Genomic DNA, 72,089 nt, shown 5'->3' on the forward strand with positions numbered 1-72,089 from the left:
AGGGTGGAATATAAATTTTTGTATTACAGGAACGTAAGCACAGATGATGCGATGGTCCATCAACAGAATTTTATTACAAAAACGTTCATACCGATGATAAATAAACCTAATTCGTCAGTGTACATCGATGAACATTATGTTGGATCGGTGTTTGGAGTCTTACATAGGGGTAAGTTAAACACAAAGTTTTACAGTCATCACGGTTGGTCCGAGAACAATATTTAAAAAGCAACACAATTCAATCGTAACTTATTCACTCCACATGCGATATTTACTAAACGAACGAACGTATGTGTAGTTATTCCATTGACTGAAAGTCATGGGTCTTACGGATGATAAACACCCTAAAATGTTTGTCACACAATGTTCACTACTATGATTGAAAATACATTGAATGTATGACCAGAAACCTTAAATACAGAAAATGTTTGTCACACTGTGTTCATTCCTTGTTACCACGATAACATTAGTAATTCTAAACGGATTTCCAAAAACTTTTTTAAATCGACGAGGAATTAAATTCCTCAGGTTAAGTTCGAAGATGAACTGTAAGAGACGGGTGATCTAAGAGATATTCTCAAAAGAATTTTTGAGTTATCGCTTGATAACACGAATACTCGAGTAATTCCTAACGGATTTCCAAAAACTTCTTTTTATTCGAAGGGGAATTAAATTTTTGAGGTTAATTTTGAGGACGAACGATTGATCTTAGAGATATTCCCAAAAGAATTTTTGTCGCGTCGCTTGATAGCACGATAGCTTAAGTAATCCTAAACAGATTTAAAAAAAAATATTTTTCGACTAAGAACGAAATTCGTGAGGGTAACCAGATCATCATCAATCTATCATGCCCGCACGTTAGTATAAGCGGGCGTGACGCAAGTCCACTACCAAAAATGTTTTAACAAACGAGCTATCACACGTTACTGCAGCTTCAAAATTGGCCGAGATATTGAACTTCGAAATATTGATGTTTGTATGAAAATAAGCAAAATTTCGTATTTTCAGAAAACTCAAATTGGCTACGTTAGTTAGTTAGTTAGTTAGTTCCTATGAAAAAGGACGATTTCGTAACTCCTAAACGTTTCTTACGATTTTCCTGAAATTTTGGTTATAGGTTAATCTCGGTCCCTAGATCAAAATAAGATTTTAAAAAATGGGGGTATGCAAGCGTTTTTGGGAGCTAGGACTCCCGGAAGTTTCCATACAATGCCATGTAACAGCGTGTTTTGTGTGTGTGTGTGTGTGTGTGTGTGTGTGTGTGTGTGTGTGTGTGTGTGTGTGTCAGAAGTAATTTTTTTTTCAGCTAGTAATTATGAATGTTGGAAAAAGTGCTTTGATGGATTTGGGTTATTTTCGACATGAGTGAGGTGTTCCAAGGTTGGTTCCTCAAATTTGGGATGACAGATGATTCCTCTGGCACGTCCTAACTTCCATCGGTTTTTTCGATGGATTTGGGTTATTTTCGACATGAGTGCGATGTTCAAAAGTTAGTTCCTAATTTTTGGGATGACAGGTGATTCCTCTGGCACTTCCTAGCTTCCATCGGATTTTTCGATGGATTTGGGTTATTTTCGGTATAAGTGAGGTGTTCCAAGGTTGGTTCCTAAATTTTGGGATGAGAGATGATTCCTCTGGCACTTCCTAGCTTCCATCAGATTTTTCGATGGATTTGGGTTATTTTCGGTATAAGTGAGGTGTTCCAAGGTTGGTTCCTAAATTTTGGGATGAGAGATGATTCCTCTGGCACTTCCTAGCTTCCATCAGATTTTTCGATGGATTTGGGTTATTTTCGACATGAGTGAGGTGTTCCAAGGTTGGTTCCTCAATTTTGGGATGACAGATGATTCCTCTGGCACGTCCTAACTTCCATCGGTTTTTTCGATGGATTTGGGTTATTTTCGACATGAGTGCGATGTTCAAAAGTTAGTTCCTAAATTTTGGGATGACAGGTGATTCCTCTGGCACTTCCTAACTTCCATCAGATTTTTCGATGGATTTGGGTTATTTTCGGTATAAGTGAGGTGTTCCAAGGTTGGTTCCTAAATTTTGGGATGAGAGATGATTCCTCTGGCACTTCCTAGCTTCCATCAGATTTTTCGATGGATTTGGGTTATTTTCGACATGAGTGAGGTGTTCCGAGGTTGGTTCCTAAATTTTGGGATGAGAGATGATTTCTCTGGCATTTCATAACTTCCATCAGATTTTTCGATGGATTTAGGTTATTTTCGACATGAGTGCGATGTTCAAAAGTTAGTTCCTAAATTTTGGGATGACAGGTGATTCCTCTGGCACTTCCTAACTTCCATCAGATTTTTCGATGGATTTGGGTTATTTTCGATATAAGTGAGGTGTTCCGAGGTTGGTTCCTAAATTTTGGGATAAGAGATGATTGCTCTGGCATTTCCTAGCTTCCATCGGATTTTTCGATGGATTTGGATTATTTTCGATATAAGTGAGGCGTTCCAAGGTTGGTTCCTATATTTTGGGATGAGAGATGATTCCTCTGGCATTTCCTAAATTCCATCGGATTTTTCGATGGATTTGGGTTATTGTCGATATAAGTAAGGTGTTCCAAGGTTGGTTCCTAATTTTTGGGATGAGAGATGACTCCTCTGGCACTTCCAAACTTCCATCGGATTTGAGCTGTTGTCGACATGAGTTGCTTACAAAACTAGTTACCCTTACACCTAAACTTCCAAAAGAACTGATATCCGCCAAAAAACCCTAAAGGGTGAAAGTGTGACGCAAGTCCTTGTTTGTACTTACAAAATAACTGATATCGCTGAGGGTGACGCATTTTGCGTCGTACGCAAAAGTTTTATCAACAAAAAATTGACTCAAAAAATTTGTGAGAGAAAGTTTTACAAAAAGAAATTTGCGTCACAAGTGGCAGATGATTCGACTTTCTTCCGTGTAAATTCTTTCAGTATATTTTTTAACTATTTTTCTAACAATAGTTTCCTCAACATCAGAAAATACGAACAATTTATGACAAAACTAGACAAAGAGCTACTTTGATCAAGATCAATCTATGATAGTTTTGTAACAATTACAAAAATCTATTGAGAAAATAGCAGTCAGTCAGTCAAGGGACCTGACCCATCCATAAGGTGGGGCCTGGTATGTAGTAATGTGAATGTCGTTCGTGGAATTATTAACATCGATTGGATTGTATTGATCGTTTCTCAATTTCCTCCGACTTTGTTACATTTCACATTAAATTTTTCGACAATCTCATCAATTAAAACACATTAAACATAAACATGCTATTATAAGAAATTGTGTTGCATTAGTTTTAAGCATTCCCATTCTTCTGTAATAACAGCGACTGTTTGCTTGCTAACGTTGTTCAATTTTAACCGATAATTTTTTATAAGAATGTTTCAATCACAAGAAAAAGAATAAAATTCTGCGAAAACTTGTGAAAAACTCGAAATAGTGTGTGAATGTGCAATGCTCAACCATACTCGTTCCAGGAAATTTTATGTTTGTTTTTCCGATTTTTCCTTTTTAATATGCTCTCTGTAGCGCGTTTTGGCACCTGAAATGTATATTTGCGTACGGCTATACTTTTCGATAAAAAAAAAATTATATTAAGCGTGACTTCTATTTAAGTTACACTCAATTCTGATTTAATTTCCCAAAAAAAATAATTTGTTACTGAGACCATAAGTCAAAATCCAACTAAAGATGTTTCCTATTGTGGCAGCCAAAAAATTCCAAAACAATGAAGGCCTCGCATGCAAGAACATGGATTCTTTATTGCGGTACATTCGGGGCGGCATCAGTGCAGCGAAACGGCAAAAACCAGAAGGCCCACATTTTGTGGTATTTTTTGTAGGCCGAAATTTTGGCCGAAAACAGACCACCACGGATCAGTGCTTGAATTTGCATATGACAGCATTCATTGTCAGATCCAATGGGGAGGAGAAATGTGGTAAGTGGGAGGAGGATAAACCTGCGTGTTTGTTTACACATAAATTACGTACATTTTCTTAACCAGCCATTTACTACGATCCGAACCCCGAATGCCTTGGCCATGAAATATCAACATTTTTAACGAGTCTGAAAATAACTCCATTCACATACCAATACGGATGTGCTTCAGGTAACTTTTCGAACATAGCGCGGTAATTCAATATTTTGCAAAAAATGTTTTCAAATATTGCAGCGAACGAAGACTGCCTCTTCCGCACGATGCGGCACATAATTCGCTTGGCAGCGGACGATACTCAATTCAGAGTGGACGAATCAAAACCTTGTCGGTCAGTGGACAATTTAAATGAAACCAAAATGTCTGCCAGCGAATCAGAATAATAAATGTTTGTACGGGGACAACATCCCCAAGTAAATTGTTTTACTACAACAAGAAATGTATATTAACCTGTCACAGACGGCAAGCATATTAACAGTTTTACTATCTAATCTATTACTTCATTTGATCAAAGATTTGCAGAGATTGATTTCAGAAATCTTTTACTTCATTTGTTTTGAACATGTTTTTTGCAGTATGTTAGACCTCATCAGTCAGAGATTGCCTTTTATTATTGCTGTCGTTGTCGATAACAGATGATAGCCGTCTGTAACAGGTTAAAAGTATCAGCCCTGAGAACAGATTCGCGGATGTTTGTGATCAAGTACAAAGCGAGTATAAAGTTCGCAAAGTCAGAATAGAGTAACACAGACTCGATAAGTACATTATACTGTTGAAATTGTTGCCGATAGTTCTGTGAACTCTGTTGTAAATCATAATTTTTGTCTTGCTACCAGGGACTATTTTTGGAAAAATTGCAAAAAAAAAAAATCCCACAAATAGTCCCTGCTTGGTACTTATCAACGATACAAACGCAACATGTTTTGAGTGAATGTAATATTCGTCGATTGTCAGACCATTCATTGGCTCAAGAAATTGGACTTGAAAATTTAAAAAACGAAAAGTGAATTACACGTAACGGAAATAATTTCGAATTAAGTTGTCAGACATCGGCGTAGAATATATTTTCCCAATAATTGAATCGAAAAATTATCAAAACATAGCTAACGCCGACCCGTACGAAACACCTATTCGTATCAAAAGCCTTTAATGTGAAACTCTTCATTTCTCTTACTTCATTTTCTTCTCTGCTGAAAAACTATTCTCCCTTTAAAATCACTTACATTATCCACTCTTTGCCATGTTATCATATACAACTAAATTGCCGGAGGCAATGTAGACAGCCCCGTACGAAGACAAATTTCATAAATTCCTATTTAAACAGCTATATACCGCTATATTTACCTATATTTCACTGTAAATAAACATTTCACAGAGGAATATGCTATTATATAGCTCTATATGCCTGTATATAGCTCAATATAGCTGTATATAGGTATATATAGATGTCCGTATATGGAATCCCTGAAACCCCACCCACATAACAAATTATTTCCATGTTAACAGAAACTCTCTAAGTATCATTTTTCCCAAGATATTTCTATTTTACTAAAATCCAATATGGCCGCCGGCAGCCATTTTGTTAGGAAACCGAAAATAGTACCGACGCTTTATATTCGTTAATACCTTTCAAACAAAAAAAAAATCATGAAATTCGGTCAAAATTTACTCGAGATATTGTCAAAATACACCACGTTCACTGTACTTCCGAGTAGCCAGATAAGAGCTCACTCCAAGAGACCTAGCTCACGCTCCGGAGAACATAATTTCATAATTTTTTTTTTCCCTGATTGGTACGGTCAATACCTATCTAATAAAGCTATGTGGCCGACCTACAAGCAAAAACTGCTTGCCGCCCTGTGCCTGTTCCACACCAAGGGGTCTAACTCACGAGTCGGTCATCCGATTTCCATAAACTTGTTTTTTGTCGATCGGTATTGTAAATACCTTTTATTTGACGTATCACTTACAAGTTTAACGTTTAAATGTCCGGAGATATCTTCGAAAAACCGTAAAGCACTTATTGGGCCACAGCTCGGGAGGGGTCGATCCAAAATCACTCATCTTCAAACTTAGCCTGTCTTTTGACAATACCAAACGGAAAAAAAAAAGAATTTTCAAAATCGGATGCGTTTTACTCAAGTTATCGTGCAGACAGACAGACGGACAGACAGACAGACGGACAGACAGACGGACATTTTTTTTTCGCGGATTTGGCATCTCTAGACAACCACAATAGGTTTCCCCTTACTCAGGGAGTCCAATTCGACGTGTTACAAACGTATGCGTAAACCTATAAGACCCCAGTACTTCGTACGGGTCTAATAAATGGGGGGTAGTAGGAGCGGAGGAAGAAAAGTCAAAAAGTTCCTCAGTCCTGCGGAATTTTTTTTGTCATATATTTCAGTGTGAACGGACTGGCGTCACGGCCCTTCACTAACGTAGGGCCATGATAATGCCCCAAAAATAAGAATGGAATTTTCAAAAGTTGAAAAAAATCCATATCTTGGGAGCTGAAGCTCCCCAAAGTCTCCATACAAACGCCACATAAAAGCCAATTTGTATATGTGTGTGTGTGTTGTATATTTTGGTGCATGAAATGGTAATGTGGTGAAAGGTGTGTGTTCTTTTGGGCACTTCCTAACTTCCATCAGATTTTTCGATGGATTTCGGTTATTTTCGATATGAGTGAGATCTTCCAATGTTGGTTCCTAAATTTTAGAATTGCTTAGGAATATAAAGACAAGGACAGCACCATAACGTATTGGTTACACTTTCAACTATTCATGCAAACCATGATGTTCTCTCGCGTTGGTATTGCCCAATTTAGTTCGATAATACTGAAATATTTCGACCAGCTGCCGGTGCAGTTCATCTAATAAAACAATAGTCATAATCTGATGGCGCCAAGATCTTTTAAAACAAAATTATTTTTTAATCAGCGACTGATATGCGCCCGGCCCATATCCATACTCTACTCATCGTATTCATTTCATATTCATTTCACTTTTACTTAAAACTTGAGAAAAACACAATGAGATGCCGCCGACACACAGCTAAAGAAGAGATGAGATTTTTGTAAATTCAACCCATCCATCCATCCAAATATCATTTTTTTTATCTAATCTCTTTCGTATATTTAAAACCTACTTCTGTTTGGTTCAGTTACGACACACAATGCACAATCAAGACACATTTTACACACACCGCCTTGTGTGTGGGTATAATGCCGATCGGTTGCATTCTCTTACAAGGGTTATCTCTATCAGCCGTTGTTGATTAGTCATAAATGCCATTTGAAGTGGTTTTTCGATGGCGAACGTATAAAATTTCACTTTGAAATGGAAAATTCATTCTATTATAGATAAGCGACGACGACATACTACACAAGCAATTTGCTGAAATTAGGAACGCACATAATTTTCGACGTTTAACATTTTAGCGACAGAGAGTGGGTTTTCCAATTCGATAACAGATTTTATTTGAACCGATCCAATTTGGGTTTACACAAAAATTGAAGATGAGTGGTTAGTGTTGACTCTGAAAATGCACATGTTTAACATGACATTAATTTGCTGTGCATCATTGCACATAATGCATGCTGTTGATGAAACTTTTTTTGGGTAGAAAATCCGACGGAGTTAATTTGAAAAAAATTTGTTGTTTCGGTAAAATCTGAAAATAATTTTGATGATGGCTCGTGTGCGTGATGGGTGTTTCAGGTCGTTACAAAATATGTTTACATATACGAAAGTTTCGGTGAAATTTTATGAAACGAGCCATCAGAACAGTCGGAGCGTTTGCTGCGACTGAGCCCCGTACAAACCCGTATATCTATTGCGTACGTGACCCTAGTGCGTCTGTCACCCTACTTTGACCGTAAGCCTATTGCGCCGGTTAATGTAGTTAAAGTAAAATTATTATGAAATGTGTACATCTTAGAAATTGCGCATAGCGCAATTACGAAGCCCCGTACGACGTTCCTTTCAAATGAAACAAAAATTTCAAATCGCCCTAAAATTTTATTTTTTTGAAGGGCCTAGTATCGGCCTCAGTCCGAGGACCCAAATTTAATTTTTTTTTTTCAACTACATTCTATTCGGCCTTTGATTACCTTCCAAATGAAACAAAAATTACGAAAAAAGGATGAAATTTGCTCGAGTTATATGTAAAATACACATAGGGCCCTAGTATCGGCCTCAGTCCGAGGACCCAAATTTAAATATTTTTTTTCAACTACATTCTATTCGGCCTTTGATTACCTTTCAAATGAAACAAAAATTACGAAAAACGGATGAAATTTGCTCGAGTTATATGTGAAATACACATAGGGCCCTAGTACCGCCCTTAGTCCGAGCACCCAAATTTACTTTTTTTTCAACAACATTCTATTCGGCCTTTGATTACCTTCCAAATCAAACTAAAATTACGAAAAACGGATGAAATTTACTCGAGTTATATGTGAAATACACATAGGGCCCTAGTACCGCCCTTAGTCCGAGCACCCAAATTTACTTTTTTTTCAACAACATTCTATTCGGCCTTTGATTACCTTCCAAATCAAACTAAAATTACGAAAAACGGATGAAATTTACTCGAGTTATATGTGAAATACACGTAGGGCCCTAGTACCGCCCTTAGTCCGAGCACCCAAATTTACTTTTTTTTCAACAACATTCTATTCAGCCTTTGATTACCTTCCAAATCAAACTAAAATTACGAAAAACGGATGAAATTTACTCGAGTTATATGTGAAATACACATAGGGCCTAGTACCGCCCTTAGTCCGAGCACCCAAATTTACTTTTTTTTCAACAACATTCTATTCGGCCTTTGATTACCTTCCAAATCAAACTAAAATTACGAAAAACGGATGAAATTTACTCGAGTTATATGTGAAATACACATAGGGCCCTAGTACCGCCCTTAGTCCGAGCACCCAAATTTACTTTTTTTTCAACAACATTCTATTCGGCCTTTGATTACCTTCCAAATCAAACTAAAATTACGAAAAACGGATGAAATTTACTCGAGTTATATGTGAAATACACATAGGGCACTAGTACCGCCCTTAGTCCGAGCACCCAAATTTACTCTTTTTTCCACCAAAATTCTATTCGGCCTTTGATTACCTTCCAAATCAAACTAAAATTACGAAAAACGGATGAAATTTACTCGAGTTATATGTGAAATACACATAGGGCCCTAGTACCGCCCTTAGTCCGAGCACCCAAATTTACTTTTTTTTCAACAACATTCTATTCGGCCTTTGATTACCTTCCAAATCAAACTAAAATTACGAAAAACGGATGAAATTTACTCGAGTTATATGTGAAATACACATAGGGCCCTAGTACCGCCCTTAGTCCGAGCACCCAAATTTAATTTTTTTTCAACAACATTCTATTCGGCCTTTGATTACCTTCCAAATGAAACAAAAATTACGAAAAACGGATGAAATTTGCTCGAGTTATATGTGAAATACACATAGGGCCCTAGTACCGCCCTTAGTCCAAGGACCCAAATTTTTTTTTTTTCAACAACATTCTATTCGGTGTTCGATTATCTTTCAAATGAAACAAAAATTACGAAAAACATATGAAATTTACTCGAGTTATATGTAAAATACACATAGGGCCCTAGTAGCTTTTCACTTCTAAGGCCCTAACTCACGGTCCACTCAACCGATTTTAAAAAACTTTTTTTTCCTGGATTGGTATTGACAAAACCTATCATTTGCCGTGTCATTTACATTTCCATCGTTTATTTTGCCATAAATATCACCAAAAGACCTTAAATCACTTAGGTGGTCCTAACTCACGAAGGACCGACACGAATATGCCCATCTTCGAACTTAGCCTCACTATTTCGACTATCTTTCAAGGAAAAAAAAAATTTGAAATCGGATTTGATTTACTGAAGATATCGACGTGACGGACAGACGGACAGACAAAATTTTTATTGCAGATTCGTCATCTATGAACATAGGCAAACACTTTGCCCTTACCGTCTGCTTCGAATTCCATCAATTACACACGGCATCGTAATCCTATAAGCCCCTTTGTACTTCGTACGGGGCTAAAAATTCAACGCTCGAAACAATTGTTCAAGTTTAATCCAAACGTTATTGTAGCCCTAACATGTTGTGGTGATTTGCATGAGCTTCGATATATACTGCAGCTGTATAATAATACTCCAATTAGACCCACTAATTTTGAGCTGCCGTAAGTGCGAGCGAAGCGACGATAATCCGAACAATAGCGAGGAGGATAGGAATGTGGCACATTTCAAGTTAAGGACCCTGATTCCTAAGTTTTCCTTCCAGGATACTTGTCGTAAATTGTTTATCTTAACCTGTCACATGCGGCTATTCATCTGTTTTCGATGACGACGACAAAAGCAACGCACTGCTCCTAGCATGAACATAAGAAATATTTGGAGGCTGATGAAGTCAAAGTAGGCACTGCATTTCTTTCGTAAAGATAGATGACTTGTTTTCGTTGTCTGAGTTAAAACACACAATCTAAGCGGTAGCTCTAATCACAAAAGCCTCCGAATTGGACATTTGTCAAAGGAGTGTTCATGCTAGGAGCAGTGTCTTGACAAAAGTAATGAAAAGCTTTGTGTAATATTGTCCTTTACATAGTAAAATGCATGTTAAAAAAATTGAAGTACAAGATTTGAAATCAACCGATTATAAAAATAAGTTCGATCGATGGAAGTAATAAATCTGATAATAAAGATGTATGCCGTCTGCAACAAGTTAAACAGGCCAGCTCAACCTGCAGAGTTCAAGTAGGATCGCTAAAATACAGCTAGATGTTCTTCTAGAAGCGAGAACCCGTTCCAAGCTATTGAAAGTCCTGAAGTACCTAGGAATTTTTAAATGCCAAAATTGAATTAATTGACCTTTTTCAAATTTTATAGGCCTTAAACAAATGTTCCCGAAGAGCCCTTTGGCAGCCAGTCCGTGCCTGACTTAATATTGTCTAATACGTCAGAAAAAAATAAATCGAAGCGATGAAAATTGGAATTCTAGAGAATTTTTGTAGTTAGTACACTTGCACCAAAATTGTCGATTACTGGAGGAGTGGGCGTGCTAGGCTTTATGGTCTTAAGAATAACAGAGGCCATAACCTGTCCAACGGCATCAATATCGTCCATGTCGTAAACTGTAATCTTTTGTAAACATTTCGTGAAGTTTGTAATTTTTTCGTCTTAGAATGGCTCATAATCTCACACGAAGATTTTCGAAATTTTGAAAAGTCCAACACGTGCCGACCGACGACTATAATTTCAGATAGACCCGGTTCTTATTATGAAAAGTAGTCAAAAATGATTTTAACTACCGCAGCGAAGACCAATTTTTGACCAGTTACAGCATGAAATCGAAATTATTTAAAGACAAAATTGTCCTGTAACTTACTCAGAAAAGTCCCCTGAATTAAGAAATTGCCAATGCTTGTTTTCAAGTTGAGCGCGAAGTTTTCGCAAATTTACTTTTAAATTTCTTTATTTTCTATTCAGATGAACAGCACCAGCAGCTTGTGCACTTCTAGTTCTAGTCTTTCAAAAGTTTCCACCTGAAGACCAATATTTTTATTCATTGAAATTTCCATTGAATTAGCATTTTAACCTGTCTGATACGATTATTCATCTGTTATCGACAACAACGACAAAAATAATGACAAGCTCTGGGTACTATGGTCCTTCATCAGAGTCAATTCGCCTATTTCTCAGCCACTTGGAAAACAAGCTCGCGCCGATATTATTGAGTTATAGCTCATTCGATTCGTCGTTCAATTCTAACGAGGGGGTGTCTGCCATTTTTTCTCAAAAAAAATCCAGTTTGGGTGTAATGTGTCTACATGTGATGTGATGTCAGAGGGTGGTCAGAACACTTTTTTAGCAATAACTTGAGGAAGGAGTAACACAAAACATTGAAACTTTGTAGGATTGTTGGCCTATCCACGGCCGACCGTTTGAGCCCACTCCGACTTCCGCACGCACCACCCATGGCCAGCCATCAGTCAAAGTATGATCAACTTTCAAATAGTACTGTACCTCTGCAACATCATTGTTCTGATGGGTGAACTACATATTATGGTAGCTGGCTTCAGCCTCTATCACATATCAAAAATCTACCACAGAAGTTTTGTGTTGCAGGATTTGCGGACCATTTGAAAAAAAGTTGACCTTTACGGCTGGAATAAAAGAGTAAATTTGAACCAAATGTATGTCCAAAATGGATTTTTTAGCCCCGTACGAAGTACAAAGGGGCTTATAGTATTACGATGCCGTGTGTAAATGATGGAATTCGAAGCAGACGGTAAGGGCAAAGTGTTTGCCTATGTTCATAGATAACGAATCCGCAATAAAAATTTTGTCTGTCCGTCTGTCCGTCTGTCTGTCCGTCACGTCGATATCTTGAGTAAATCAAATCCGATTTCAAATTTTTTTTTCCCTGAAAGATAGTCAAAATAGTGAGGCTAAGTTCGAAGATGGGCATATTTGGGTCGGCCCTTCGTGAGTTAGGGCCGCCTAAGTGCTTTTGGGGATATTTACGGCAAAAAAAAAACGATGGAAATGCAAATGAAACAGCAAAAGATAGGTATTGTCGATACCGATCCAGAAAAAAAAGATTATTAAAATCGGGTGAATGGACCGTGAGTTAGGGCCCTAGAAGTGAAAGGCTACTAGGCCCTAAGTGTATTTTGCATATAACTCGAGTAAATTCCATCCTTTTTTCGTAATTTTTGTTTCATTTGAAAGGTAATCGAAGCCCGAATATAATGTGGCGAAAAACGTTTTAAATTTGGGTCCTTGGACTGAGGCCGCTCCTCGGCCCTAAGTGTATTTTGCGTATAGATCGAGTAAATATCATCCAATTTTCCTAAATTTTGTTTCATTTAAAATGTAATTGAACACAGAATAGAATGTTGTGGAAAAAAATTTAAAATTTGGGTCCTTGGACTAAGGCCGCTCCACGGCCCTAAGTGTGTTTTGCATATAACTCGAGTAAATTTGATCCGATTTTCCTAATTTTTGTTTCATTTGGAAGGTAATCGAAGGCCGAATAGAATACTGTTGGAAAAAAAATAAATTTGGGTCGTTGGACTAAGGCCGTAACTTGGCCTTAGGCCTCTCAATAAATTAAAATTTTAGGTCAACTTGAAATTTGTGTTACATTTGAAAGGAACGTCGTACGGGGCTTCGTAATTGCGCATATGCGCAATTTCTAAGATGTACACATTTCATAATAATTTGACTTCAATTACGTTTACGGGTGCAATAGGTCTACGGTCAAAGTAGGGTGACAGACGCACTAGGGTCACGTACGCAATAGATATACGGGTTCGTACGGGGCTCAGTCGCAGCAAACGCTCCGACTGTTCTGATGGCTCGTTTTTTATTAGTAACGTGTCTGGGGGACAATTCTAGCCCATAGCCGATCGATTCCGAGTAACTCTTTTCAACTTTTTGTGTTATTCCTTCCTCAAGTTATTGCTAAAAAAGTGTTCTGACCACCCTCTGACATCACATCACATGTAGACACATTACACCCAAACTGGACTCGCTAGAATTGAGCGAGCTTGTTTCAGAAATTGAAAATTTGGCTGACGAATTGGCGAATTGACTTATAATAGTAAAATGCATGTTAAAAAATTGAAGTACAAGATTTAAAATCAACAGATTAAAAATGCTTTGATCGATTGTATAGTGTAGACAATAATACTCTGGCCGTATGCTTGCCGTCTGTAACAGGTTAAAGTCCTTTGGTTAGATTACATAATCAAAATCCGTCTATACAGTTTTTCACAGACATTCAACACAGAAATCTTTTTTTTTCCGTAAGAAAACGCTTTGCTATTCGTACCAACTCAGTATTAATGAGAGGAAAATCGAACCCTGTAACTGTGTGTATTATGAAAGCCGAAAGCATATCAAACAGAGGACTAATTGAAATTAATTATCTTCACATACCGTACCAAACACTTTGCATATGTTCAATTTCTCTCGCCGTTCTTATCGCCGACATCTCGTCAGTGGCGTTCTGTGAAAGCCATTCAATTTACCCATAACAACATCTCACGATGCAGACCATTATTAATCATTCGCACTAGACATAACTTTTTGGCTCCTACAGAAACAAGACAAGAAATTATCTTCTCAAGTGGGTTAGAATGTCTGTGAATGATGATGGTTACAAGCAAATATATGCCTCCTTAGTAATAATATGTTGTTCAGCACACACATACAGTTTAAATCGTTCGATATATGCGAAAGGATTGATGTTCTCATTATGTTAATATTTGAAAATTTTGTTACTTTTTTCGTTTGTTTGTTATGGGAGAGATTATGTGTGTGCGGTGGTGGCACAAACCCAGAAGAGAAATGCACATGTTCTGCAATTTAACAATTTTTTTAATGGCATAAGTGTCAGTGTTTTATGAATGATGACAGTCTTTTACAAGAAAATAAATGTTTATTTTACTGCCATCATTCCGATGTTTAGGTTTATTTCGTTTTCACCATCATAATCAGAAGTCGAGTGTTTCGTTCAAACGAGCATATCACTTGCAAAATCTTGACAAATCGTTCTTTCTCTCAGTGCATGGTCGTGTTTTGAATATACATAAGCAATTGAGTGAACACTTAACAAGTCACAATCAATTTCTGGCCTTTATGTACAGTGCATTTTGTTTATTTATGTTATCGTAAGGCGACTGGCGCCCACATATCACAACATGTTTTATCGAAACGAAAATTCAATTCGATTTTCTTATCGGAAATTAGCAATAGACAAAAACATTTTGAGGTTCGAGTACGGAAATTGTCAAAATTTTTAGAGAGCAATCAACGATTTTGCCATTGGAAGAATCATTTTAGACCAAGGAGAAGCAAATTGTAATTATTTTACAGTTCATTGCTGCCACGGAACTTGAAACCATCGAGAAAAGTAATGATTGCTCGTGTGTCGTGTGTAAAGATCACTCAAGAGTAAAGACTCATTGAGAGTAACGACTCATTGAGAGTAACGACTCCTTGAGAGTAACGACTCCTTGAGAGTAACGACTCCTTGAGAGTAACGACTTCTCGATAGTAACGACTCCTCGAGAGAAACGAATTCTAGTAAGTAAAGACTCCTCTAGAGCAACGACTTCGCGTGAGTAACGACTCCTCGTGAGTAACGACTCCTCGTGAGTAACTACTCATCGTGAGTAGCTACTCCTCTAGAGTAACGACTAATCGAGAGTGACAGCTCTGGAATCCCAAGGGTCAGAATTTTCAACGTTTCATTGAAAGTAGGGAATTCTAAGAATTTCAATTTTTTGACTACAGTAATTTCGACATCGGAAAGTAGTAGAATAAACTGAATGTAATGAACCCTTCATCATGTCCGGAGCGATAGCGGAGGACTTGACGCAGTCTAACTTCCAAAAAAAGAACGAAGAAATTTTTTTGAGACGCGGCAACTATATATAGCCGAACATTTCAGTTTCTACCCTTTGGTTTATATGACCGCAAAACATATTCTATCATATTCTCGCTTCAAATACGAGCAAAACGAGCTATCACTCGACTATGTAACTTTAAAATTGCCGTAGATACATCGTTTTAAAGTTGGTCATTTTGATAGAAAATACACCAAATTAACGTTTTCCAAACAATCAAAATCTTTCACCTTACTCTGTATGTTTCTATCTATCTGTCTATCTATCGACGGTCGATCTCGGAAACTAGTCAGCCAATCTCCATGAAATTTTGCAGGAACCTCAGGGTGGGCATAAAAATGAAAATGTGATACGCCATTACCCCAGGAAAAACCAGAATTTTGTTTTATTGGGCTCGAAGTGGTTTCTGAGTGTGGTTTTCGAGGGTCGGGAACGCGTTTTAAAGGTAAATGAAAGGTATTCGTAACACGATTCGAACAAAAAAGTAATTTAAAAAATCGGGTCAGATTCGTTTGAGCTAGAGTGATTAGAGTGACCAAATTTTGAGCTACTCGAGCGTAGGATGAAAGGACTAATATTTTTTTGGGTTATGAAAGATAGAGAGTTACTTTCTTCGGCAAAGTCTCAGAGTTTTACGAGTAGAACAGAGGGGCATATGTGAAAAATGTCGAAAGTTGGAAATGGGTGGGTCAATTGGGGTTTTGGAGATATTTCTTGAATGGTGGCAGATAGAGAATTACTTTCGTCAAATTTTCGATTTTCGTCAAATTTTCTGAATTTCGTCAGATTTTGGAATTTCGTCAAATTTTCGATTTTCGTCAAATTTTCGAATTTCGTCAAATTTTCGAATTTCGTCAAATTTTCAAATTTCGTCAAATTTTCGAATTTCGTCAAATTTCGTCAAATTTTCAAATTTCGTCGAATTTCGTCAAATTTTCGAATTTCGTCAAATTTCGTCAAATTTTCGAATTTCGTCAAATTTCGTCAAATTTTCGAATTTCGTCAAATTTCGTCAAATTTTCGATTTTCGTCAAATTTTTGAATTAAAACTGTAAACTGTTATAAAAAGCAGTGTTGACTACACTTCTAAAACGACTGATATCCCAACAAAAATCTCTTCGAGAAAAGTGTGACGCAGTCTTTGAAATACAATTTCTAAAATGAATGATATCGCTAGAGTTGACGCTTTCAGCTTCGTTAGGCAAAAATTAAATTTTACACCCAATTTTAGTTCAAACAAGCTGGCTTAGTTTTTCTCATCATCTGCCAAATAATTTTTACAAAAAAAAATTTAGACTGGAAACAACCAAAATTTTACCAAAAAAACGTTACCATCGGTGGGCGGACTGACAGGCATTTCTCTTGCAACTCATATTACACCCAACTAGAATATTGCTGTTTATTTACATGATCGGATTTAGTAGTTTTTCAGTATTTTGATTACTTGGACGAGTATTTCAAATGAACGGCTTAGGGTGCGGCTCAAGAAATGAACAACTTATTTCTGCAGTGCAGAATCTGCACAAAGTCTGAAAACAATTCTCGGTTACGTCAAAAGATTCAACGAGGATTTTCTTGTTTAAATCATATTTAATAATAAATCATATTTGACTATATGAATATCTAAAATGCATAGAGATGTGTCCAATTATAGCGAATTATAAGAAAAATGAAATAGTCGGACGATGTCAATAAAGGATTTTTGATAATTCAGAAGGTAAAACATCGTCAGCCCATCGGTAATTAAGCTAAATTAATAATTTCTAATAATTCGCTATAAATGGGCATGTCCCCTTTAGGCATTTAGATATTTATATTCAAGTGGGATGACCTGGGTGTTGAAAAGAGATCATTTTCTTTCTGTAAAATCTTTTCAGTTATGAATTGTACTCACGACAGAGTAAAATAAACCAGGCAGGAGAGGTTCATTTTCGAAACGTCAAATAAGGGGCCAAATACACTGAAAATGAACCCAAATGAACACTGACAAATTGAAAAATTTTATTCGCAAAAAATTGATGGCTACTAGATTATTCACATCCGAATACACAAAATACGAGCTTTCACTCGTCAAAAAAATGAAAAATAAAAAAAATATTTTAGAGCGTTCGTCTTTACTTTTCTTCAGTAGTCGGTTTCAAGCTTCTCATTCTCTAGGACTTTTCGTCTTGGCTCCTATAGATGGATAAGCAAACGCACCAAAGGGAGACAATTCAAAAAAATGTGTCTGTAACCTTACCTATCGATTTAAACGGCCATAGTTTACTGTTGATTTCGATCTTCACACTTCAAACGAATTTATATATTTAGGGAAAAAACCAGTTGCACTTTCTGTGTGGCAAAAATTTGGACACAAAACATGTTTCAGTCCCATGCAAAATCCTCCCGAAATATACAGACGACCCCAGTCTAAGCTTTCAATCTTTTTTTGTTGTTGTTCTTAAGTGCGATATAAACGGCGCCAAAAAGAAACAAAAGTACTTGACGCCGTCACGGTTATATTCAAAACAAATATTGCACACAGAGTATAGAGGAAGAAATTAAAGAAGAGCAAAAGAAAATCTCTGTTTTTTTGTCGCACATTCGTTTTCAATGCTAAAGGTTTTTCGGTTTGGCATTTTTCGGTTGTCGTTTTTTACATATCTTTTACTTCCAACAAAAAATCTTCAACCGTAATTAAACAGTGAAATTAAAATGTGTCTAGGCTTCGTAGTATTTTCAACTGATAGCAAAAAAGAAGCCAACAATTTTGTTTGGCTGTTTAAATTGGTGTAATGATTGTTTCCGGTTACCAATAAAAACGTTTTAATGGTCACTTAAGTAAAATCGGGAAACGCATTTTATGGCTCACTGTTTCTGGTATGTCTTTCCCTTCTTCTTTCCTCATTTTTTGTAATATATTTTTGCAATGGTTCTTACTCAACGATCATCCTTTCAATAATTGTTTTAAAGGAAGTGATAGATAAGACAGTTGATAACTCTAAACAATTCCAACAACGATGTCTAACGTAGGAATTATTTTTCGTTGTAAAAATAAGGTTGAAAAGTGACGAGATACGAAGATAAACAGAAAAAGACCTTGAGAAATCAACAAGTCAGACGACTCATTGTTTGTCAATTGTGGTATGTGACATGACTTTGCCATTCATACCTGCGTGAATATCTGTTATACCTAAGAAATATTTCAGTCAATTGATTCGAATAGAGCACTATCGGTTAAGTGGAATATATTTTGTTAAAACAAGGAAATACGCATAGTGAATTCGTTGTATATTTTGCGATATAATCCAACAGTTCAGTGTTGGCTAACGAGAGACCGATACCATTTTCAACAAATCTGTAAAGCAAATTTTGTATTTCGCTTGTAGTCCAACTTCAACCCGGTCTGTCAAACCACCATTCGTCAAAATAAAATTAAAACTAGTCCACACCGGGCTGGATCAGACAGGAACGAATTATGATTATTTCATTCTTTATGTAGGAATAGTGCCTTTAATGTGACACCAGTTTCTTTAAGATAATAGTCAGTGTCGTACTGGCCACACGAAGAATTTGGGCGATTCCAGAATGGCCTTTTGGTAACCAGTCCGGTATTGATAGTACTGATATCTCTATGGATTGCCGGATTACGACTTCTAGTCACTAAACAAACAGGGTAAATTCAGGTCATGCAAAATCGTCTGATTCAGAGTTCAGAGGTCGAAACTGGTTTGATTTGTAGTTGACATCAGTGGCTTTTCGTTGCACATATCGGTGTGAGTGTAGTGATCTGTCAGGTTGAACCTGACTAATCTATGGGAAGCCACCGATGTGAAGAGTTCATTTGGCATGACCAGAATTTAACTTGTTTATATACTTAGATTTCCCCATAAGTGACGCAAAAAATTAGCCAATTATGACAGTCACTCAGGGCCTATTATTGGTAACTTGAATTATCGAATTGGCCTAAATTACTGATGAAATTAGCAAACTTACTTTTCGCTTATTTTGCCAGTAAGTTAGGTAATTTCAGTGATTCAAATAAGGAAGGGACGAAAGAGCAAAGTAAATTGAATACAAGCTTTTTTTACGTTACGGTTATTGCAACGGGCTGTAAACACATATATACAGCTCGGGACGAGGACAACCACTAACTGTAATGCCTATCAAAAATTCTAAACATGAAAGAAAAATTTTATCAAAAAATTTTAACGAACAGGGCTTGGCTCTTCCCATTCCCATGGTTCGCGTAAAGCATATCTTAGACGAATATCTCTGTTTCGACCTCCGGAACCAGTGGCGGTCAGAGGTTCGCGTGGTCTAACCATCTTCAGTCGTTTCCGCTGGTCCGTTACACGAGACAGTAGTACATCATTCTGTTGAACTAATTTTCGAATGATTTAACAGACAAATGGCATCTTCTGATGGAAAGTCATAGGAATTACAGTTAGAAGTTGTCCTCGTCCCGAGTGTTATGTATGTGTTTACAGCCCGTTGCAATAACCGTATAAAAAGCTTGGATTCAATTTACTTTACCAATAATAGGCTTTGAGCAGCTACAACAGGTTTGTTCCAAGGTCATTTCGAAATGTCAAATTTCATCCACAGAAGGCAACTTAACCTCAACTTTCAGGTTGACGAAAATTGTAACGAAAAATTTACAAAGAACTTTGTTGACGTTCAGGTTATGTTCATCTCTGTGGATGAAATCGTCGTCGTTCGTGTTGTCAAAGTTCGGGTTTACAGTTATTTGGAACAAACCTACAGCTTTGAGCAGTCGTTGACTGTATTTGTGTTGCTATGAACAACAGTTACGGTCATTAATAACATTCTATAAGGTTAACGCAAATTAAATTCAAACCATTTTCCAAATTAAAAAAACAAACATATGCCAGGAGGAGCACCGCCGACAACGATTACCTGCTAACGTAATCACTTAATATTAAACACAAAAATATGGAGAATTAAAAGTTTTTTTTTTTGTTTTTCTGTATTTAAATGTGTTTTTATCGCATAAATAATATATCCTATCTCTCTCGACTAATAGTCAAAATGTTAAGCAATGTTAGACATGCCATCAAAAGCGCTGAAAAGAAGAAAAAAAAACAAATAAAATGTTTAACGCCATAGAGCGTTTTTGAAAATTGATTGATTACGATCTCGTTCATTTCGTTCCTTTTTACCTAAATGCAAATGTGTGTGCCCTTTGGGATATCATTTTTGGGCTGTTATTTCGTTTTTTTTTTAAATGATATTAGATGACTGCATATTTTAAAAATATATAAAGCACGTCAGGTGGAACTCGACGAACGCATGCAACTCTGTAATCTTTTCTATTTTTTTAATTTTATTTGAAAAACGGCTACACATGATACATATGATGAGTCTTATGGTTGAGCATTTGTGATTTATTTCGGTTTTTAAGTACTAAGACATTGGAGGACGCGTCACCTAAAGAAGACACTTTTTACAATTAAAGATGTCATCGTACTGACTGAAGCACGAGTCCACCAATTGAATGACTTTCATAAGATCGCTCCTTGCCATGCCTAGACGCAGAATTGAATAAGCTATATGATGAAATTTTTTTTGAATCGGATACACCATTTTTGTTTCCGGACGTTTATGGTGCTATCGATAGGTAATTTCAAGGTGATCATTTCGTAGAAGAAGAATTTTTTTAAAACGACCTCTCCGGCTCGGGGCGACTCTAAGAAAATTTGAAAATTTCAGAATCATGACTTTTTCAGAAAATTTTACACCGAAATGAAGCGACCCGGTCGGTTTTGATCTAATGGTAGTTTGTAGAGAATTGACAGACGATTCTAATAAAAGTATCGTCGGGTCGAAAGGTTGTAGTTGTGAGTCAGGGTGAGGCATCAAAGTCCAATTTTATGGTTTTGTCAATGAGCACCCCAACCGATTTTTTATTTTATTGGCTTAAAATGAAGGCTAGCACATCCCATTTAACATAACAAAAAATTGGGAGGGGGTTTTTCAATTTTTTCAACAAATCTTAAAAAACTTTCTTATGGGTGCCCACATTCCTGAGATTTTTTAATGGAAATGTATGGGAAGTGCTCCTAAAAATGAAATTAATTCCCGTTTCTCGATAGAGAAACGAATCTTCAAAAAAAAATTGCGTTTGTTTGTCCGCAGCCCAACATTATACTATCAATACAATCTACCTGTTTATGTATTATGTATCTATCTATCTAACTATTACCTACCTTACGATTAACTATCCTATTATCTATCTACTTATCTATCTATCTATCTATCTATCTATCTATCTATCTATCTATCTATCTATCTATCTATCTATCTATCTATCTATCTATCTATCTATCTATCTATCTATCTATCTATCTATCTATCTATCTATCTATCTATCTATCTATCTATCCATATATCTATCTATCTATCCATCTATCTATCTATTATCTATCAGATATATATTTTCTATTATCTATTATCTATTATGTGTCTGGGCCTGGTCCAAAAAATATTTTTTGAGTTTGTTTGTCCGCAGGCCTCAAAAGTGGCCTCGCAGGGGTCTGCCGGCAGGACGTCGGAGGCCATTTTTCAAAAGTGGCCTCCCAGGGGTCTCCCGGCAGGACGTCGGAGGCCATTTTTCAAAAGTGGCCTCCCAAGGGTCTGCTGGCAGGACGTCGGAGGCCATTTTTCAAAAACGGCTTCTCAGAAATAAGTCTACTAGACCTACGAGGCCAATTTTCGAAAACAGCTTCCCAGAGGTCAGTCAACATGACCTACAAGGCCAATTTTCGAAAACGGCCTCCCAGGAGTCAGTCAACAAAACATACGAGGCCAATTTTCGAAAATAGCTTTTCAGATGTTAGTCAACAGGACATACGAGGCCAATTTTCGAAAACGGTCTCCCAGGAGTCAGTCGGCAAGACCTACAAGGCCTATTTTCGAAAACGGTCTCCCAGAAGTCAGTCGACAAGACCTGCAAGGCCTATTTTCGAAAACGGCCTCCCACAGCTTAGCCGATAAGACCTTCAAGACCATTTTTTTAGGATTCAGCCGTAGGATATCCGATGCTTTTCTTTGAAAACAAGCCCAAACGTCTCCCTCGGTCTATACCATGAAATTGTAATTTCCAATGAATTAAAATCTTTTTAGGATTGTATAATCTGATGAATTGTCACAAATCAAGTTGTAAGAAAATCGAAAATGAATCTTGTAAATATTTTTCAAATATTATCTTATTTATTTGTCCGATGATGAGCTTATCTCTATTGATTTATTACAAATATTTACGATATATGTCTACGGCTGATCCAAAAAAGGGTTTGTTTTGCCCACAACCCCTTACAACAATTCAAATATTCATAAGACCATACAGATCGATAAAATTGAGAAACGGGAGTGCCACGTTAGTGGCCTTACTTGTTGCTATATACTGGTTGTCTCTAGTCTACCGAACAATTATATGCACTAACAAGAAATTTAACATTTTTACTTTGTGAATGTGGACAACTTTCACTGATTTTATCACCATCGGGAAGCTTTCTGGTCATGTCTAGCTCATCCACTGCTGGGTATGGCTTCATTTGCTACTATATCGCATAGCCTGAGACCGCACCTTTCCAAAAATACCAAACTTGCCCTATTCCCTATCTGGCTTGTATTCTTTACGATGTCAAATATGTTAGTAAGTCGACCTACTCGAATGATTTTTGAGACAGTTTTTTATTTCCAATTTTAACCGAAATAAAGTTACAAATTATGTCAAATAAGGTGGTTATGGACTCATTTAATGAAGTTTACACGCAAGGTGATAAATTCTGATATTTTCTAACACTATCAGTAGTCATTCGGTGACCAGAAGTACTCAATCATCTGTATGTCTATAGACCTGAACTTTGTCAAGAAATATCACTGTGCATCACCTTGCGTGTAAACTTCATTAAATGAGTCCATAACCACCTTATTTGACATAATTTGTAACTTTATATCGGTTAAAATTGGAAATAACAAACTTCCTCAAGAATCTTTCGAGTAGGTCGACTTACCCACATATTTGACATCGTAAAGAATACAAGCCAGATAGCGAATAGGGCAAGTATGGTATTTTTGGAAAGGTGCGGTCTCAGGCTATGAGATATAGTAGCAACTGAAGCTATAGCCAGCAGTGGATGAGCTAGACATGACAAGAAAGCTTCCCGATGGTGAGAAAATCAGTCAAAGTTGTCCACATTCACAAAATAAAAATGTTAAATTTCTTGTTAGTGCAAATAATTGTTCGGTAGACTAGAGACAACCAGTATATAGCAATTAATTTCATTTTTAGGAGAACTTCCCATACATTTCCATTAAAAAATCTCAGGAATGTGTCCATAAGAAAGTTTTTTAAGATTTGTTGAAAAAATTGAAAAACCCCCTCCCAATTTTTTGTTATGTTAAATGGGATGTGTTAGCCTTCATTTTAAGCCAATAAAATAAAAAATCGGTTGGGGTGCTCATTGACAAAACCATAAAATTGGACTTTGATGCCTCACCCTGACTCACAACTACAACCTTTCGACCCGACGATACTTTTATTAGAATCGTCTGTCAATTCTCTACAAACTACCATTAGATCAAAACCGACCGGGTCGCTTCATTTCGGTGTAAAATTTTCTGAAAAAGTCATGATTCTGAAATTTTCAAATTTTCTTAGAGTCGCCCTGAGCTGGAGAGGTCGTTTTAAAAAAATTCTTCTTCTACGAAATGATCACCTTGAAATTACCTATCGATAGCACCATAAACGTCCATTAACAAAAATGGTGTGTCCGATTCAAAAAAAATTTCACCATATCTCCTACAAATTTCGGATCGCAAGACTTGATATTCGAAGAGTTACAGCCATTTCAAGTTTGCTTTAGTAAAACAATTGAACCTGGGACGTTGTTCCTTTCATACTGTTTAAGGTTCTAATGACACCTCACACGATAAAAAAATTCGCAAAATTACCAATTTAATCAAATTTAATCAAAATTCGAAGGAGTGAATGCAGCTGTTTCGGAGGCGCGGTAAAGTAGGAAATGTAGGAAAATATGCAGTTCAAAGAATTACCTGAGTGACGACCAGAATAACTTTGCATCAACAATTATTACATCTAGAAAAAGAAATCGTTGCTTTGTTGATTTCTGGTGGAAGAGCTACTGATCCGCAAAATTGTTTTTCGAGACTTGCTGCTTCACCTCGTCAGTACCTTTTATTTATTGTACCGCACCTCCCAGGGAACGCCATGATCTTACAGGCAACGACAATGTCTTTCCATTCAAGGACTCAACGATCGCGATTTAAATCAATGATGGGGAATTGTGGAATTATCCATCTTTGCATATGAGTTAAATTCACTCCATATGAGATACATTATTGTTAAAGTGAGTACGCACGTAACTTCGATATCGTTTCTGGTATAATATGACAGTGGTATTGGAATAAATCAGATGAGTGAGCATAAAACAACAAATATTGTGAAATCCAGCTAACTTAAACTTCACTAAAATTGTTGGAATGTGGTAAACTACGGTCATACATCTTTAAAATGTTACAGACGGCTGTCATCTGTTATCGACAACGACAGCAATAGTAAACGGCAAGCTCGGAATAATGACGCCTTATATTATAGCAAAAAACATGTTCAAAACAAATGAAGTAAAAGATTTCTGAAATCAATCTCTGAAAATCTTCGATCAAATGAAGTAATAGATCAGATAGTAAATCTGTTAAATGCTTGCCGTCTGTGACAGATTAACGATCGTAAGCTCTGGATGATTTATATTTTCACATTCGGTTCATTCAAACTGCTAAAGTATCCGACATTGAAAACAGTGAACAAACAGCAGTGAAAATCTGAGGTCTTTGGTCAAGATTCGAATGGCTGAAGAGAAGATGCTCCTTCACTTAAATTTGCACGAGCGTTAGGTCTAGTTTTTTTTACGGATTTGCATTACTGGCATCTGGTGCTCTTCCTAATCCGTTGCCTTGACATTGAACTAAGAACTAAGAAAATTGTATATTGGCTCCACTAAGCGAAAACAACATGCCGGGTCTAGCATACCTTTTCTTCCCATTGCCTTTTTACATAAATATTATTTTCTTCAATAAATTTCAATAAATTATTTCTCTCTGTGTGTTACGAATATATATTGTGTAACACAAGGATTGCACTGCGCAAGGTATATATATACAGAACATATTTGTATGTCCGCCCTTTTCGGGTATTGTTATTTTTATGGCAAGATTCCTGTCGTCACGTCACCATATACGCTCATTTAATATGTACAAGTGAGTTTTTCATAAAGTGGAAAAAAAGAACAAATTCCAGATCTACGCATGAATGAGAGATAGAACATGACTTTTTCGATAGAAACAAAAAAACAAACCCGAAACGTCAGCCTTAACAGCAATTATTTTTGTATAATTGGCGCCAGTACCGCCCATTGTTTTAAGTAAAACAAAAAAAAAATAAACAAAGAAATCCGAATCACGTTGCGAAATAACAGCCTCAAGTTCCATTCATGTTTAATTCAGTTGTTTTTACTGGTTTCGGACTTCGATGGTACATACTTGAATAAATGTGTTGCTTTTTACGGCACAAAGTGTATTATGGAATTCATGTCCACAAGAATATGTCTGTTCGTAGGATGGAAAATTTTTTTTTTACGAAAAACTGTTTCGACCTCAAATATTTAAAAGAAGAAAGAAATTCGAATCACGCAATTAATTGTGACATAACTTTTACAGACACGATCCCGCGAGAATATTATCGCTATGTCACGTAATATTCCTCGATTGTAGTATGCAAAACTCTACGAGGGATTTAAATGCTCCAAAAGAAACTCCTGGCTGATTGCAATAAAATATTGGTACTTACTCGCACCATTACAGTTGATTCAATAAGAGTGAAAATAAGTTACTGTAAGGAGTTGAATGGGATTCTTAAATAAAATGCGACCGATCGACAGATCCTTGAGCTCGAGCTTTTTTTTTGTCAGTAACAGATGACACTTCATCTACACAGCAGGGCCACCACTAGACCATATAATCAGGGTGAACAACTCCTCAAAAGAAGTTTCGTTCACAGAGCCGCCCCTTGAAATGTATGAAAATTTGTGTGGCGTCTCACCATCCAATACTTTTTTTTGTTCGATTTGAGGTTAGCTTTGTGAAAATGACAACTTATTTGACAACTTAAACGACATGACAATGATCTACAAGGCTGTATACTTTGGGGAGGTCACGCAGATCGCCATTTTATTAGATACACGGGAACACACCTTTTCCATACAAACAAATTCACCAAAATTGAATTTGTATGGCGGTGGTGAATTTTTTGTATGAAACGTGGTGTGTAACCCGCGTATCTGCATCTGCGTGACCTCCCCAAAGTATACAGCCTTGAATGATCTATCATGAGATAGGAATTCTGAAGACTTACGAAAGCTCTAGAGATATGAATCCTGGACGTTCTGGCTCCAATAACACGGAAAATCTGACTTTCAAAAGTGTCTGTCTGTGTGTAGAGTTTAGACTCTGTAGAGATATCATTAGGTAAGAATTTATAGAATTAAAATGAAATTTCTTGACGCGACTGGATGACTGCTGGTTATGCTGGGAGCATTTTAAGAAGGGTCGTTTTTGATCACTACCATGAAATTATGTGAATATAGATGTGAGAATTACGAGAAGATCTTAGGGTCGATAAAGTCTGAAAACGAAGGGTTTGCTAAGGACCTCTCACACTTTTGTATCGAAGCTGTTCTTCTCGGGTTCTCCGAGGATTTCCCTGCTTAATAATAATTTGCTATTTGAAACAGCCTACGAAAGACGTTTGTGAAACTCTGCTACTTGTTTTCGGTTTGTGAGTCTGTTCACTTTAAGCCGTATGAAGAAGCATGCTAATTACACTTACTTTACACTTAATTCGATTTTTTAAGGGTGTGTTTTTGCTTGAGAGAGTATTGCTTTAAACAATCTACCAATCAATTCCACGCAATAAGCAACGAATGTGAACTACCCAGGTGTGAGCTAATGTCACTTGGGACGATTTAAAAAACGGGTTCTAACTCGCTCATTTTCAAATTATTTTGACAAAATTAATGAATGTGTTCAAGAAAAATCGACAGATTTTAGAGAATCAGCCATACTTGGTATTTGCATTCAGTTGCGAATTCGTTGCGCTTTGCTCTCTTTTCTTCTTATGTGTCCGTTCGTTTTTTTTCCTTGATTTTGTATGAAAATAAAGACCGAAATTGATAGAACTTTCCTAAGAAAGTCGTTTTCTTCAATTTTTTGTACCAAAATGTTTAAAAAGGTGCATAAAACCGAAAGACACTTTTGACATTTTATTATTCTGTCATTCGATTCTAGATACACTTTTTTATACATTTTAGTCCAAACAATTGATGAAAACGACTTTCTTAGAAAAGTTCTATCAATTTTTGTCTTCATTTTCATACAAAATCAAGAAAGAAAAAGAACGGATATATAAGAAGAAAAGAGAGAAAAACTCATCTGACATAGGCGAATTGACCGCTAATTGCGTGGATCGACTACCACAAAACGCCTGAGGAAATATTCCGATCATTAAACTCACATTGTTATTAGCCTGGCATAATCATCAGAATAACAATCGTAATAATAATAACATCCACGCTCGCATATTAATATCAAATTAACTGACTAAATGCCTTCACGCATTATTAATTATTAAATTTCATATAATTCCAATTATAAATAAAAATCTTGTCTGTAAGAAATCACACAATTTTTCACGCCATTGTTAATATTAATACCTCATATAAATACCTTTTTCTGATAATCTTCTTCTTCTTCTTTCGGTCGATACGCATTCGCTGTATGCCGAGAGAAAACCGGCACTTTGCCACCACCCAAAAAGTGTTATCTCAAATTTACTCGCATAGACAGATATGAAGAACTGGGCGGAGTTTTCTTCACCATCCAATAAAGCCAATGGTCCAATGAAGACCAAGAACTTATGTGTCGCTTCGAAATAGCAGATTGTGTAATGTGTATATAAAACCCAAGAGAATGGAGAATTGAATTTTGTGATTTTGTGAGACCCGTACAACAGAAATTCGTTTTATTGATAGTGAAGATTAAGTCGTCTTTCAAGAATCAGTCATTGATATCAAAGTCACTCAGTTACTTTATGAAATAATGTCCAACAACATTGGTCTAGTCACTCGCTTATGACAACATGACAAATGACTGATTGCTTATCCCTAACAGGTTTATTTCAAGGCTGTAAGCTTTGGGGAGGTCACGCAAGGCTGTAAACTTTGGGGAGGTCACGCAGATACAGATACGCGGGCAACACACCACACTTGATGATAACATGGTGGATTTCAAACAAAAAATCACTTACTCTGATGATTATCATCGCCGTGATGAAGTGATGAATTTTTTGTGTATGTAAAATCATCGAAGTTTACAGCCATGGTTACGCACCTAGAGAAAACCAGAAAAGCATCGAAAGCATGTAATTTACATGACTAAGCTCAAAGAGTTAAAAAATAGAGTTTTCGTGTGAATTTTGTTGATCCGAGGTGTAGCCGAGTTCAATAATCACACAAAAACGAGACATTTTATTTTTATCCCGAGTTATGCAATAGATTTTACATATGCAAATCTATCACATACGCGCGGTGCTCGGATGTCAAAATTACTTAACTAGAAGAATAATTCAAAAATTACACTTCAGGTCTATGTCGTTGTCTCGTTTTCGCTTATGTAATAAAATAGAGCACACACTTGTCACTATCAGTCTCGGCAAGCCTCGACTTCTTCGTGACAAGTGTGTAATATTTATTACATACTGAGGAGTCGAAAGTAGTGATTGAAAAGTACGGTTTTCGACGCATGCAGCATGAAAAACCCATTACGTAATTGGTGATGAAAATGAAAAGTCTCGTTTCCAAGTGTTTATTAACCTCAACTATGCCTCCGATCAACAAAATTCGTACGAGACCTCTACTTTTCATCTTTTTTTATCTCTAGTCATGGAAATAACTAAGCTATAGCACTGTAAAGTTGTGGACTTGCTCCCTGGGTATATATTATATACGATGAGTAAATATACAGACAATAAAATGTTTTAGTCTGAGTGTCAAATTTGTTGTATGAAATCAAGTTTTTGGTGGAATGGTTTTCAGTTTACAAACAACAAGTGATTGGAACAGACGTTTTCGAGTGGTTTTTCTTTTGTCGTTCGAACGTTTTTATTTTCGTTTCATTTTGTTTTGATTTTTGAATAGAGAAGTGCTTTTTGGTTGCGCGTATCGACTGAATTTTAATAACGCGTGTCTGTGTGTACCGTGATTTGGTGAATTTTGGTTAAACAATAAATGAAACTTGTAGCTTGAATGAATACGGTGAACTGGTGTTACTGGTGAAAATTTAATTGAAAATATAAAACAAAAAGTTTAGACTAAAAACAAAAATGACCGAACTTGCGGATTTTTCGTTACAACAACATATTGCACACGAGATTTATCGTCAGCAAATGATGCAGAGATTACCCGGTAAGTCAAAATTAATTAGCTGTAGAACTGTAGAATACCCGCTCAAGTGCTTACTGCACATTTAGATAGCAATGTAAAGTTAACGAAAAAATTTCTTTTATTTGCTCAATTTTCTCAATTGAATGGAATTAATTAGGGACAATTGGTAACAAATGCAAGTTTGACATTTTATGACAATGTAAAAAGAGGTGAAAACAAATAAAAATTTTCGTTAACTTTAAATCGTTGTGCAAATCAAGAGTTAGCATGCAATGCGGTCTGGTCATGCTGGGCTACCAGGCATCAGTCGGAACGTAAGTTAATGTCATTCAGAATTCTAAAACAAAATTCAAATTCAAAATTGTTGTTTTAAACTACAGAGGCATCTTCCCTAGTAAACCTTGGGCCTGAAGCGTTAACATCGATTAAAATCTAATCAGTGCAAAAATGTTGCGCCTGGCTCTGTGCAAAAGTGAAGCAAGAGGGGCAGATATTTTTGTAAATTTTCAAAAAGACAATCCTCTGAGAATCTTTCAATAGTTTTCGAAAGATTTTGATTTGATTTTTTTGAGCCGTTCAAAGGATTTTCTTGAATAATATTTACTATGAATTTTAAGATATTCTTTCTAAAAAATTTAACGGATTTTCAAAGGATTTTCTTTTCACGGTTGGTTTGAAACGAGATTAAGTAGGGACCGCCGACCACCAATAATTTTTTTTCATATTTATAATGAGTGATGGACAAGAACATCACACAGGAAAAAATTAGCCCGAACCCCTGAGCCATTTCTGAGTACCAGTGGATGCGCTACCACAAGCAGTCAGACACAGCCTGATCACAAATTTTAATGGGGATCGGTAGAGGGAACAATTCTAATATCTTCTGTGTAAAAATTATTGCTTTCGGTCATTTGCTCTCGGAGCAATAACTATTGAAAGTCAAAATTTCACCATTTTCGAAGAGTAATTTATCCCTGACAAAGTGACCAAGACAGCCAGTTAAGATTGATTCTAGACGCGGTTAATAAGCTCTTTCGAATGACGAAAAAATAAATTGAAAATATTCTTCTATGTTACATTTTCAGAGAAGTTACTTTTTCTGCTACCCTCGGTGAAATTCGGTCACTTCTGTACCCTTCTGGTAGCTTTATTTCAAACTTATTTTTCGCTGATATTGTAGCCTGAGGAATAAGCTTTTCAACGATACCAAACATGCCATACTTGATCCCCAACAAGTACTGTTGATGATTCAGTTTTTCAATCGAAGTCACTCTACTCGCAAATCTGAAGCCCTCGAAAACGAAATTATTAAATTTCAAATAAGTTTGAAACAAGGCTACCAGAAAGGTACAGAAGTGGCCAAATTTCACCGAGGGTAGTGGAATAAGTAACTTCTCTAAAAATTTACCATAAAAGAACTTTTTCAAATTTTTTTTTCGTCATTCGAAAGAGCTTACTAACCGCGTCTAGAATCAATCTTAACTGGCTGGGTCGGTCACTTTGTCAGGGATATATTACTCTTCGAAAATGGTGAAATTTTGACTTTCAATAGTTATTGCTCCGAGAGCAAATGACCGAAAGCAATAATTTTTACACAGTTTATCTTAGAATTTTTCCCTCTACCGATCCCCATTAAAATTTGTGATCAGGCTGTGTCTGACTGCTCGTGGTAGCACATCCACTGGTTCTCAGAAACGGCTCAGGGGTTCGGGCTAATTTTTTCCTGTGTGATGTTCTTGTCCATCACTCATTATAAATATGAAAAAAAAAAATTATTGGTGGTCGGCGGTCCCTATTTAATCTCGTTTCAAACCAACCGTGATTTGACTGACAAAACATTTTCTATAAATATTTACCACTCGATGAAGCATTTAACTCTTGAAGATCTCAAGAAATTTGCAACTAAAAAAATCGAAATTTTACCACAAAATAAGTTCAGTCCAAGTAGTGTCAGCAGAAGTCGTAGCATAATATTCGTACTACTCATAAAATGAAAATTATTCTTCCGCAAAGCTTTGTTCTTCCGATTTTTAAATAAACAAAATTTTGTTAAAACAACATTATTTGCCCAAATGTAAGATAAGAACTCAATCAGCCCAAAAACGATAAGCTTTATTAGATATTGCTTCTGATAATCATTTAAAGAGCAAGTAGATTTTACAAGTTAATTTATTCAAAAACAATTAGCACCAGCAAAACGCATGCAAGTCATTTTCATTGCTCAAATCTCATGCACACACACATGACATTATTGTCACTTAAAAATTAATTTAACCTGGGTTCCTACTTAGGCTAAATTTGTCACCTTCGGTGAAAATCGTTTAAAATTTTACATGTTTTCAACTGACATACGTGGCATATTCATTAATGAATTTATGTGCCCAGGCATGGTCTAATGTTACCACGAAGTAAACGCATGTCATACCTCTGGTTTGTACATTCATTCATATTCGTCACCCTCTCTCATTAATAATAGAAGTTATTCACTCCTCAAACGACGATAGAATTTCTGAGAATTGAATATTCTGTGTTTTCACCGGGGAACAATTGACAATCTACGAAAATGTCACAAGCTCAACGATTTTCGTTATGATTTGCTAAAATATAACATGTAAACGGTTCAAAGCTAGACAGCCCGAAAATACACAAAATTATGCGGTAATTTACGCCGTAAGTGCGGTCGAAATTCAAAATCTTTCTAACGCTGCGTCATTTTCACACAAGGAATGTATTTTTTGGTTCACTTTTTCATCGACTCGTTCACTTGAAATTCAAATTTTAGGCACACTTACGGCGTGAATTGCACTTAACCAAATAAACATTTTATCTCCAGCAGAAATGAGTTGAGTGACGCAATATTATTCGCATCGCTTCAGTTTTGAGTTAAAAGATTCGTACTAAGTATCGTACTGAGCCCTGGGATCAATTGTGGCTAAAAGCGTTAGAGACCTAATTTTAATTTTTCGTTAGTTATACTGTCAAACTTGACAGAAGAACAGAATTAGGTCTCCTTCGCATCGTTATGTATAGCTAAAGTAATCAACGAAACTTTTTGACGTTTCATCGCTGACAACAGATCTTAACTATTATGTTTATGTAGCAACGCGAGTTTGATATAAAATTCTTTTGTCTTTTGGCCTTTTCCAATTATTTTGAAATGTCAACGCAGTGAACGCAATTTTGATGATTGAAATCAACGCACTTCAAGCAAAAGGGCTGTTTTAATAATAGCTGCCAAATAGAGTACTATTTTGTATGGAAAAATTATTCAAAATCCAGTTTCAGTACTCTATTTAGAATACCACTCATGTGTGAAGTACGTTGTTGAAATGAACCAATGGACCAAATTGCGTAGTCTGACATTTCAAAATATAATTGGAAAAGGCCTGAAAACAAAAGAATTTTATTTCAAACGTGCTATGTGCGTGCAGCTACAGTAATTCTAAATTTGAAACTTTTTTTGTATACCAAAAGATGTTACCTCCATATTAATCACCTTTAGTACCGACCGACATTCCCATAATGACAATATAATGGGATCAATTGCATCACTTGTACAGCTACAGTTTATTTTGCATAAAGATTGTATTGACCGAGCCAGTTTATAAGAGAATTTGTAAAATTTAGATAACATTTTTTCCATGCGTCTTAATTGAATTATAACACCTCTGATTTATGGTCATTGCGGTTTTGGGATCACGTTTTCTTATACGTAAATCGGTTTCACGACTAATTGACACCATGAAAAACGGTTACGAAAAACAATTTCGAAGTTTTACAGTTCCAAGTTCAACAAGTCTCCGCTTGTTTCTTTGGCGTAGTTAAATGGCACGTGAGTTTAATGAATCTGGACAATAGGGCGTATCGAATTTTCAGAATTTTAAGGGTCGCGATAGCCTGTGTGCGGAAAACGTAGATCATTGAAAACTAAGTCCAGGCATATGGTTGATGGATCCGATGGTGCCCGGGAAGAAGTCCCCCCGGACGACTTTAACTTTCAAATGGTCATAACTCGGAAAGTTGAGAGTATTTCTGAAAACAATGTTCTAGCAGGATGTAGAGCGTTAAAAACTCTACAAAACTGCCAAAGAAACCGATGGTCCAAAAGGTGTGTCTGTCGAGGTTTTCTAACATCGAAAGTTCGACATTTTGGTTTTTGACTTTTATTTCCTGAGAGACAAATTATTAACTTTAGCTTTTGGCATGAGGTTGTAGAGGAGGTCGTGTACTACCAGTACACTAGGCATTGTCCCGGTCGGCGATCCATCCGAAACCACTTTTTCAACATTTTTGAATGGACTTTTTAAGTGTACCCACGTCGCCCACGAAGCCATTGCAGACAATGTAACCGGTGTTGCTGAGTCGAGGTAACCTTTGCCAGTAAGTGCACATAATATTCCATAACAGTAGCTGAACTCTTTTACAAAATATTTAAGAATTCGGTGTAAAAGAGTTCAGCTACTGTTATGGAATATTATGTGCACTTACTGGCCAAGGTTACCTCGACTCAGCAACACCGGTTACAGAGTCTGCACTGGCTTCGTGGGCGACGTGGGTACACTTAAAAAGTTCATTCATTAATGTTGAAAAAGTGGTTTCGGATGGATCGTCGACCGGGACAATGTCTAGTGTACTGGTAGTACTCGACCTTCACTACAACCTCATGCCAAAAGCTAAAGTTAATAATTTGTCTCTCAGGAAATAAAAGTCAAAAACGAAAATGTCGAACTTTCGATGTTAGAAAACCTCGACAGACACACCTTTTGGACCATCGGTTTCTTTGGCAGTTTTGTAGAGTTTTTAACGCTCTACATCCTGCTAGAACATTGTTTTCAGAAATACTCTCAACTTTCCGAGTTATGACCATTTGAAAGTTAAAGTCGTCCGGGGGGACTTCTTCCCGGGCACCTTCGGATCCATCAACCATATGCCTGGAATTAGTTTTTAATGATCTACGTTTTCCGCACACAGGCTATCGCGGCCCTTAAAATTCTAAAAAATCGATACGCCGTACTGGACAATCGTCAGGATTTTTATTCGTGTTGTGTTTTACATTACATTTAGTTGCAAAAATTCTCAATAACGTCAAGCCAGAGTTCATTCATTTTCTACAGATCATCTTCAGGTTATATGGTACTTTCAGACATAACCTCACTTTAATTTCGTTAAATGCGTCGTTCATTCACTCATTTCGATGATATTTTTTTTAAGTGGATGGCATTCCAAACGTACTTAAAGATGATGTTACGTTTGTCGTTTCATCAACATTAATAGTTCAGTAAAGTCTAGAGTTTAGAGTTTTAAAGGTGAACTTAGGTAATGTGTTAGTGTAGCAACGCCAAAGGGACCTACTTCAAATTTTTCTTTTGTTCTACTGTCGAACTTGACATAATCTGTAGCCGGAGTAACGATCGATATTCACTGTTAAGAAAAATATTCCGCAACCATCTTACATTGCATCCGATCTATAAAAAAATATTCAAGCAAAGAACTAGCAGGGCTATATAACACCAACAACAAATGATCAATTCAACGAACCACGCATGGAAAAGTACACACAAAAGGTGTAATTTTCACGAATTTTGTCATTACATCTGAAACGGGCTGTCCAAACCAAACAGCTTCTTCTTCCATGATTGAAAGAAGGTGGCAATGTTTGTCAGAAAAATCGAAGAAAAAAAAACTGTTTGATCACCCATTTCCTATTCATGTCAAATCAAATGTAACAGCTTGTTGTTAGGTCATCCATGTTTTCGTTTCTTGTTTGTTCACTTTTTTTCCTTCTAAATAAATAAAAATGTTTCCAACTTTAACGCACGGTGCATTTCAGAGCTAATGCAGGAAAAATTATACAGTCAGTGGAGTGATGTGATGGATGTTACCTACCACACAAAAAAAATCAATTTAAAATTCATGAAAAAAACGTTCATCTAACGAAAATATGAAAATTGATATTTGATATTTGGTAGTCATGTTTTCTACATATTTACGGTCGATGGACCACCACAAGCGATAATTAGTTTAATGTTTGTTTAAATTCTTATTTTCTGGAGGTGTTGATTGTCTCGACATAAATGTTTCTGCATACGCTATTGGGTAACACAATATGACAAAGCAAGCTTACCACTCCTGTCAGACCGAGAGCTTGCGTCGACTTCTCGTAAGACCGCAAGTAGGACTAAGAGAAAATTTAAATACGCATTAACATGCAGCTCAAAAATACCATTCCTCATCAGGTCATGGCGACAGTGGTACTGACGCAATGTTCAAAGAACACTATACCAATTAGCACACGAAAAAGTCTAGCGAATCATAATAGAAATGAAATTTACACATTTGTCTTTGATTTGTTTTTACACTAACGAGATTACACTAAGTATAACTCAGTCAGCTTACCTCTTGCAATGTAGCAATACGACTTAGATCTCGCCCTAACTGACAATCACACAGGCCCTCACTCTTTCTGGCCGTGCTAGCTACCATTTTGTTTTTATAAATTCAAATTTGAAATCCAATTTCGCATTCTAAATTGCTTCCATTTAAACTTCAGATCCATATCCGACAATGTTACCGGTACCGGCACCCCGACAAATGCAAATACCGCCAAGATATGGAATGCCTCCAGGATTACCGGGTGTGTCAGTTAAATTACAAAATGCCGATCTTTGGAGTCAGTTCCATCAAATCGGAACGGAAATGATCATCACGAAGAGTGGACGGTAAGTGGATTTATTTGATTTTTATAAATGGAATTGAAACGAATTAAAAATGTTTGTTGAGTGTTTGAACGGACAATAGTCCATGCCTCGTATGTATTTAAGAAGCGCCTGGTTGACACTACTGAGGTTTGTTTTGATGAATTTACCTCAGTGCTGCCAGCCAGGTCCCTTTCAAATGACTAATGTGTACATTTAAAGATCTTAAATACAATTAGCCCTTGTCACTCCTAACCTCACACCCTAACAGAGAAACATGCACTTTGGGAATAGGAGCAACCGTAATGAGATCTGCTTTGCGCTTGTGACAGGTTAAAGATAAACTATCGACTCGTTGCAGTTCAACTGTCGTAGTTCGACGAGTCCTACCATAAAAATGAACGAGCGCCAACCGGCTATCTTCCTATTTTATTTATTTACAATTCGATGCAGTTAATGAGTAACTTCATATGAGAAATTATCCAATCACGGATGGTAATTGAGCCAATAAGTGATTTCAAACACACTTGAAATCCAAAACAAACATTTCACTTCAATCCCCCTCTATAATAGTTGCGATCAAAAGATTATTAAAGTGAAGAAGAGAAAAAAAAACGATTTTTTTTCGATTCAAATTCTAAGTGAACAAAATGGAAAAGTGTTAAAGTGCGATGAAAGACGAATTTATTTATTCAAAAAACGCTAATGTATTATGTCTATCAATTTTCGTTTTTGTTGATTCTAGACCGTCATTTTCCTATAATATATACCCGGAGAGTGCAGTAGTTTTATTATTGTTATATCTGACAGCACGGTACACGGTGTGTACACATAATATACGTTATAAGTCAAACGGCTATAAAATGGAAATGAAATCTAATTTTATATGTCTTTTGAATGGTGTGCTTCAGTTTGGTTATTCAATATTTTTATTTGGAATTTGACACCTTCTTTCCTCCTATAACCACATTTGAATTTACATGATTGTCGATTAAACATCTCAAAAAAAAACATTTTCTTTTATCGACCGTTTGTGGATAAATATTGTCTTTTCAAATTGATTTTTTGTCGTTGTTGTTGTCTTGATTTCTATCCCAACGCGCCACTAACAACATCAGCCCAACCGAACATAATAAAATGCTACTAAGATAATGGGAAGCGATTCGGTGTTGGTGTTAAATTGTAATTTTGTCATCATAAACATTCGATTTCGAGTAGCGTGTATTCCGTAATTGATATGCCCATAATAACGACAACGAGTAGGTTTCCATAATATCGACATTTCGACAGAGATTCATAATGTTGTTCGGTTGATATTGCTGGCTACCTTACTTTGGTGCGTCTCGATCGATTCGAACGGCATTTATCTTTGCACTTTCACTTTGAATTTCTGTTGGTCTTTTCCAAATTCAAAGGATTTAGTCATGTAACAAATTTTACTAACTACCCCAAGCGAAAGTTTACCATTACTTAGCAATTTGCACCCTGCGAAAATGATTCATTATTTAGTGGACTTCAAGTGGAAATCAACTTTCGCATGAAACAGGCAGTACACCAGAATACATCCGATGCTGCTACCAGGGCCTATTTTAAGGAAATTAAATTTCCAAAAATTCTCAAATTTTCGTCATTTCATCTAAAAACACAACCGATTGCATCGTAAATGTTGTTTTTACTGCCTTTTTAGTTGTTTTTAATGTCTTTGGGCTTAACTGATTACTGCGGAATGAGATCTAACAGAAAACAAAATTTTGAAATTTTAAGAATTTTTGTGAAATTTTGGAAATTTTTGGAAAATAAATTCCTTAAAATAGGCCCTGGCTGCTACGTACTTCATTACTTCGGAAACAACTTGGTACTCGCAAATTAACTCGTGTGTTTGCTTTTATCACAAAACTGTTAGCTCATGAATTGAATTACTTTCGCATGTAACCTACCATCACATGCCACGTTTCGCTCAATGTCGACTTTCTTCTTACACTTTCGCCCCCCACAGAAGGGAAAACCAGGTTTCGCATTTATTGGCTTGCAAAGTTTAAGGTCAATCAGCCGGTGAAATGATATTTTGACACAAAAAGTGTTGATGAACTGTCAAAAATTTTCATCTCGTATTGAAAAATGTATGAGATATCACCGACTGGTTGGATACTTGACTTAATGTCTTTGTCAGAGGAATGGAGGAATGATTTGTGTCCTCGAATAATTTAGTTGAAACGCCTATCTTGGGAATGACTAGCAACTAATGAGAAGATTTGGTACGTCAAAATAAATATGTTTTGTTTAAGGAGGAGTAAATAGGACGGTATTCTGGGAAATGTAAATGAGGAGGAGTGTTGGTTGTCGACATTAACATATAGAACATTCGATCACAGTAATCTAAATTATTAAGTTTCTCATTCTGTTCCTATTCAACAGAGAATAAAGACGTGTCTTTGTCTTTGGGAATAATTTCATTTGCTTCCACATTCGATCCTGGCAAACTAACAGGTTATGGGCCCAGTGGACAGTTTTTTCACAAGATTCAGTGCCAGTGACTCTTTCTTCTTTCTTCCTATCAAATTCCACGATTATAGTAACTAAAATTTCCCGTCAAACTATCTATCACAACAAAATGTTCGGGGTTCCCTGACTGGTTGCGAAAATTAAACTTCGACAATTATATCAACGAAAAACGAAAATGTTAAAATCTCAATTCATTTACCACTTTTTTCACTGCATTTTAATTACTGCTTACTGTCCAGACATTCTGATACCGCGAGACTATTCATACAATATACACACAGTGGCTGAATCTCTTTTAACAGGAATAATTTGAACTGGGCAAAAGCGTTGTACGTTGCATACCACCACATTATACGAAAATAAAATGAATATTTAAAATGTATAATTGAAACGAGACCCGAAAGCCATAAATTAGATGCATCATACCACGGAATTAATTTGCAAAAAGTTAATTGTCTCGAATTTACAACGCAAATTGTGTGTGTATAACGAAACGAAAGGGCAAAAAAAAAGGCACCAAGAGGAAAGATATTCTCGATATGCTGGAAATAATTACACCTTTCGATGATCAGTAAAACAAACACCAGGCACTTTTGAATCAAAAATTCTTTTTTTCGTCTTTGTTTTAATAATGTCCGGAGCGTGTAGTTGGTAATCAGTTTCTTCTTTTCATTTTTTTTATTTCTGTGTTATTTAAGTATCGTTAACAATTCTGTTGGTATCTCGAAGTTATTTGTCATTATAGCAACAAAAGTGGTGTGTGGGCCTTAGCCATTCGGGTATGCACATGACCAGACTCAGATTTCTACAATATGAGCATGGACGAGGCCCACATCCAGTATAGACCCACTTTTAACAAGCTAATGTTATATGGTCTGTATCATACCTGTTGAGCTTCGAGGCTCCACTAGTTTGCACTTACCTGGATTTACTATGATTTACTGGAGATTTACTGAAGTGAGTCTCCCTTGAACGCAACATTATACAGGTTTTGAATTTCGACATTACATTTTTATTACAAAACGTCGACTGTCAACAAGAGCTGCAATAGCATTTTTTTGGGACCCTAGGACATGGGACCCTAAAAGTCTTAAAGAACTTAAATAATTGACGATATCCTTTGTCTCTCATTACTAAAAATTCATTTGGCCCTCAGTCCATTTAATATCGATGGAATGACTAAAATTACACTCGTTTTCTTTAAGACCGCTTGCATAATTCATGAAATGTTATTACGGTGCTTGCACATCATTACGCAAGCAATAATTATTTCCCCACCCACATAGCCATAATTATAAGTCAATGGTGCGTGGACAGTCGTAAAACACAAAACTGACTACAGAATGCAACAAGATCGTTTGTTGTATTTGTGATCGCTTCAATGACTCAGTCACAGCCCAAAACAATGCACAAATCTGTATCACCAAACTGATCACTTATGAGTGATAGTGAGCACGTAGGTGACATGCTGGACGTACCATGATAATAATAAGTGGTGGTAATCGTTACAGCATCTTCTGAAATGCGAAATTATTGGTGTAAATCAAAACCAAATCAATCGAAAATTATGCGCTGAAAAGGGACCATTTTTCATGTACATTGCACCGGAAGAGGCGCCTTCAGTTATTAACAATGGTTGAGTAACGGTCATTGTGTTCACTTTTACCACACCGATACCGAATGAACCGCACATAGAAGGTGCTATGAGAATGGAAAATTGTTATTTTTGAATAAAAAAAAGTTCATCTCTTGTGTGCATGCGAAATGATTTGGTACAATTACATGCGTGAATACAATGTAAATCGAGTCATAACTGATTCTATTTTTGATGAAAGAGTAGCAAAACATGGGCAGAGCAGAATTAATTAATTAAACAGAACAGGGAAAAAAATCTTTTTGATGGATACCATCATTCATACCAGTCAGTGTGTGATGGATAGATCGAGCGGGTTTTTTTTCGGTTTTTGAATCGATGATGCCTGTGAAAGTTTCCGTTTTAATTCAATTTGGAATATTAATGACACGGTGTTAAGTGCACACAGAAGAAGACAAATACATTTCTCTTCTTCGTGTAATAAATCAATGCGCGATATTATACCTGTCTCAACGAAATGGCTGTCCAACGACCGATATTAAAATTGAATTAGATTTATGGCGTAATTAAATTTTAATTAGACATACGTTCAGATAGACACACATACCAACACGCTGCTGGATGATTTTGGTCAGTCAATTTACATTGTCTTGTAGTCCAACTCTACTGTGTTTATTGACCAGGGGAAGCGTAATGTGTAATGCTGGTATACAAGCCTGTGTCATTAATCAAAATATTTAATGTATATGACCAATACGGCATTGAATTTAAATAAATGGCTGAAAACGGTTGAGCAGTTTGTTAAATGATTAGTTGATTGTGGATAGTCGACGAGTATTTGAACAAAATGTTTGAGGAAATAATCAAACAAGAAACTTTATTGCTAAATTAGCACGACCATTTATATCTGCTGTTTGTTAGCTCTTCGTCGATGTAGAAGCATTTATAACCGTTAAATAGATTGTCCAATTTTTTCTAGATTGATTCCGAGTAGTAAGAACGCAATTTAAGAGTTACAGTTTAAATTAAAATTATGATTAATCGTTTCTCCACAAGGAAAAACCGTATGGTGAACAGTGTCTGGAGTCGAGACTAGTATGTGTACTAGGGCGTATCGAATTTTGAGAATTTTAAGGGTCGCGATAGCCTGTGTGCGGAAAACGTAGATCATTGAAAACTAGGTCCAGGCATATGGTTGATGGATCCGAAGGTGCCCGGGAAGAAGTCCCACCGGACGACTTTAACTTTCAAATGGTCATAACTCGGAAAGTTGATAGTATTTTTGAAAACAATGTTCTAGCAGGATGTAGAGCGTTAAAAACTCTACAAAACTGCTAAAGAAACCGATGGTCCAAAAGGTGTGTCTGTCGAGGTTTTCTAACATCGAAAGTTCGACATTTTGGTTTTTGACTTTTATTTCCTGAGAGACAAATTATTAAGTTTAGCTTTTGGCATGAGGTTGTAGAGGAGGTCGAGTACTACCAGTACACTAGGCATTGTCCCGGTCGGCAATCCATCCGAAACCACTTTTTCAACATTTTTGAATGGACTTTTTAAGTGTACCCACGTCGCCCACGAAGCCAGTGCAGACACTGTAACCGGTGTTGCTGAGTCGAGGTAACCTTGGCCAATAAGTGCACATAATATTCCATAACAGTAGCTGAACTCTTTTACAAAATATTTGGGATCTCGATGTTGCACATTATATTGACACGGTATACCACGAAGTTCAAAACGATTATTTGTTGTTTTTCTCACAAATTTCACTTTCTCAGATTTTGTAGTACAAAATGTGCTACACCGAATTCTTAAATATTTTGTAAAAGAGTTCAGCTACTGTTATGGACTATTATGTGCACTTACTGGCCAAGGATACCTCGACTCAGCAACACCGGTTACATTGTCTGCACTGGCTTCGTGGGCGACGTGGGTACACTTAAAAAGTCCATTCAAAAATGTTGAAAAAGTGGTTTCGGATGGATCGCCGACCGGGACAATGCCTAGTGTACTGGTAGTACTCGACCTCCTCTACAACCTCATGCCAAAAGCTAAACTTAATAATTTGTCTCTCAGGAAATAAAAGTCAAAAACGAAAATGTCGAACTTTCGATGTTAGAAAACCTCGACAGACACACCTTTTGGACCATCGGTTTCTTTGGCAGTTTTGTAGAGTTTTTAACGCTCTACATCCTGCTAGAACATTGTTTTCAGAAATACTCTCAACTTTCCGAGTTATGACCATTTGAAAGTTAAAGTCGTCCGGTGGGACTTCTTCCCGGGCACCTTCGGATCCATCAACCATATGCCTGGACTTAGTTTTCAATGATCTACGTTTTCCGCACACAGGCTATCGCGGCCCTTAAAATTCTAAAAATTCGATACGCCCTAATGTGTACTGTCTATGACCATGACCAAACCTAGCACAATTTCGCACGTTCCACAGATGACACTACTTTCTACGTTGAAAAACGTTTGAATATCAGACATAGATCATTTTCATGACCTTGTAAACGTCAGACACGATCCCAACTGTCAGACATGTCGAAAAATATCGAATGAATTGAACGAACGATTTTCATATAAAAATCAGTAAATTGAACGGAGTTAACGTCAATTGATTGAGGTTAAGGACTAGTTGACGAAAAATTAAGTGGGGTTACGTTGACAAGTACCGTATAATGAAAATGATCTATAAGTATGTTTCGATGTATTTCCGCTACGTGTTGCACCCTTTGTTGCCAAATCGCCAATATCACCGATTCCGTGTCATTTGCATTGCAACTACGCGTAATGATGAATCATTAATTCTCATTAGATTGTCACATCTTCACCACACGATGCATAATTGACGTAAAATTGTTACAGACTAAACACAAAGCAAGTGAATTGATAAATCAAATCAATTCGTTACACTCCATCCCTTATTTACATGCTCTCAAACCCAAAAACCCGAAACACAAAAATTGATTTATCACTCAAAATTATCGTAAACAAAATATTATCGCGCTACCCTCTCATTTCCTTGTGAATGCTGTTCCATTTTCAATTTATCATTGGACGTAAACAAAACACTCCAAATGCATCATTGAATTGTGTGCATGAATGGATCTGTTTACAGACTGAGTGAACCGAAAGCGATCATTGAGCGAAAATTTCAAATTAGATTCACATATTCAATACAAACCAAATTTCAATCGGCTATATTCGTCTGAGCCGTATTAACTATCCGTAATTTTCTTAAGAAACTTAGCGACAAATTTAAACAAAAAAAAATCTTTTGTTAAAATTTGTCGCTCAGTTTCTTTTGCAAGTTAAGGTAGCGTCGTCGCTGATTTTCGTATCATTTCGATAATGCCGGTTCCACAATCATACACAATCGTCCACACAATGCAGCCAATATTTCATACATTTCAATATTTATTTGACAGTTTATCTGTCACATCGTATGGCAATTTTAATATGGTATATGGAGTTGGAGTTCGCCTTATACGCAATAATTTTATGAAGTTTTCGAAAGTCTAACGATACTTCGGAAACACTTTTTACGCACAAAAACCCTCCTAATCATCAAGTTTTGTGCAGCAAAAATAAACACCGTAACGGAGGACAACTAAAATAAAAACGAAAACAAAAACTGAAAGAGGAAAAGATTTTGAAGAAACAAACAAATAAACAAAAACAAGTCAAGAGCACGATAAATATTTAATTAAATATATGGAGGGTATGTGTGCAGTGTGTGTACACAACAAAAGTTTTGCAAATAATCCATTCGAGTGAGATGATCTTCACAATCAGAGCCTCGGCAACCATGACTGCACACACTGCCACATACCATATCCATATTAATGTGATCCTAGAGGAAAGATTTTGTTTGCGTTACAAACAAAAATCCATAGTTCTGTGGTCTGTGCAGAATTTTTTTTTTGTTTCGAAATTGTTGACTTTTCGCTTTGAGCAAATATTGATGGCGCCTAAAAATGGCTCGGTTAGTCTTATGCATTTATGTGTGATAGTTTTTCCATTGCAAACATTTTTTTTTTCGGTGTGTGTACGGAGACGGAATCATTTGAAGAATTAAAAGGTTTTTGAGTTGTAGGCGACAGTGGTTTTTATGTTAAATTTGTTGTTGTTTGGCACTTTAATTTCTTGAAAATGCTTTAAATTTCCACATGCAGCATCTGATTCTGTGCGTTTTATGACCAAGCGGCTCTTTTCCGCTAGTAATAAAATGACGAATTTCATTTGCCTTTTGTACTTGATCTTGTGAAATTTAGCGCCATCCGCATAAAATCGCTTTTTGTTTAGAAATGTATCTTCAACATTTGGTACTGATTATTCGAAACATTTTGCATATTAGTCGCGGGGGACTCAGGGGGTAAGCTCGTTTGATTAAGGGTTTTCACGAGTCAGTACTTACATTATGTGAGTTACATAGACACCGACTCTCTGTCTTGTAATCGGGCATGTATAAATACAGAAAGAGAACAGGCCTTATTATAGCGAATTATAAGAAAAATGAAATTTCATTGAATAGTCATAATGAAGGTAAATCATTAAAATTTCATTTTTCGAATAATTCGCTATAATTGGGCATTTAATTGTTCAATTGTTCAGTCTCATGTTGATTGCAATTAATTCCAGAAATTTCGATTTAGATTTATTTAGAGGCTTTTAATGAAACCCCCAAGGAGTGGTGTCCATCAAAATTAAATGTAAAGCCTACCACTTTAGTCGTATCTAGATTGGCGCCACGAAAAGGTAACACGTGATTTATAATGATAAAAAATCCCCTAAAACAACGGAAAATCATGCTGACAACACGAAACTCAATCATCAAAATGCAATATGTGATGCTCACATGCACCACTGCAGTTTGAACGGAAAGCGAACGGACAACCTAAAATAAACAAAGAATATAAAAAAAGAGAGAAATAGTTCGGTTAAATGATGAGATCCTATTTAGCAATAAAAATTAATAGCATAACGAAATATAACATCAACATTTCGAACGAGCAGATGATAGCCTCATTATTAATATTATTGTTATTAAACACAGAAAGAACATAGGGAAAAAAGAAACGAACGAGAACGAACCACAGGACAGGGAAACAGAGCAAAAACCCAACAACAACAACAACAAATCAAACTAATATTTCTTTCACTAACAATACACACACCATAGACCCCATCGTATCCTATAAAACATACAATGAAGAAGAAAAAAACGAGAAGTTGAAACACGATGATTTGTGTTACAAATAAATTGTGAACTGTGATCCTTTAGCCTAACCAACGTTAACAAAAAAAAACGATAAACCGACCCACTTGGCTAACGTTCCATACGAAAATTATAGGCTGTCTGTACGTAATATATTTCACCGATTGAAATGCATATCTCTGCCATGTCTTTTCCTTCTTGTGTTCAAACCATCCATCGACCGAACCCCATCAATAGCGTACACATGGATTTCTCGTCCATCCTTTAAGCTTTGGATTTATGCATTATTGTTTCAACATTCAAACTGCATTGTTAGCTAAGTCAAAGGTATATAGTTAAAACAAAAACAAAAATTATGAAATTTTGTTGTAGTTTCGTTGTTGGTTTATGAAATTACATGGTGGTCCATCACTTAAGATGGATGATATTGTGTTTTTTCGTATCTTTACATCGGACTTCTTTTTCTTCGTCTTGTTGTCGTCGTTTTTCTTTTCTTTTTCATTGTTACACGTTACGAAACGGTTGCAAACGACTTGTCTCTTTTTCATTGTACATTTCACTCGATTGATAAGATGAATAACATTTAAGGATGATTTAATGTGGAGTGATCTAGGCCATATGAATGTCTAAATGGAGAAAGGGAACATGTTCGATTATAGCGAATTATAAGGAAAATGAAGTTTGATTGATTGAACTTCGTTGGCAATAGTAGGACGGTGTCAATAAAGGTATTTTGATACTTCAAATGGAAATATATCGACAGCCCATTGGGAATAAAGCTAAATGAAATTTCATTTTTCAAATAATTCTCTATAATTTTGCGTTAGGGCGTATCGAATTTTGAGAATTTTAAGGGTCGCGATAGCCTGTGTGCGAAAAACGTAGATCATTGAAAACTAAGTCCAGGCATATGGTTGATGGATCCGAAGGTGCCCGGGAAGAAGTCCCACCGGACGACTTTAACTTTCAACTGGTCATAACTCGGAAAGTTGAGAGTATTTTTGAAAACAATGTTCTAGCAGGATGTAGTGCTACACCGAATTCTTAAATATTTTGTAAAAGAGTTCAGCTACTGTTATGGAATATGATCGGCACTTACTGGCCAAGGTTACCTCGACTCAGCAACACCGGTTACAGTGTCTGCACTGGCTTCGTGGGCGACGTGGGTACACTTAAAAAGTTCATTCATTAATGTTGAAAAAGTGGTTTCGGATGGATCGCCGACCGGGACAATGCCTAGTGTACTGGTAGTACTCGACCTCCTCTACAACCTCATGCCAAAAGCTAAACTTAATAATTTGTCTCTCAGGAAATAAAAGTCAAAAACGAAAATGTCGAACTTTCGATGTTAGAAAACCTCGACAGACACACCTTTTGGACCATCGGTTTCTTTGGCAGTTTTGTAGAGTTTTTAACGCTCTACATCCTGCTGGAACATTGTTTTCAGAAATACTCTCAACTTTCCGAGTTATGACCATTTGAAAGTTAAAGTCGTCCGGGGGGACTTCTTCCCGGGCACCTTCGGATCCATCAACCATATGCCTGGAATTAGTTTTCAAGGATCTACGTTTTCCGCACACAGGCTATCGCGGCCCTTAAAATTCTAAAAAATCGATACGCCCTATTTTACGTGTCCTCTTTCTGTATTTAGATGTTCACACAAAAAAATGGTCATGTCGTAACTTGTGGTTAGTGTCTTCTTCGTCAATTGAAATTGGTGAGAATTCTTTGAATTTTCTCAAAAAATCGTTTCAAGAATTTCCGATTGAACTCTACCTCAAATGAATGAGAACCACAGTGTCTTTCAAAATGCTGCTAGTTAAATGAGCCACTTTTCTTAATTTTTATAGTTTTCCCATGCTTTGATTTAAATCATTAATCGACAGAGTTAACTATGAAAGTTTCCTCATTTTTTTATTTTCGTCTTTTTTCTTCGAACTGCAATGTTAGCTTTAAAGTGGATGTCAAACATTGTGTGTTCTCAACCAACAGCATTTTTGCGACGATCACAAATCATTTTTATCATTTGCCAGAAAACAGGTACGGTCCAATTCATTTCCAAAATCTTTTTCACTCAATTTTTATCGTTTGACGGTCTCAGAAAAAAGCAATAAAACAAAACCAGCGAAACAAAATGAATAAAAAAAAAAGTTCCCATCTCATAAATGTGTGTTTTTTTGTATCTGTGATTATGCTCTCAGATCAACGAAGAACGCCTGTTTTATAAGTTGTAAATTGTAACTCATGATGGTAATCTCCGTATATACGTATACTTATAGCGCGGCACAAATTCTCTATACAATCAGCAGGTGATATTTGACAGTTTTTTTTCTTTGATTTTTTTTTAGATTTTACTGTTTCTTATAAAGAATTGATGGACTTAAAGGTTGTTTATGCTTTTTGTTTTAATTTAATTTGATTTGGAAATCATGTCAACGCGATAAATTGATGAGGATGCTTGAATATCAGTTTTTTTTTAATGGTTTAAATGGTTAAATGGCAAATTTAAGGTATTTTTATTCAGTGATGTTGATAAGGCATGGTGTGTGCGTATATGTGCGCGCTAAGTTTTAAATTTAAATTAAACAGAAAATTAGGAATATTTAAGAGATTATGGATTTTAATTATGATTTGTTGATGGTTTATGGATAAATTTGCATAGATGTTTTGCGATGTATATCGTTCTCCTGGAAATTTACATTTCGGTAAATGAAATTCAAATTTATAATCGAAGCACAAAAAATCAAAGGAAATTCCGGTGGAAGTAATAAATCACATTTTGCGTCAATTTGCTGTAATTTGTCTACGAAACCTTAGGACTTTCTCACCAACAGTGATAACAGCATTTAAGAGGAAATGTGTGTGGAGTGTGGGTAAAAGGACTACAATCATCAAAAGCTCATTCGGTCAAAAACATTCAACCTTCAGTGTGAACTGTACAGATCGCTGGTACGACCAGTTGTGACGTATGGATTTGGCTTGGGGTTGGGGTTGGCTTGGTGAATGACACAACGGGATGGAACGACACTTTTGGTGTTTGAAAAGAGGATTTTTCCGTCGATTTTTGGGGGAGTGAATGTAGAAGGCAATTGAATGAACAAAGAATGGATGAGGAACGTGTGCCCCTGAAACTGTTAAATACGAATTTCGATGATAGCTGCAGACCAGGAAGATCGATATGGACAGATATGCAGTTGAGTGAAAGCATTAAGAGTGAATAGGAATGATTGGAATGCTGGAGGAGACCAAAACCAATAGTAGGTTGTCGTGGTATCAGAGCTTAAATGTTGTTTATGTCGTGAATCGACAACTGATGACTAGCCGGTTCTTAAAAGTTAATGATGACCCGTGCCTCGACTCTTTTCAAATCTTTTGTGCATGATCTCCACTCTAGTGCACTTGCATCGTAACGATGTTACGACCGAATTATCTCAGCTCTTCTTGTCATAATTTCTTTGACCTTTCTGTTCAACCAGGGCCGTATCTAGATGGGGCGCAGAGGGGGCGGCGCCCCTCCTATAGAAGTCATTTTTTCATTTTTTTTTAATTTTTCCCATACAAAATAATTTTTTTGGACCTTGCGCCCCCCCTAGCGCACTCGGATTTTGAAGTCTGGCTACGGCCTTGTGTTCAACGAAAAATTGCATTTTAAATTGACATCTTGATTTCAGCTAATTCGTTTTGTCGTCATTCTTTTAACTGCTAAATGTGAAATTGTATGTAACCGAGGCACGCACTATAACAAGAGCAAAAAAAACAACTTATTCGACTGAATCCCCCCGAAAAAACGAAGAACACAAAAATCCAAAAAAAAAAAAATCTAAATTTTTTTGTTGTTCAAAAATAGTGGCGCCTGACTGACCCGAACCACACATTTAAGACCGTTGCCATAAATTAATGCTTTACAAGAGAAGCAACGTAGAAGAAGTGGAAGAATAAGTAGGAAAAAAATCCAAACGTTAAAATGTAATAATATAAAAACAAAAAAAGGTACAAAAAGTTATGGTTTTTAATACTTGTTGTGTTTTGTTGGTTCGTTGTTTTATGTGATGTTAGAATTCATAATTAAAAAAAAAAAAATTCAAATTTGTAAATGTGCCATGGAATCTACATCACACAATGTGAACATAATGCTTATTAGTCCGGACGCTTATGTAGTCACTTTGAATCGATGGTTCTTAATCCGGTGTGGTGATATAGTAAAGAAGTATTGTCGATCGATATGGAGTGGTCATGCACTTCCTGGAGTAAATGTACTAAATGGATTAAATCAAGTAGGATTAAATGGACTAAATGCAATTTAACTGTCAGTTTGGGTGCAGAGGTTAATCCCACCCACCTTTAGCTTGAATGAAACCCGTGGATCTGATCCATCTTTCGATATATTGCTTTGCTCATTATAAAGTTCAAAAATTGGCAGATGTCGTCAAGCAAAGGTCATGCCTCTTTATATGTACATTTTTAGCGAATCATAAACGAAATGAAACTAAATTTGCATATTGTTTGAAACGCCAAACATGTTACCATAATGTATTCTAAGAACAGGCAAAACGGTTGCTCCAGTAATTTAACCGACTTTTTGTTAAAGTAAAACAAACGGCGAATGGTCATTCGACAATTTGTCCCCAAGTAAAAGGGTGTCTGAAAAGTAAAGCTTAAAGTCTTACGGAGATATTCCTGATATGACATAGGCACCTCGACTAATTATGGTACATTATTATGAGATGGTGAGATGTGTGTGGAAAAGTCTAACCGAAATTTATGTGTGAGAAATTTTTGACCAATTTCTAGTGAATTTGTTTACGAATAATATTAAAGTGAGATGAAGAACCGGGGAAGACGAACGAACCAAAAAATAGTCGTAGAAAAATAAGGTAACCACTCCGAGATTATTATGGCCTTTCCATATACACGTAATATACCATTCGAAAGACGCGATAAAATGTATAATTTATTTAAATGTTTTGTTTTATTTTAATGATGTGACCGGTGATTATTTTTATTAATTTTTGTTGTTGTTGTTGTTGGTTCTCGTCTTCTAAATAATTACATTTGGAAGTGTGAAACGACTTAAGAGATCAAGGTTTTATTCAAATACAAATACGAAGAAAAAATAAATTTAAAAATTAAAACCGACAATAACTGAGAGAGGAGAAGAAGAAAAAAAACTTTGAAAAGACATGATTTACTGAGCGATTATCCACACCACAACGACACTATTATTATGGCGTGAATTTTACATCAATAAATTCAAAAAAAAACGGCACAACAAATTCAATAGAATATGAAATGTCCAAAATTTCTAACAGGTCACAACGTACAGATATAATGGAAGACTGGCTTTGACATTCTAAATTCTCAACACAATATAATGACCGTCATGACCTTAGAAGCCATTGTCTCTTTTTTTTTGCATACCTGTTTTAACAAGCGTGAACATTAACCATTGTCATAAAATGTAACTTAACACTAGCACAAGTTGTCAGGACCGTTTTCCCTTTTATTACATATAATTCAACCAGGTCACACTGAGACAGAGACTAGCCTAATAACCGAAAGAAAGATATTAATACAATAAGAACAATACGATTGATTGTCCTTCCAGACACGTCCCTATTCGTTGTAGGAATCAATGGACAAATTTCAGAAGGTTTTCCTACCCAGAGAGTTCGTATTGTTGAAAGTGTGATGGGTTATGGGTTACCAGATTCCGAACATTTTTCATGTAATAATCGGCGCCAGTTCACCACATGCTGTTCTGAGACAAAAGCATCGTTTAGATACCCGCAGCGGACCGAAGGATGAGAGAAAAAAGAATGACTTTTTAACGAAATTATCAATTCGATTTTTATTTGTTTCAAAAATATTTGTTTATTAATTTTCATCTCAAACTTTGTTGTTGTTTTTTTCCTCTATCTTAAAACTTTGATTTTGACGAATTAAATAAATAAAAAAAAAATCTGAAATATTTGTTGTTTTTTTGATTTGTGACGGAGGCATTGGGATATTATTATAATGGAAACGTTTTGATCGATTGACTTTCGGATTTTGTTTTTTTTTCCACTCGGAAAAAATTCTTTAAAAAAAAATTTCAAAATGATGATTTGGGTCGAATGCATTTGAGACAAGAATTAATGAAGACATTTCTGTAAGTTGTATGGATCATTCGAATCAAATATTTTAATAATTTTTGCTGATTCTTCTTCGCATTAATTTATTGTTACTAATTGAGTGGACACTACAAGGATGCTCGCAAGCAGTTATGATGAATTTGTCAACTATCAACGGACGTTTTTTTTTCGAACGTTGACATCTAGTGAATTATAAGCAGAATTAAAATTCAAATTACGAACGACTTCACTGCAGCCAAGGCTAGTTTTTAGGCTAGATAAGTCTTTTTACAACACTTTTGCAACTACTCTGGTTTTTTTACAACTACTTCAAGAGTCTGATATTCGTGTGATGTTGCGTATTTTCCACTTGATACAACGTTGTCCTTTCAAATTTTACCAATTATGAACTCTATCCGATGGGTCGAGGTTGGAAACTATGAAAAACAAAACTAATTATCAAACAAGAAAAAAAAGGAAAAACTGAAAAAAGAACCAAAAAAAAACTGCAAAAAAAAAACAAAAAAAAAGAAAAGAAAAAGAAAAAAAAAGAAAAAAAAACAGAAAAAAACTAAAAGAAAACTGAAAAAAAAAAACTAAAAAACAAAACAAAAATAATGAAAAGACAAGGTTCGAACACAATTCACTTTTATCCATCCCTCAACTCCATCTTTTGAAATAAATAGTTGCAAATTTTGCATCTACTTTGGCAACTGCTTCAAGCTGCTCCCAGTCCTTCGAAGTAGTTAAAAAAGTTGTTCCAAGAAACATTTTCCTTTTACGACTTTTACTCCTCCTTTCCCAATTAACCGAATTCTTCCGATTTAAAAATCGGATTTCCTTCGGAGAGCGAGAGTATTCGGTACTCATTGGCAATGATAATTTATTTACTTTTGCTTACCTCTTACAGACGAATGTTTCCATCGTTACGTGCATCCCTATCCGGCTTGGAAGACGACGTAAGCTATTGCGTCTTCCTGGAAATGGTACCAACCGGCGATTGTCGTTATAAATTTTCCGGTTCACAATGGATGCCAGCCGGTGGCGCCGAACCACAGAGTGCGCAACGGATATGCCTGCATCCCGATAGTCCCGCATTGGGTTCACATTGGTCGGCTCAGCCGGTGCTATTCAATAAAGTTAAATTGACCAACAACACACTAGATAGCAGTGGACACGTAAGTTTACACTTGTACTATGTAGAATGGTTTTAGTTTTCTCGTTAAGGTGCTTTGAATGGCTAGCTGCTCGTTCATTTACTTAATTTGTCGTCGGTGATATGAGCCCGTTATCAGTCGTATACGGACTCTCTTCGAAGGTTTTCCTTTCTTCTTCTTATTCTTGCAAATGAACACGATTACGATAATCTGTCGGCTAGACAAATAGAATAACAACAATTCACATCTCAGTGAAGGTATTCCATTCGTTCACACTGGCGCATACCGTAAAAGGGAACATGAACAATGAAACAGTACTTGACCTGTTTGTTTTTCTTTCGATTTTTGAGGTGGTAAAAATAATAAACAATTTGATGACGAAATGAGATTATTCAAATTCTTTCTAAATTACCGGAGCAGGTAAAGGTAGACTTTATAATATACGACCATCGGTTATAACGTTTGAAAAATAGAAAAAGAATTTTTCAAGTGTTTTGCTGAAGTGTTGTTGGTTGGTTTCAAATGTTTATGTTAATTGCTTTGCCGTTGAAAATTTGACTTACAATTTAACGATAAAAATGTTGGGCTGGACAACAGAGACTAGTCATACTTTCATGCATGTAAATTTTTAGCAAATTATAAGCGAAATAATGGCAAAGAGATCAGACTAAGTATTTCAGTAACATTAGAAGTATACGAATTAAGAACTATCAGAACACCAACTAGTTCGATCAAACCCTGTTCTGTACAGTTGACGCTACTAACTCATAAAACATAAACCAGACCAAAAATTAACGCCTTAGTCAACCTTTCCGGGTCAAGCCCATAAACATGAACGAGAAAGGCATTAAGATTGAATGAACAACAAGCGCAACCACAGACGTGACCAGAAAAAATAATTTTTAAAACTTTTCATTTTTACAGATTGTCCTCACAAGCATGCACAAATATCAGCCACGTTTGATTGTCGTACGAACAACCGATCCGAATCAAGTCACTTGGTCACCGTTTCAATCGTTCACCTTTCCCGAGACTGAATTCGTTGCGGTAACAGCTTATCAGGTATGTGCGACTGACATTTTCACGTCAACATTTTATCAAAATGCATCAGTTTCGCCGTCCAATCAATCGTTGAATGTTTCTCCTTTTCGAATATCTCATAATCAACAAAAACGAATTGTGTGCATGTCTGCTCAGCATTAATTTCCTTGTGAATTGGGATCTAATACCACTTAGCCGGATGACGAGACGTTAAAAATATACTTAAAATCGTTCTCTCTGTGGCTATGATGTACATTACAAAATTTTAGGGCGTCTGGGTGATGATAGAATTTTAAGGCAAAATGGTAAAGAGAAAAGTTGATGTTTTTAGAGGGATGGATAATAATAGGTAATTATTGCATAATATCGATGATAATGCCATTACGGTCGGAGTTTTTCGAGTGTAATACCACACTGAATGGGATGCGAACACTGCAGTAGTATAGGTAGTAATTTCCCTTTTTAGGTGGTTTTCTCGTTGTAATGTTTGTTTAGATAAATCTCGTTGTGTTTCTTCTTTGTTCGGTGAAAGTGGTCTCATATAAATCCAATCACCGGGGGTAAACCAATACCAATTAGTGCGTCAGAATAGTCGGGATCATTTTAAACATCGAAATAATTTTAAAGTAATGGGTCTGAAGGTCTGAAGAGGAACGACCACATTTTATGGGAATACATTTACGGCCGTTATAATCGGACCTTAGTTTACGGGCGGGAGTTTTCTTCTTTGAAATATGTTTGGGCAGTCCATCTGTAATTTTGGGATTTTCCAAGCAGAAAGTTCAGAGAGGTAGGAAGCGTGGTATATAAATGGCGAAGTCAGGGAAAATGAACTGGCTGCAAAATGTGGAGCCTGTGAAAAATAGCCATTCGAATGACGAATTGATATCAGTTGATATCTAGCTGTTGAACAATAAACATCTCTACCACCTTTCGGTCAGTTTGGTAGTCAACTACCAGTTTGGTAGCCAGCTACCAAAAATTAAAGCTTTAAATAGGCAAACATCCCGAATAGTTTCAGTCGGTCAGCAGTTCTTGAATAGTAAACATCTCTGCTGAAAATTACGTTTGGTCAATCACTATCTTGGTAGTCAGCTGTGAGCTCGGATCAGATTACAAATAATTATTATTTGCCTGCTGTTGATTCGCTCATAGTATCTATGCAATTTTTGAATATCAATCGAGCTGGCAGCCACCAGTTACCAAAGCGATTACCAAATTTGTGGAACAGAAAGACAAAGCGGGCATAATAGGTCCTTTTCTCGAAGACATGGTCTACGACGGATATGGATCGATAATCAAATCATCTATTTCCCATCCTATTTCTCGAATGTTACTTTCAGTCAGGAGCTGTTTCATTTCCGCTATACTTCGCGCAGAGCCTAATATTTGGGAATCGTTTTTGAGAATTTTTGGGAATTTAGGGATTTTTTGGGAATTTTTGGGAATTTAGGGAATTTTAGGGAATTTAGGGAATTTTTGGGAATTTCTTTGTCGGTGGGGAGCTGAGTCTGCGAAGCATAGCCTAATATTTGGGAATTAATTCTCAAAATTCCCAAAAATTCCCAAAAATTCCCAAAATTCCCTAAAATTACCTAAAATTCCCAAAATTTCCAAAAATTCCCAAAAATTCCCAAATTTCCCAAAAATTCCCAAAAATTCCCTAAAATTCCCAAAAAATTCCAAAATTTCTTTTTTTTGCAGTTTTATAATTAAAAGAATCTGCACATGGCTAAATTGCTGCCTACATTTTGGGACAAAGTTATAATTATTTTAATGATAATTTTGGACTAGGATTCTTTTTAGAAAACGAACGACCATCGTTTGGTGTTAAAATGTGCTAGCTTTTAGTAAAAATTTAAATGTCTCTCAGTCCGAGTCACGAAAATTGACACATACTTTGAGTTTTCTCGGAGGTAGGTTGCATCACCGCAAACATTTATATTTTTGCTGAAAGCTAGCACATTTTAACACCAAACGATGGTCGTTCGTTTTCTAAAACGAATCCTAGTCCAAAATTATCATTAAAATAATAAAAATTTCGCCCCGAAATGTAGGCAACAATTTAGCCATGTGTATCCTCTTAAATGCTCGTAAAACATCAGGAAAAGTTCGAAAACCTTTAAAAACTATGAACAAGCAAAGAAAAATATTTGGGAACTTTTTTTGTAATTTTAGGGAACTTTTGATAATTATTTCCTAAATACTTGGCTCTGAAGGGTATAATTCTCGTGGATGTACTCGCACCAGCCAGGGGTGAGCAATTTTTAGTTATTTTTTCCGTTTTTGTAGGCCTCTCCAAAGCTGACATCAGTGCAACATTACAATAAGTTAAAATAATTATTCTTGAGTTATTGCCGAGAAAAGGTTTTCGGGACCATCTTACATGCAACGTTGTTGTTTTTTGGGAATTTTTGGGATTTTTTGGGAATTTTATGGAGTTTTTTGGAATTTTTGGGAATTTTGGGAATTTTTGGGAATTTTTGGGAATTTTATGGAGTTTTTGGGATTTTTTTTTGGAATTTAGGGAATTTTTGGGAATCTTAGGGAGTTTTTGGGAATTTTTGGGAATTTTAGGGAGTTTTTGGGAATTTTATGGAGTTTTTTGGAATTTTGGGAAATTTTGGGAATTTTTGGGAATTTTATGGAGTTTTTGGGATTTTTTTTTGGGAATTTAGGGAATTTTTGGAAATTTTAGGTAGTTTTTGGGAATTTTGGGAATTTTTGGGAATTTTAGGGAGTTTTTGGGAATTTTTGGGAATTTTAGTGAATTTTGGGAATTTTAGGGAGTTTTTGGTAATTTTGGAAATATTTGGGAATTTTTGGGAATTTTGGGAATTTTTGGGAATTTTAGTGAATTTTGGGAATTTTTGGGAATTTTAGGGAATTTTAGGGAATTTAGAGAATTAATTCCCAAATATTAGGCTCTGCTTCGCAGACTCAGCTCCCCACCGACAAAGAAAAATGCCGATGGACACTTTTCTATTAAAAATGTTCTCACAAACGAAATGCGATGCAAAAAAAAACGTTTTTGATTCTCTATATGAACGAGGTGTTGAAAGCATTAACAAGCCGTAATCTTCCCACCTTTTTCCTCTCCAAAATTCACACTCCCATTATTGCATTAATCCACAGTCTAAACGATAGAGTGTTGATGTATTCCAAAAAGTATAATCAACAATCACGGCACCTTTCTCAATCAATAAAACCTTAAGTCCATATTCGTTTGAACCTACCGACCGGGACACGATCAATCGAAAATTATTTTATCAAAAAAAAAATTTGAGAAATTCTTGTACGCATCAACCGAAATAGAAACTCATGCTACTCCGGCTACCAGATGAGTGAAATAAAACCTTAAATCTGATCTGATGCGTCTAATGCAACCGTTCCGTCCCATTCGGATCAGAAACACTTTAATTTCAATTGAGATAACATTTTCACGCATTCATCGCCGCTTTCTCACCGCTCGAAACGAACATAAGCCGAGAAAAGCGTACAGACCTTATTGCTCGTTGTGTTATTTCTGTACCACCGAGATGTTTATAAATCGTCATTTCTCGGACCGCATCATCACAGTGCATGTCCAAACAAAGTGCACCAAAACAACGGCCGAACCAATTTCAATTCATGACCCGAATCAACAACAACAAAAATTACCGAAGCAAAAAAACACTCATTACTCACGGGAGCGATTGTGACATAAAAATTCAATCAATGAAGTCGATGATGCGTGCGTGTACTTTCTTTCTTTGTCCATTATTCGAAATGTATCTCGACTGTAAGTTGAATCGTTCACAAAAAACGTACCGCCGTCGGATTATCTTCTCTCTTCTTTACTTAAACCATTTTATGGTAACAACAACGGACGACTAAACCATCCGACTATGAGGACTATCAATAAGCGCCAATATAGACATACAACACTGTTGTGTTATACGGTTGCACTACGATAAAAACCAACCTATTGTTGTCCTTTGTGTCATGGATATTTTGTTATGCCGCAAACATAAACGACAGCGCACGTAAAATTCAAAAAAAAAGAAGTTTGGAGACAAACTACCTAAGCCCATGACCACAGTCCATTTTCTTGTGTCTGTTTACTGCTGGTATTGTTGTCGAGCAAATTTAAATTATTTCTTTCTTCAACGATCGATGGATGTGTTTTTCCCACGCATTTCTATACATTGCGGCACACACTCATTGTTCTCCTTTCCGTTACAGAACGATCGTATCACCAAATTGAAGATCGACAATAATCCATTTGCCAAAGGATTCCGCGAGACCGGTCAATCAAGATGTAAACGAAAATTGACACAATCAACATCGTCATCTTCACTGTCGTCTGTGTCCTCATCCGCATCGTCGCCGCCGCCATTGCCACCAACGACGACGAATCGAAAAGCATTGAAGGACACCGATGCAACGTACGACGAACTAAATGGCAAACGACGTCGACGAACGAACAGTTTCAACGGCTCAATCGATTCGATCGATGACTGTGAACAGTCATTCAGCGAACGATCCAGCGGAACCAGTTCACCGCCGTCCACCACATCCGAAGACATTCGAGTCGTTGACGATGACGATCAAGCTCGCATTATCCAACAACAGGAAATGGTTTTGCAGCAGTTCCGCGATCGCATTCCCCATCCAGCTTGGATGGGCCTAGCATTCTCATATCTATCCCGGTCCGCGTATCCATCGTTTTATCCACAAAATCCGCATCATGATTTTGTTGCAATGGGCAGCCCGTCAATGGCATCGTTTCTGCAAACGCACACGATCAACGAAATGAATCAGCAAATAACGACAATGGGTCTGAGTCCAGCCGCACTGTCGTCGGTGCAAAATTTGACTATAAAGCCGCGCAAAAAATGTGGATTTTCCATATCGGCAATACTGGGCTGTGAGAGCTAGTGGTGTGATTCAGTTCCAGTCAGTGTCCGGAGTGCAAATTATACTTGCAGTAAATAATCATAGAACAAAATGGGGCTGGCGTGGCAAGTGAAAAGTGATCGGAAACGAGTGCTATGAATTGCTGTGAATATGGAGGACATTTCTGTGCGTAAGTTGGTAATGCCATTATTGTAAAAAAAATGAATTTGTTTAAAACAGAAACAAAAAGTGTTGAAAAAACGGTTGCATGAAAGTGATTCGAGTTTAATTGGAAAGAAGAAACCGAGGCAAGGTAGAGCGATAGGTAGGTGGATGCGACTTTGATTTCAACATTGGCAGAGTAGCCCAGCAGGCTAGACGTATCAGATGTTCTCATTTCTCGGCTTTCGATCACATTTTCCCCAAATTTGTGTAGTTCCTGGAAAGAACTACAGCACTAAATGTCCCTATGTCCCTATGCGTGCGATTAAATCAATCGATTCAGGAATTTTATCGCGTTTGACAAGTGGATTGGGAGGTTCTCATTTTTGTTTTTTTATAAGGAAAGTTCCACAGATGGTTAAAGCCTGTTAGGAAACCTCGGCTGAACTGCAGAGGCGCCACAATTTCTTCAGTACTTCATTCTTTACGCACTATTTTCTGGTGATATAACTTCACTCGGGTGAATTATCCATGAAATGTCATAGCAGTGAAGTTGGTTGGCAAGAAACTAGAGCGCTGACACTAGTAATTCTATGACGAAATGTACTAGAATTATACGAAAATCTATTTACATTTGAGCTTTAGTTTCCAAACCACATTTCCCTATGCATACGCAACCTGTATCAAATTTTCTTACACTACAATTGATGTGTAACATAGACGAATTGAATTTTGAAACCTCCCTGACGATGCTCTAACCTACGTGTCGTTATCGCACAATACCAAACGCTCCAATCTTCATCTAAAAGATTGGTTCGGTAATACAGTTTTCCAATTGATTAAATGAAGACGCTCGGTTTTATCTTTTCGTTTTGTGTTGGTTTCATGATGACCTGCCCGATCGACAATCGGAAATTTAGAAACGGAAGCTAAGCCAATTTTAAATGTAAATTATTTGTGAATATTTAAGTGATTTAAGAGATGTATATTTGTTGTTTAAAAAAAAAGCAATTCAAAATACGGTTTAACATGAACATGAACATAAATACAGAAAGTGCAATTACATTTAAGTAGAGAGAACCAACAAGTCGATAGACTAACGAACAATTTGTAATGATAAAGCTTAAAAAATAAAATAAATTGCCTCCTCACATTGTGCCTCCGTTTTATCGATTTGTAATTATTACTTGTTTGTTGTTAAATGTAAGAAAATAAGTTGAAAAAAAAAAATAAAACTTGCAAAAGACTGCTTCCAAAGAGTTAAATAATTTTATATTTTTACGATGTGCTAATATTATCGCCGCCTAATTAACCTACAAATACAAATTGTGTTTAAAATTAAGATTTTTAAAATAAACAAAATTGAAGAAACAAAAGAAAATTTAATTTTTTTCATTTTCCTCCTCCGATCTCCAAAAGAATTTGAAGGACAACAATAAAGCGAATTGAACGCAGCACCTAGAACCAGATGAAAAATTCTGCATTGTTTGTTGGCTGAATTCAAAAGGATTCCTAATTAAAAAAGTAATCTTTCTCTCAGCACTGTCTTTTAATTGTAGATTCAAGTTAAAATTACTGGAAGAATAAATCTTGAAATTTTGAAGGCTTTCTGACATTAAGGGTAAGTGAAAGGCTCTCCCGAAAAATGAGTCATTTCTTCATTCACAATGTCAATTTGACATGAGAGGTAAGATTCTGTTGAATCTCGAACAACTCATATGACAAGTGTTTTCACTCTACGAAGAGGCATAATCCAAGTATGCAATTAAAATGAAACAAATCAAATTACCCTTGCAAATGGGTATAAATACGATGTTGTTCTCATAAAATATTCAGAATAAATACAACTGTTCAGCGGGCAACAAGCCCCAATAGAAGTGTTTATGTCTCAAAGTAGGGCTCTTAGTACGACATAACTAAAGCCAGTTGGATAGTAGAAGAAGTGTTATTCGCCCAAGCAAAGCCACCGAAAAGGAAATTGCCCTTCATAAGTAGTTGAAGGTTCCAGTTTCAACAGAGTCATTACTCTTATCTGTTATGAACTTCACAGTGAGTGCAGCCCTGCCTTCGGTTCGGGCTACAATCCTAACGCTTGGCAAAATAAAAAGTTCCAAGCAAAAACGTAACCTCCTATCAGGGGGACTATCTTTTGATCTGTGAAGCATCAGGCTTTATCACATCTTAAAAAAGCTAAATTTTATGAAGAGTGCGGAATTCCATCATTCAAAAATCGTGTATTCGCACACAGATGTCGAGAAAACGAAGCGTAAATATTGTCTGACTGGCTGATGAGCTACTATATCGACGCGACATACAGGGGCGGATTAAGGTTTGGGTTAAGGTTAAGGTTTGCCACTGGCAAACGGAATCTAAGTGCCAATTTTTCTATTCGAAATTCGTATATAAATAAACGAACATTACTGCTTGTTTAAGACGAACGTTACGTTACGGAGAGTATTGAAATGGATGATAGTGCTAAGACAGAAGTGGAATAAATGTAATTGCGAGCTCAGCGAGTAATATATCACTACAAAAATTCTGATACATCTGAAAAGAAAATGCTGTTTTGATTATTGTGGTATAGCACTGGTACTGGTTTGAGTGAAAAGTTAAAAATTTTAGTTCGAGCTTTTTCTTTTTCATTTTTTCACTTCTTATTGCGCTCTGGCATTATTTTCGAGTAGTCAGCTTTCCTCAAACAATCGAGGACAAGATTTATTAAGAAGGGCATATCCCCGATATCTCAGAAAGTACTGAACTTTTTTTTCCCCTGAAAGGTAGTGAAAAATTATGAATTTCGAATCCGACATAAATTTTAGGGAAATTAGCATTATTCGGCGTATTCTCTTGAGGTATTTCAGTTTTTCGACAATATCTTCGGAACCATATGGCGGTAAGGCTCGGAAGCAGGTCAGGTCAACCTGAAACCTGAAGCAGGCCACCTGAACCTGAGTTGACCTGAAACCTGTTTTATTCAATTTTGACCTGACTTGATTGACCTGAAAACCTAATTTTGGAAAAACCTGAATTGACCTGAAGAATAAATATGCCAAAACATAGAATTTAGCTTTTTCACTATGTAAAAGCTGCCTTAAAGATCTCTGAGATATGCCCTTTAGTGATGTTGACCTCGAAATGAAGATCAGATCAACACTCCATTCTGAACTAGTTCACGAAGTCCTCCTTTTTTGCCACTTTACATAATGTAAGGAAGAACTATAGTTCTAAATATTTCATTTTAGACTTTTCGTAGCTCTTTTGAATTGATTTCGTCACACCAGAGTTTTGTTTTTGTAATTTTACCTTTCAAACTGAAATAAATGCGCTTGTCAAAATAAAAATTGGGAACCACTTGCGTGCTGTGCTTTACGAGATTATACAATGTGTATAGTTCATTCGCAAACTCTCTATAGGTTTGTGACAGATTACGAGCGCCGGAGGCAAATTTTTTTTTAATTTCAGTTTGAAACTAATAAACAATTTCTCTTCAGACAGTAATTGTCCATTCAGTGACTGAGCTCAGCGCAAAGTTTTTCCAGCGCCATGGGCACGGTATCGAATTTCCCATAGGGTAATCCGCCCCTGGCGACATAATGGATTTTGTTAGTGACTTAAGTTCGATGAAGGAAACTCGTTCACATCAGCATTGCAAAGAAGATGACTAATTTTGGCGAACAATTTACTCTGTCGACACAAGCAAGAAAATGATATCAAAACACCGGTCCCATAATAGTACATTACTGCTATAAGGCTGTATATAAGAGACGTGTACGTATACGAGCGCTTTTAAATTTTGATGAAGAATTCTCTAAAAATACACTATATCATTAACGGAGCGATATAGTGGAGCTCTTGACGCAGAGCTCGACTTTGATTGAAATGATTATGAACTCCTGGTAGGTGTCGGGGAATCTCGCACACGCGATCATAGTATGCGTCCTCTTACGACATGTAACGAAAAGTCATGACTGTGCGAGATTCACCACTTAGAGGTGAATCTCGCACACCATGAATTTCTGTGGTGTGCGAGATTACCCTACCCCTCCTGGTACAGCCAAATCGTCAATTTTAAAGAGACCAACATACGAGAAATCAAAATCCGAAGTCAAAGCATTTTTGCTCAGGCTGATTTTGTCACCGGTTTGGTTTGAACTAAAGCAACCACTGGTTTATGAATCCAGCGCATATCCTCAGATTACCTTCGCATATCCAACTCTGCCCACACCGAGACGTGCAAAAATTAAAATCATTTCAGAATTTTGTTGCGCGACATTTAAACGTCAATTAACCAACGTTCATGGCTTTGCAGTTCTTATTAAAATGTAATCGGCACGCATAAATCATTCTTACCATCGAATCATCATCTATGCTGATTTTGTCTGAATGGACTGCATTATCTCGCTTCAAAATTCGTAATTTGTGCATTTGGCCGTACCAGGAGTTCATAAAATGTTAAATTTTGTTCGGTTGAGTTATTCTCATTTCTCCAACGTGTAGTCAATGCTTTCATTGGTTATGCCGTGTTAATTGTTCTGTACGATGACATTGATAAAATGCCGAGCATGCACGGACGAATACGAAACGTAGAACGTATTAAGACAGAGCAGCGTAGCTGATGATGTGGTGGTAACGACGATTTATGCTTTCCTGTTACATTGCAATAAGCACTGCAAAGCCTTGAACTGTTGTGTATCATCAGTTGACGTTTAAATGTGGCACAACAATATCTGATATCATGCCGCATAGACAAAATGAGCAAAAATGATTTCTTTTCAGATGCTGTCTCCGAGAATTCACTTTGATTCTCAACGATTGTACAATTGTAACTAACTTTTCTTCTCGGTCTTCTTCGATCTGTTCAGCTGCCTTCTCGATCGTTTCCATATTCAAGTGATTTCACATAGACGGAGTTGTTGTTCACGTAGATACAATGTCTAACACCACCCTCGAAATGCACTTCCAACTTTTTCCTTCGTTGAACGAATAGCTCCTTTTTTTTGTTGCTTCGGATGACTACAATTCGATATATTTCGTTGCTAGGATGAACGTGTTCGTAATTTTTATTCAATAGGCTGAATAAACGTCTTCTTATCGTGAAAATTTAAATCATGTTCAGACGTTTACGAAAAAAAACCGATTTCTTTTTTCGGAACCGGAAGTCAAGGTGTGACCGCCCACATAAATCTTTTCGTTTTCAGTTCGATTCGCACACAAATGTGATGTCGAATCGTAATAATAAATTATGTCGCATCCTTGCACTTAATGCCAATTTGCATATATTATTATGGCCCAAAATACGAATCAGTTCAGCAACAACAACCAAATGAACTGAAATTCCCACACAAGTGGATTTGATTAATTACCGCTCGGTAGATGTTGATAGGAAAGAGGGCGTTTTGTTTTCGTATAGCCAAAGAGTTCCATATCACATGGCGTATTATAATGTGTGTATATACGATGTCGGCATCGTTTTAATGCTTTGTGAATTTTTGTTGTTTCGCTTTTTTTTTACTTCTTATGAACATATTCGAGAGCACTTGTCTTACAAATTTAAATGTCGTGATGTTGTTAATAATGTTCTTGTGGTTAATTCGTCTTCGTATTTAAGTTTTATTTTTCGAAAATGAAATTCATCAGGCGCCAATAGCAGTATAATGTTAACTCATACACCGCGAGCATACAATAAGCAAGCTGACGATCGTAATCGACAAATGGTTGATTGAATAATAGTATGTTACAGCTACATGGAGTATATAACGAGACTTGTACGTACACGAGAGTTTTCCCGACAGCTACAGTTACATGAACTATATAACGAGACATGTACGCAATTTAAAAAAACAAATTGTCTTCGGTTCTTTTCATTTCGCTTATAATTCGGTAGAGACTTACGTGTAAAAAGGTAACATTTTGAGGTTGTTTCTTTGCCGCTTGACGTTGACCTGATAAGTAAGTGGTTAGAACTTTCAAAATTCCCCAAGCTGTCAAAAAAGTTGCGGTTTAGGTAAAGACTTTCGTAGCGTCTACTATGCTACTGAGACTTCCTCCAAAGTCAGGTGTGTCAAATCTTAGAATTTGTCAACTTTTAGAAAGCCTTCGGATTTTTTTAATTTTGAGTATGGAGACCAAAGCTTGGGTGTGGCACTCACCACTACTTGTATGGATGTCGCACCATTAACTACTTTGGCTTTTAAAACGCCTATACTCGGAAAATGTAATTCGCTTGCAAAATTAGCAACAGCACCAGCTGGTGCACGCATTAACATGTATTTTACTATATAACGGACCATATTACCCAGAGCTTGTCCTAGTTATCGATAACATATGAATAGCCGTATGTGGCAGGTTAAGAAATATTCATCCAAGTTGTAATAGTCTGGTCATCGGTCTTCTCGCTCTGATTATAACACTCTATATTTCACTTGAAAAACGTTGGTTGTTTCTAACTTAATTACAACATCTTACCACCCGCACCACATTTTGTCAGACGTCTTGTAACACAATTTGTTTTTTTAGCTTGTAACAACAAATTCAATTCGATTCAACAAATTTATTCAAAAAATGAAGAAAAAAAAAACCGAAATTGTCAGGAAACACTGGTCATCCATCAACCATCAACACTACATCCAATTAAGCGATTTTAATTAACGAAAAAATATTTTTATGATAAACATCCAACAAATCTAACAAATCAGCTCGAGCGTTTAGTAAGGCGTTGATAAAATTAGGAGACTTTTTGTTTTTGATGAGACCACAATTTGAATTGATTATCAATTTTTCGTTGACTACTAAACACATCGTAATTAACCTTTATCAATATTCATAAACAATCATTTTTTTGTGCGTCTAATTTAATCACCAGATCCATCACCTTCATCAAAATAACGAAGGTTTTCGTTCTTGTGGTCAGGACCTCACTCTACACTAATATTGTAATTCACGAAACAGACGGTAGAAAGCTGAAAACATAAATCAGTGTGAGTTTTCCGGGTATTTTTAAAGGTTATTTCAGCTGTCAGAACGTCATCCATAGAGACAAAGTTTAAAAAAAATATTTTGTTTGTCTAGTGTTGAAATATCGCGACTTCGTCGCTCATTTCCAGCCCACTACAAACAAAACGTTGTTCCTAACTTATGCTAAGAGGCTTCTTTAGCGAACTCGATTCCAGCACTCGCCTCCGGCTCTTGCTGGAAACCTCTCGTTCGCTAAAGAAGCCTCTTAGCATGCGTTAGAAAAAATACTAGTTGACGAAAAGTTTGCAAAAGCGTTGAGGTTTGCTACGATGGGACAGACCTATATGAAATTACGTGCTTTGACATTTCAAACACTAGCACATCCCAAAAACATCGACTACCAAATCCCAAAAATACCAGTCGACAGCTACAGTACGCAGCGCCATCTTTTATAATTTGTCTGGTCTGGTTTACTTTACTAAGTCGTTCACGAGTTTGCTGTACAGATCGCCCACAGGAAAGGGTAATAGAATGTCACCAGAAAATTGCTTCAGCTGATTCACTCATACAAACAATAGATTGTGGATTTGAGCACTATTTCACAGGACTCAATGATTGACGCTGTCGGCGAGACGGTAACTTCTGTCACTTCAATTTTTAAATTTTGGAGCTCGAAAGACCAACTCCCAGACTCCACCATCGTTGAGATTGAGGTAGACTCCACCATCGTTGATAACAATATCCACAATCTATAGCTATGCCTGTACTTCTACTATTGAATCCGTATGAACATTCATAACCAGTTTCGACAGTGGCAATGAAAAAACTGACCTGAGGGCTGTTAGTCGTTCATTTTTGCATGTACACATTTAGCGAATCATGAACGAAATGGAGTTTTGAAAAGTACTCACGTTTAACCTGATTAAATATGTAACAAACGTTCAGCTAAGTTAGTGAGTCAGCTTAAGTAAGATAGCTTTTTCGATGGTAAAGCAATTAATTTTTTTGCTGATTCGGCACTGATTTCGTGTCCAGCAAAACCTTTCCGAACAACGAAAATATTCATAAAATTATTAAAACTTATAACTCCGCATATCCAACATCAAATTAAAATTTTAATTTAATTAATCATCATTATTGTGTGCGTTACGAGTCGAAAAAAACCCTACCAAAACGAGACATTAACATTTTGTCTTGATTGTGCTTCCATCACGGTTGCTCTACAGATCCATTGATTTGACGAACCACACACCAAAAAAAAAGAGGCTCACCATGCGTCCGTACACATATCAACTAAACAAATCAGTTACGTTTTCATCAAGCATATCAGTTTAATGCAGTAAAATATTCTTCAAAGATGATCGAGACCAAGACAACCGAGCAGGTACTCATATAACATTAAACATTATTGATGCACCTTAAAATAATAATGATTTTGAATCGAAAATTTTAACAGCGATAAATTTGTTCGTGTGCTTGAGAACGACGAGAGCGAGAGAATATCATAAAAAAAAGGTTTAACTCGAAATTCTTCAACATTCTGATATGGCGCCTACTGACCCATGAGACCTTATATGGGACTTTCATTCCTATAAATTAATTAAACGAAAAATTGTTTTTGAAAGAATCGAAAGAAAAAAATATAAAAATTAAAATATGGGATGGATTCTGGCTGGGTAATTAAACATTCAGAAATGAATATAATTTCATGAGAAAAATAATCGAAAAATTTTGTTTTTGGATATAATATTAAGGATTCGATCAAACTGGGTGGGTGGCCCTCCTGTCGATAACCTGACCGATATGAATTCATTGCAGTTGTGAGCAGTCTGAACTTTTGCATTTTTTTTTGTTTACTTTCGATATTGTCCTGAAATTTCGACGACATGAGTATCGGCGACTTCCTGAAGAAACGGCGAGTAGTCGCCGTTTCTTCAAGAAGTCGCTGTTTCTTCAGGAAGTCACCGTTTCTTCAGGAACTCGCCGTTTCTTCTCGTCGTTTCTTCAGAAAGTCACAGTTTCTTCAGGATGTCGCCGTTTTATGTAAAAAGCGGTGACTTTCTGTGAAAACGATGACTTCCTGAAGAAACAACGAGAAGAAACGGTGAATTCATAAGAAATAACAAGTTCCTGAAGAAACGGCGACGGAAGGTTCTAATCGTTTTTTCAGGAACTCACCATTTCTTCTCATCGTTTCTTCGGGAAGTCAACGTTTCTTCATAAAACCAAATTCTATCGTCTCTATACAGGAAGTGCAAATTCTATCGTCTCTATACAGAAAGTCGATAATAAGCGATTTGGCGGTATCTTTTTGGCAGTAACTTTTTGGTTGTTGAATAGTCTTGCTGTAATAATCTTTCTGTATTAAATACCAACCATAAGGAAGTAATCCCTTTACGAATTTTCATTGTACATAAACAGCGTTTTAACACGCCGAGCGATCCGGCCCATCGCCCCGGAGCGAAGCGGAGGGCCGCAATGCGAGCCGGGCGCCGGAACGGTGTCGGTAACTTAGGAGTTTTTTTTTCTCTCGCATCGTGTCATAATTAGTCACATAAAAGTGTTTTAAGACGCCGAGCGATATGTTTTTCTGTGTTGTACTTGAGTTTTTTGATTTCTCCATGTAAAATTCAGAAAAAGGCAGTAAAGCACAAAACAGAAAATGTGTCGATTTTCAAAATTCAGAGCGTGTATATATAAAAAATGACACAGACTGATTATGACACGATGCGAGAGAAAAAAATTCACTCCTAAGTTACCGACACCGTTCCGGCGCCCGGCTCGCATTGTGGCCCTCCGCTTCGCTCTGGGGAAATGGGCCGGATAGCTCGGCGTATTAAAACGCTTTTTATGTGCAATGAAAATTGGTTTTCATGTTGTAAAAAGATGAATTCTGTAGTGATGAACTAAACTCCTTTACGTTACATTTCGTAAAAGGATGAATTCCATAGGAACCAACAAAACGCCTTTACGGCGAGACGAAAATTAGAGTTGATTGGATCTCAATGTCAGCTGAATTAGTAATCTTGAGTTGAGATTGTCAACTGAAGAATTTCTTGAAATCGAAATTTCATCTCAAATCAAGAATAAGCCACTATACGTAGATTTTATTCATTTAAAATAAAATACAAAGCTTTCCATTTTATTTGTTTTAGTTGCTTGCAATCAGAGATTGAACGGTGAGATGCGTTGCTTCTGAAAGTCGTTGTTTCTTCTCGTCGTTTCTTCAGGAAGTCGACGGTTTCGAAGAAACGGTGACTTTCTGAAAAAATGGTGACATGTAATGACGACTCTTCAGATTTTCTGATGAAACGGTGAGAAGAAACGGTGACTTCCTAAAGAAACGGTGACATCCTATAGAAATGGTGACTTCCTGAAGAAACGATAACTTCCTGAAGAAACGACGAGAAGAAACGGCGACTATAGTGACCGGTTCTTCTCGTCGTTTCTTCAGGAAGTCACCATTTCTTCTCGTTGTTTTTTCTGTAAGTCACCGTTTCTTCAGGAAGTCACCGATACTCATGTCGTCGAAATTTCAGGACAATACTTTCGATCAGAACAAGATTTCTGGCCGGATATAAATATTGAAAGCCATTGATCGTAGTGATCGGTAACGTCGACAAAAAAAAACGACAAGCTCTGTGTAATGCTGTCTTATATGTATCCAAACAATTGACGTACAAGATTTGAAACGAAATTCGCATAACAGAAAACTCTAAATTGCTGAGGTGAACCACATCATAATGAACATCGCCCGATCCTATTTTAATTTATTGCATACGCGCGGTGATATCTGCCCCAATTTTATTTTTAAAAAACTTTCAAACCAGTTTTCAATTTTTTTTCTCTAAAATTTTCATTGCAAACTTTTATTGACGAAAAATGTCAACAAACAATTTGAAAGAAATAATTTGCATAAAAAACCTTTTGAGAAGTTTCAATACAAAATCTGTCAAAAAAGGTTTTTTATTCAAATTATTTGTTGTCATTTTTCACCAATAAGTTTTTTATGTGAATTTAACTCATTTAACTAGAATAAACTTAAGAAAAGTTTTTTATGCATGTTTTCGTACCGCGCGCATTTTGAAAATCTCATAAAAAAACTTTATGGCGAAAAACGGCCACAAATAATTTGCATAAAAAACATAAGTTTTTTTTTATCGCATTCGCTTATCGTTATATCCCTAGAGGTTTAAATCATACTTTGAATTTTCAGGGAAAATCGTCATTCCTCCATTTTGTTGTCTCGTTTTCGCTCATGCGATAAAGCAGTAAATCATCATAATATGAGAGGAAGTCTAGGCAAGCCTCGACTATTCGCCTTTCATATGACGATAATCTACTATTTCACAAATTAGGGCAGATTTCTCCTCATTAGTATCATCCTAGGGTAATTTTTCAGACATTATTAAACACTGACAGGAGAATCTACCAGTCACGTTTCACCTATGTTGGTTTTCTCTTTTTCGCTTATACAATATCGTATTGTCATATGAGGCCACATCTCGGCAGTCCTCTATTATTTATTGATTAGATCTGAAATTAAAATGTCCACGGTAGCTCAATTGGTTAGAGCAACACCCCGGCAAGGTGGAGATTCTGGGTTCGGGTCCCAGTCGTGGCACCAAAATTTTATTTCAGATTTAAATTCCTTGATTCAATTTCTCCTATAATTTCGAGCGATCCACTCAGCACAATTAATTTCTGACACTTGATTAAAACCCTAACCCTACGCAACGAACGGTGACGACCAGATTTTTCCAGTTTTTTTTATAGCAAACTTGGAAAATTCTTGGAGCAAATGAGATCAAAGATAAAAATTAGGTTAAAGCATCTAGCGTAAGCCAATGGCCAATTGACTAGGGACCTGTTATATCTAGTAGTTTCTGTATATCAGACGATTAGATGACGAATTCGTTGGAATTTTGACTGACCCGAAAGACTCAGATATTTTTAATCTTCCATACCTGGCTGGTTATAAGTGGCCAAAAATCGAAAAATAGGAGTTCGTAAACCGGATTTCATTTCCGTGAGGTTGCGAGGACAATGGCCTTGTATGGGTTCGTTGGAAAGCTGAGGTCAAATACTCCCGAGGCAAATATATAAAAAAGTAACGGAAAAAATAGCGCCGATTTCGGTCAGTCGAAATTCAAAAGCCATTGAAAATAACAATTTATTTCGATCCAAATTTGCTCAGAATTCTTCTGTTTTATGTTTTCAAAATCGGCAAACACATCTCAGATGTCCAAGGAAACCCACCAAGAGACCAATGATTAAGAATAAATTCGCGAAAATCAAGATTTGAGTCACTTCCGCTTGGAATGACCCTGTTTCCCTGTCTTGGACAATATGAATGGTTTTCAGAAGAACCTACGCAGGCACATCACCGATTTCGGATTTTTTTAAGCAAGCGAAATTTTATTCCTCTTTTTACATCAATTTATATTAATTTATATTCGATTTCTGCTTGGGCAAAAGATAAAAGATTTCTCCAAGATCATTAGTTGATGGCAACGTTCCTAGTACAGACATAGCATTGCCGCGTTGTATATCTAAACTAATTCTTTGTTTAAGATATAATGTTGACCTCTTTTCGTTTGTTGCTGTTGAAATTCTTTTACCCAAATCCTCGATGAATTTTTTTTGCGTGCGGACCCCATGGACCCATTGTTTCGAAGCCAACTGGAACGAAAATGTATTGACCGAGTAATGATCGATATAGTGAGATCTTCTTTTCTTCAGCTGTTGACGCGACCCAACGAATGTTTCGTGACGTGTGTTTAACATATGATTTAGCGACAGTATCTCCACAAGTTGCGTCCCAAAGCAAACATTTACCGGCTGACCAAGGAATTAATGTTATACC

At 36.5% G+C, this 72,089-nt stretch overlaps 2 protein-coding genes across 2 annotated transcripts in view; both read left to right on the forward strand.

Annotated features, from left to right (window-relative positions):
• LOC119083909 overlaps nt 1-4,320 on the forward strand; it is an 11,713-nt gene extending 7,393 nt beyond the window's left edge. Inside the window, exons 6-9 of the mRNA XM_037193721.1 lie at nt 30-169; nt 3,713-3,940; nt 4,007-4,111; nt 4,175-4,320. Coding sequence (XP_037049616.1) covers nt 30-169; nt 3,713-3,940; nt 4,007-4,111; nt 4,175-4,320 — 619 coding nt within the window. The remainder of the gene's footprint in view (nt 1-29; nt 170-3,712; nt 3,941-4,006; nt 4,112-4,174) is intronic.
• Nucleotides 4,321-29,515: 25,195 nt separating this feature from the next.
• LOC119083685 (T-box transcription factor TBX6-like) lies at nt 29,516-60,390 on the forward strand. Its single transcript, XM_037193469.1, has 5 exons — nt 29,516-29,933; nt 36,463-36,631; nt 52,942-53,209; nt 54,113-54,250; nt 58,454-60,390. Exons 1-5 carry the CDS (start codon nt 29,852-29,854, stop codon nt 59,147-59,149), a joined length of 1,353 nt encoding a protein of 450 aa, XP_037049364.1. The 5' UTR covers nt 29,516-29,851; the 3' UTR covers nt 59,150-60,390.
• Nucleotides 60,391-72,089: the final 11,699 nt, after the last annotated feature.

The sequence above is a fragment of the Bradysia coprophila genome, unplaced genomic scaffold (genome assembly GCF_014529535.1).
Source record: "Bradysia coprophila strain Holo2 unplaced genomic scaffold, BU_Bcop_v1 contig_70, whole genome shotgun sequence".
NCBI lineage: Eukaryota > Metazoa > Arthropoda > Insecta > Diptera > Sciaridae > Bradysia > Bradysia coprophila.

Excerpts from the sequence above, each read along its gene's own strand:
- LOC119083685 (XM_037193469.1), top strand. The coding sequence starts at position 29,852 with ATGACCGAACTTGCGGATTTTTCGTTACAACAACATATTGCACACGAG. Across the intron at positions 29,934-36,462 it reads AATGATGCAGAGATTACCCG|ATCCATATCCGACAATGTTA; the intron begins GTAAGTCAAAAT and ends TTTAAACTTCAG. Across the intron at positions 54,251-58,453 it reads TTGCGGTAACAGCTTATCAG|AACGATCGTATCACCAAATT; the intron begins GTATGTGCGACT and ends TTTCCGTTACAG.